At 39.5% G+C, this 72,089-nt stretch overlaps 2 protein-coding genes across 11 annotated transcripts; both read left to right on the top strand.

Annotated features, from left to right (window-relative positions):
• The first annotated feature begins 4,335 nt into the window (after window positions 1-4,335).
• Window positions 4,336-9,699, top strand: LOC309488273 (uncharacterized protein). The gene is made up of 12 exons (XM_082156432.1): window positions 4,336-5,090; window positions 5,351-5,516; window positions 5,681-5,894; window positions 6,057-6,183; window positions 6,337-6,635; window positions 6,714-6,804; window positions 6,885-7,001; window positions 7,175-7,250; window positions 7,337-7,594; window positions 7,803-7,974; window positions 8,068-8,216; window positions 8,319-9,699. The coding sequence occupies exons 1-12, from the start codon at window positions 4,716-4,718 to the stop codon at window positions 8,507-8,509; spliced, it is 2,235 nt and encodes a 744-aa protein (XP_082012558.1). The 5' UTR covers window positions 4,336-4,715; the 3' UTR covers window positions 8,510-9,699.
• Window positions 9,700-29,512: 19,813 nt separating this feature from the next.
• LOC309488260 (uncharacterized protein) lies at window positions 29,513-57,687 on the top strand. Of its 10 annotated transcripts, none has more exons than XM_082156398.1 (17): window positions 29,513-29,956; window positions 30,583-30,660; window positions 33,502-33,567; window positions 34,088-34,156; window positions 34,336-34,374; window positions 34,537-34,608; window positions 35,002-35,058; window positions 36,464-36,574; window positions 36,705-36,752; window positions 38,764-38,886; window positions 39,161-39,208; window positions 40,081-40,203; window positions 41,801-42,026; window positions 46,153-46,307; window positions 53,599-55,035; window positions 56,534-56,751; window positions 56,864-57,687. In XM_082156398.1, exons 2-17 carry the CDS (start codon window positions 30,610-30,612, stop codon window positions 56,931-56,933), a joined length of 2,913 nt encoding a protein of 970 aa, XP_082012524.1. In that variant the 5' UTR covers window positions 29,513-29,956; window positions 30,583-30,609; the 3' UTR covers window positions 56,934-57,687. The 10 variants fall into 10 exon arrangements, with proteins under 10 accessions (XP_082012524.1, XP_082012525.1, XP_082012527.1 ...); XM_082156399.1 differs by having other exon boundaries at window positions 34,333-34,374; window positions 39,164-39,208; XM_082156397.1 differs by having other exon boundaries at window positions 29,514-29,956; window positions 34,333-34,374; window positions 36,708-36,752.
• Window positions 57,688-72,089: the final 14,402 nt, after the last annotated feature.

Below are 72,089 nucleotides of genomic sequence, written 5' to 3'. Positions count from 1 at the left end.
CGCCATAACGCCTCCTCTTTGCGCTGAACCGCCCCCGGGAGCGCAAGTGTATTTCCTAACTTACCGACGTGCTTCTGTGGAGGGAAAAGTCCGCTTTGCGACTTTTGGGCCCTATCTTGCACCCAGCGCAATTGACTTTGTACACCGACGCATGTATCATTCCTATTTTGCACCCGCGCAAAGCGCGCTATTCCCTCCACAGAAGCACGTCGCTAAACTAGGGAATGAACTTGCGCTCCCTGGGCGGTTCAGCGCAAAAAAGGAGGCGTGTTCCGGCGCAAACGTTCCTTCATGCTATTTTGATGGTTTAGAAAACAATTGCGCCACTAACCAGGAAAATTTTTTTTTAAGTCAGTGGCGCGTTGCGCATGTTATTCATATGCTATTTTAAGGGTGCATGCTTGGCCATAATCAATGTAGCGTGTGCACAACGCGCATACACTTTGATTCTCTCATCTACACAGAAGCAGCAGTTTTCATTTTTGCAATTATTTTAATTATTCATTTATACATACATTATTACGATAGATAGATAGATAGATAGACAATTTATTATAAAAGCATACATCTAGCTTACACATTTACCCAAATTATCATACGCCTGTTTAACCGAAGTTAATTTTGGGTGGGTTTCTCCATTTCAATGTAACTTCTCTCTTTTACGGCCGTGACGAGAGCGTTGCTCTCCTTGGCTGTGAACCGCTCCTGGCGCGCGCCTGGCAAATCCGCCGTTACAATAGCAATCCGCTATGGAAAAAGCGCGTCTGCTCTTAAAGGGAATGTGAGATGTCGCTCTGATTGGTTTATTTCACGTTACGCCCAAACCACACCTATGAATAATGAAGCTACTTCAGACCAACCCATTTTAGATTTGCGCCTGGCGCAAGAGTCATTTATCCCGCCGGGAAAATAGCAACAGCGCCGAGACCCGCCCACAAAGTTACTTGCGCTTTGCGCTTGACACTTGCGTTTCAGATCGTTAAAATAGGGCCCTATGTGCCATAATACTAGAGAGAAGAGCAGCACCATCCCAGGAGGGATGAATACCATCTCTTTTCAACAGGTCAGGTCTGCCCCAAAAACTTGTCCAATTGTCTATGAATTCTATATTATTACGCGGACACCAATCAGACAGCCAGCCATTGAGTGAGGACAGTCTACTGACTATCTCATCACTTCTGCGAACAGGAAGGGGGCCAGAGCAAATTACAGTGCCTGACATCGTACTTGCAAGTTCACACACCTCTTTAATGTTAATTTTGGTGATCTCCGACTGGCGGAGCCTAACATCATTAGTGCCGACGTGAATAATAATTTTAGAGAATTTACAATTAGCATTAGCCAGCACTTTTAAATTTGCTTTGATGTCAGGCGCTCTGGCTCCCGGCAAACATGTGACTATGGTGGCTGGTGTCTCTATTTTCACGTTCCGTGTAATAGAATCGCCAGTAACTAGGGCACAATCAACAGGATTCTCAGTGGGTGTTTCACTGAGTGGGGAGAACCTGTTTGATGTTGTAATCGGAATGGAAGAGTGGTGTTTTGTCCCGCGACTACAGCGCCTCACAGTCACCCAGTTGCCCTGCTGCGAGGGCTCTACTTCAGCCGGAACCGAACAGTGTACAGAGTTCACTAAGCTAGTCGCATCCAAAACAGTATCTAAAGTCCTTGCACTCTTACAATTAACCTAGATTAAAGTTTGGTTGCGTGTCTCTAGTTCTGAAATCTTCCCCGTCAGCTTTACTATCTCCCTGCATTTATCACATGTAAATCCTGTGCTGACAGAGAAGGCTATGCTATACATGTTACATGAGGTGCAGGTGACAATAAGAGGAGAAGATGACATGACTCACCGTGTTTGTTGACTGATACTCACCACAGTTTTTTGATGAACTCGTAAAAGGCGCGAGAGGGAAAAAAAATGAAATAAATAAAGAGCACACGGAAGGCGCGGGCGCGCTAGAGAATAAATAATAAATAAAGAGCGCACGCACGGATGGTAGCCTACGCTAACAGGCTAGTGAATTTCAAGCGTGTTGTGCTAGCAATAAAGATTTAGATTGAAGCTAGCGATGTCAGGTTGATGTGTGATGTGCTGTGTTTGACAGAAACCTGGCTAAAACCAAACGATTACATTACATTACTTTAAATGAGTCCACCCCGCAAGATTACAGTTATAAACATGAACCTCGTCTGAAAGGCAAAGGGGGAGGTGTTGCTGTAATTTATAGCAATATTTTCAAAATCACTAAGAGATCTAGTTTTAAATATACTTCTTTTGAAGTGTTGGTGCTTAATGTAAAAATATATAGTGTAAATGACAAATCACGTTTGAGATTTGTGCTGGCTACTGTATACAGGCCACCAGGGCACCATAAAGATTTTATCAAAGAATTTGCTGACTTTCTATCAGAGTTAGTATTGGCTGCAGATAAAGTACTACTTGTTGGTGATTTTAATATACATATAGATAATGAAAAAGATGCATTGGGATTGGCATTTAAAGACATTCTGAACTCTATTGGAGTTAGACAACACGTGTCAGGACCTACTCATTGTCGTAATCACACTCTAGATCTAATATTATCACACGGAATAAATGTTGATGCCGTTGAAATTCTGCAGCGGAGCGATGACATCTTCGATCATTATCTAGTCTTGTGTAGATTACATTTAGCCAAGGCTGCAAAGCAGACTCCGTATTACAAATATGTGAGACCTATCACTTCTGCCACTAAAGATTGCTTTATTAATAATCTTCCAAATCAGTTTCATCATCTCAGCATCCCGGATAGCTTAGAAGAACTCGATATTGCAACAGAAACTTTTAACTCTCTCTTTTCAGGCACTTTAGACACAGTTGCTCCGTTGCACTTAAAGAAGATTAAAGAAAATAGTCCAACGCCGTGGTACAACGAGCACACTCAGGCCCTTAAGAGAGCAGCCAGAAAAATGGAGCGCAACTGGAAGAAAACAAAACTAGAGGTATTTCGCATTTCATGGAAAGAGAGCTCGATTGCATACAGAGAGGCTTTAAAAGCTGCTAGATCTGCTTATTTTTCAACCCTATTAGAAGAAAATAAACAAAACCATAGGTATTTATTTGAAACAGTGGCTAAACTAACGAAAAAGAAAGCTTCAAGCCCAGAAATTTCCAAGCAACACAGCAGTAATGACTTTATGAACTTCTTCACTTATAAGATTGATAATATCAGGGAGAAAATTATAACTATGCAACCGTCTACTACAGTATCGCATCAGGCAGTGCATTGTAGTGTCCCTGAGGAAAAATTTGATTCATTCATTGCTATAGGAGAGGAATAATTCGCTAAACTCATTAAATCATCTAAACCGACAACATGTATGTTAGACCCTATACCGACTAAGCTACTGAAAGAGATGCTTCCAGAGGTCATAGATCCTCTTCTTACTATCATCAATTCATCTTTCTCTCTAGGATACGTACCAAAAACCTTTAAGCTGGCTATGATTAAACCGCTTGTTAAAAAAACACAACTTGATCCTACAGAATTAGTCAATTACAGGCCGATCTCGAATCTACACTTTCTGTCAAAGATACTAGAAAAGGCAGTATCTTCACAACTATGTTCCTTTTTAGAAAGAAATGATATCTGCAAGGATTTTCAGTCAGGATTTAGACCGTACCATAGTATCGAGACAGCTCTCATTAGAGTCACAAATGATTTACTCTTATCATCCGATCGTGGATGTATCTCTCTATTAGTGTTACTCAGTCTTAGTGCTGCATTTGATACTATTGACCACAACATTCTTTTAAATAGACTCGAAAATTATGTTGGCATTAGTGGAATTGCATTAGCATGGTTTAAATCATACTTATCTGACCGTTATCAGTTTGTAGCAGTAAATGAAGAGATGTCTCATCAATCACAAGTTCAGTAAGGCGTACCACAAGGCAGAGTCCTGCAACGGGTCGGGTACCCGCGGGTATCCGCGGGTACCCGCATAAAAGTGGCTAAAACGGGTGGATTGTGACATTCCTAAAATTCACGGGCGGGGACGCGGGCGGATAATGAACTCCTTGCGGGCGGGTAGCGGATGAAAAATATGTGCAATATTTTGTATGTCTAAATAGGCCTATGTGTTGTAGCCCAGTCATTAAAAAACGATTTAGTTTCATATTCATGTTTAAATAAAATAATATAGGCTACTTTTTTATTTTTATTTCATGTTGATTATATGAAAAGTGAAAAGCATGAATAAGATAAGATGATCCCGAATATCGTGAGACAAATGGAGTGGGCAGACATGATTTTGACCACTTCATTAAGTTTGTTAAAGTGTATATGTCAGGTTAATTTTTTTTTTAGATAAACACAAAATAGTTAGGGGAAATACACGTTTGACAAGTTGATGTATTGTTTTTTATGTTTTTCGATACCTAAAGGCAGAATATAAGATGAAAAAGTTCGTTATTTTCAGTACTCGCTTAAAACTGCTCCTCCCCCCAAACGAATCGCTTGACGTCATAAGAGGGAGACGCCTCCCCAGTTCAGAGTTGAGGAGAAGTTTTTTGAGCTGTGTTGATAATTGTACGAGTGATAGAGCGAGAGAATTAGTGATTAGGACATTTATTTATTTAGTTAGTTATTTAAGTTAGTTAGTTAGTTAGTTATTTAAGTTAGTTAGTTATTTAAGTTAGTTAGTTAGGTATACGCAGGCGTATTTTCACGATGGTGAATTACTGCGTTTGTGCTGGGTGCAAAAACACCGTTAAAACCGGTCACAGAGTCCACTTTTTCCCAAAAAGCAGGTCTGTGTTCCGTGCCTGGGTCAAGTTTGTTCGGACCAAACGCGCTGATTTCAGTGCTGCTTCCGTATCCAAGACTTCGGTCATTTGTAGCGCCCATTTCACTGAGAAGGACTACGCTGTTGGAGATCTCATGGGTTATAAAATGGGATTTAAAACCCGAATGAGACTGGTAGCTGATGCGGTGCCTACGGTGTATGCTACTGTAACGTTAGTAGAAGAGGTCGACGAGGGACAGCGAGCTGGTCAACAACGAGCCGGACGGTCGAATGCCCTGATGAAGCGGAAAGTGCTCACTGTAAGTCTAATAAGATAATTGCGTGGTTTATGTGAAAACACGATTTGATGTCAAAAATACGTATGGCCTTACTCTTATAAATACTCATTTGATTGTAGCAATTGCCTAGCTAACGTTAGCGTTGTGATCATAGTCAGCAACCTTGTCATTATGTTGTAATTTTTGTGTTTCGCATTATTCTCTTCCTGTTTTAAAAATGCAGTAAAATATCATTAGTCCGTTTGTTCAAGGATGTATGTTGACTGCTTTATTTCCTTCAGCTTTTGGAAGATGCAGCGGGACCGTCACGGATGGATGCACCCACAGTCAGCCATACAGTGGATGTTGACCCAGAACCAGAGGTAGACCCAGATGCCTATTACCCACCAGCATCTGTCCATCACAGTGGCTCACAGTGCAACATTAGACCTTTGCGACGTTCAGCAGGTAGGATATAATTGGTCTTATATCTGAGGTTGACTTGTCACTGTGGCGCTATTTAACGCAGATTTAGTTTCTAGTTGGCGAACCCACTCTAGAGTGTGTAACCCAGGCTGTCATATTGGTTTGGTTGTGTCTTTTTATAATGCAAGGCCTTCATTTAATCACAGCTGTTCAGGTAAGGCCGAAGATGGTCAGTGTGGGGACACAGACAGTAACACCAAAAGTCAAGACCACTTCAACCCCTCTGCCCAGTCCTGTTCAAAGTGACGATGAGACCAGCTCTCTCATAGACAGCGACCATGATATGTCATGGATGCCAGAGGAGGAGGAGGAGATGATGAGTGACTCATCACTGCCACAGGAGTCTAACCCAGAACTCAAGTAAGGCAATTAGACTACTTTGGTTTTAGATTTTGACTGTCAAGAAATTCTGTTGTGGTTCGAAGGTTCTGTGAATGTGTGCTTTAAGTATAGTTGTTGAGCATTTTTGCCTTTATTGTGATAGGACAGTTAGAGAATAACAGGAATGAGTTTGTTTTTCAGCATGGCTGATAAGTTTATTGTCTGTGAAAGCCAGTTGATGTCCCTATTCACAATTTGCCCTGCATGTTGTGGGGAAAGCAAGGGTAGCATGAACCAGAAGGAGGGAACTTTTATCAAAATAAAACAAGTAAGATGATGTTTGTAAATTCCACTGTTTATACAATTTAAATAAACCGTATAGTTTTTAGTGAAATTGAGTTATATATTTCAAGGTGTAATTGTGACTCCTAACATAGTTGTATTTTTTTTTTTTTTTTTTTTTTGCATTCTATACATCTAGGTCTGTGCAACATGTGGCTATGAGCGTTATTGGCAGAATCAGCCCATGTTGCATAGAAATATGCCTGTTTGCAACCTTCTTCTCAGTGGGGCCATACATTTTTCGGGTTGTATGGCCACACAAACGCTGAGGATGCTGGCACTGTTTGGTCTTCAGTGCATCAGTGCGAGGACTTTCTTCCGCCACCAGCACCTCTACACAATCCCAGTCGTTATGCAGGCCTGGCAGAATGAACAGACAGGGGTCATTAGGGAACTAAAGGAGATGGGCGGCGGACTGGCAATCTCTGGTGACTGCAGGTAAATGCACTGTTGGCATCATCTAAGATGGAAAATGTTTACATTGCAACTCATTAATTCAATTTTTAACATTCTTAGGTCAGATTCCCCTGGGCATTGTGCAAAGTATGGCACTTACTCCTTGATAGAGGAGAGAACAAACAAGATCATAGATCTTCAGCTTGTCCAGGTGAGTATTATGCTATCTAAAAAATGTTTTCAGTTCCACTACCAGATTTCAAGTGTTACACTGTCTGTGACATGTTACAGAGCTCTGAGGTCCCAAACAGCACCTGGTGTGAGCTTGAGGGTCTGAAGCGCAGCATGGTTTTTTTAAAGAACCAGAACCTACATGTGTCGACCCTCACCACAGACAGACATCGGCAGGTAAAGTTGTATATTTATAGTAATACAATGTCTGTAGTATTTTCACATTTAGACAGACTCCTGACAGACTGACACAACCACAAATAGTTATTCGAGCCTTGGTAGAGGTGCACTTTTTGAGTGAGTCATTAGTTTTTATTTCTGTATTTGAGGGGTTGTGTCTTTCTACACAGATTGCCAAGTGGGTGCGAGAGGAGCTGTGTTCTGAAGGAACAAAACATTTCTTTGATGTCTGGCATGTTGGAAAAAGTATGTATCCTGTTGTTGGTAGCCTTTTATAAAGTTAAGTCTTGTAAATACATTTCCATCAATACTTTGTTTTGGTTCTGAAACAGGTCTAGGGAAGGCTTTGGATGCTGCCGCTAAAGAAAGGCACTGTGAGGACCTGAAGCTGTGGAAGCCAGCCATTGTCAACCACCTGTACTGTACTGCTGCTTCAACTCCTGATGGTGATCCAGATGTGATGCAGGCCAAATGGCAAAGCCTGGTGAACCATGTTCAGGATATTCATGAACATGACACCCCTGCATTTCCCTGCTGTTCATACCCACCTCTGGAGGGGGAACAGCGAAACAAGCAGTGGCTAGAACCAGGTACACCATCAGAATGTTAAAGAATGCAATAATGCTCTGATATTCAAGGTCGTGGTTTATGCTTGGTATATTTTGCTACAGGTGTACTCCAGCTATAACATATTTGTATGGTTTTGGTAAATGTGAAGAAAGAAATTATACTGATATTCCTCATCTGTGTGTACAGTCAAAGAACATGTAGTAATATCAGTAAAACATGTCCATGCAGGCTCAACAGTAGCAACGAAATTGGAGAGTGTGACTACTAGGGCAGCACTACTGAAGGATATACGGCAGCTATCCCCACAGTACCAGACATACTCGTTGGAGGCATTTCACTCCCTCATCCTCCACTTTGCACCCAAACACACTGGGTTTTCATATCTTGGAATGTACAGTAGGTCAGTGCTATGCAATGGAATAACCTGTGTCGTTATTTCATCATTCTAGACATGTCAGTCTCATACTCTGTTTTTTTTTTTGCTTTTCTTCAGGCTTTTTTTGGCAGCTCTACATTACAACTACAATAGTAGTCGAGAGGTTGCGCGGACGGCTGACGGTGAGGAGTGCTATGCTGTGAGCTACCCAAGGTTCCGTAAAGGTGGCTGGGTTGTGCGCCCCATCAAGCAGCAGCCTTCATATGGTTAGCAGTTTCAATCAGTTCTGTCATATTGTGAGATGTACTTGTTTTAGTGCATGAGTCATTGGTAATGTTACTGAATATACATGTTTTTCTATAACCCAGGTTATGCATCAGCACTCATGGAATCTCTCCAAGACAGGTACTCTAGATCACCAAAGGCTCTACAAGAGTGCAGTGCTGCCTTGGGTTCTGATGCACCTGCTCCCCTCTCCAAATCTGGCCACATAATTTCAAAGGAGGAGGCAGTTAGTCTTCACCTAGCTCAACAATCACGCTTTAGCAAAAGCCATTAGATTTTATAATTCATTTACTAATTATTATCTTGATTGTATAAATGTTTGTTTTTATTGTTACACAATCTTGCTTACTGCATTCTTCTGGGTAATCTCCCTATTTCCACCATCTCTAATACAGTACTGTGATTTTGCAGAGTTGACCAATTTTAAAAATCTTGCTGTTTGAATAACATGTGTTTATAGTTATGATCCATGACAACGTCAAGAGTGGGTATGTATTGTGGATTCTTTTTTATACTTTCTAACTTTTTTTGGTGTGCTGTTCTTAACCCTTGTTTCTGTGTAACTCAACTGAGTTTGTCTGTGTGTGCACTAATCCTGTCTGCATGCTGCATGTTTTGGTTTTGTCTACTTTTGTTTGCATGTAATTGTTGGTGCCTAATTGTGGGTAACTGTGGGTAGTGCCTTATCACCTTTCTGTGTTTCACATATTATTTTATCTGCTTTCTGTTTATGCACTGTGGTGTGTCTGTGGTGCACTGTGGTGTGTGTAAAGTTTGTCTCTGGGTACTAATCCTGTTTGCATGCTGCATGTTTTGGTTTTGTCTACTTTTGTTTATTTCATAACCTTCTGTCAATAAACACATTTTCTGTAAATAGAATTGTCTTCTGTGTAGTGTGTTTTTTTTTTTTTATCCTGACTGCCAGTATGGTTTATTTTATGCTTGTCAAAGGTAGGACGAGTAGTAGGCTAAGTAAGCCTTGCTATACAGTACGAGTCATACTATATTACAGCTTGTGATAAGAATTATTTTTTATTAATATTCACCCAAAGGAGGCCAATCAAAACCTTTGTATGTTCCACCTTCTTGAAACTGTCTTCTGATGTCTGAAACAACACAAGAAGGCAAGGGCCTCCGGATGTGCCTCCCCAGAATGCCATAGGCCCAACGTACCACCTGTCTATATGCTGTGTAGCGGTATTGCCTAAGGATAGGGGGATGTAACAGTTTAATTGGATATGGATAACTGAATTGTTTTATTATAATGCACTTGCAGAACCACTTATTATTGTGGTTCACTAGACAAATTTTCTGATGAAAATGAAACTGTTCATAAAAAAATGTAAATGTGTTAACGTACTCATGACTGCTAGCCTCTAGAGGTCCATGTTCCTGCCTGAAGTTCAAGTAGGCAATCTTGAGAACAAAGGGGTTCAGACAGCATGCCTCAAAACTAGGGTGTTGTGTGAGGCATGGGTGAGGGGTAAGCTGTTCAACCAGGGCCCAGAATGCACCCACCTCTCTGCAGCACATGCTCTCTACAGCTGAGGCCATGGGCTGGCATTGCCCACAGACACCTATGAATCAAAACGATAAAAAAATGTTGCTCAATTTTTTATTGATATTTAATAATAATGAGATTAAGTAATTGTGTAAGCAGAATGTTTTGTTTTATTGAGAGTGTACACAAATATAAGTAAACACTTTGCAGTTTGAATGATGTCCTGAACAAAATGACGGAGAATGTTTTTATGTTTCCACTGTTCGATCGCGTCCGCGCCTATCTCTTTCTCTCTCTCTCTCACACACTCACACTCGCACACACACACACGCACACAACCAACCAACATATTCCAGCATTGCAATCTTGACATCGCAGCCTGTTCATTATAGCCACGGCGCTTCAGAGCTGAGGCGGAGCTACAGATTTGGCGTCCCTAAATAACCCGCGTGACTAACAGTAGTTCCGCATTAATTCATTTGCACGCGAGTTTTATTTATTTTTATGCCGTGTATTCTCAGTGTATATTCATGCACCGTACTGTTTCGGTTCAATGCTTTTACATGTACCGTTCCACCTCTAAGTTATGCCTATACTTACCAAGACACCTGACCAACTCTCCACTGGTTCTCTTCACACCAGATGTTTATGGTTCTTCGATAGGAAGTAGTTAAATTTCTGTTTGTCTCTTCATTCGTCTCACGCCTGGGAGGCTCAAAATTGTATGGCTGTGGGCCATCGTAGGTTTGAGGGGGATTTTGGATCTCCTCAGACTCAAAACTCTCCATACTTGAATAGAACTTTTTTGGCACGTCTCCCTCTTATGACGTCACAGCTCAGCGGCGTTTTAAAAATTTGATCTTGACAGAAATGGCTATAAAGCTTACTGTAGTGCAATTACAGTAATAATTTTAATGATAATTACATTTTCACTCAGACATCTAAACATTATTTAAAGGGATACTCCACTTTTTTCGGAAATATGCTCATTTTACAACTCCACCAGAGTTAATAATCGTAATAATCAAGAAACTGTGCAGCCGTACCATGAGTGCAGCAGGCGTAATGATATGACGCAGCGCCTGAAAATAGTCCCCAGCTCAGTAACTTCCAACGTGACCGGGACTAAGTTTGTCTAACCTATTAGACCTATTTTCAGGCGCTGCGTCATATCATTACGCCTGCTGGACTCATGGTACGGCCGCACAGTTCCTTGATTATTACGCAGGAATGAGAGTATAGTTCCTAGCCATATAGGCTTAGAAAATCGCAACTTTTCATTTTCCGTCGATCTTAGTACACGGTTTAACTACAGAAGAGTCAAGTTTTAAATAGGAAAAATATTTAAACTCTTTGGTCATTTTGAAAGAAATGCTACTGGACTCATCAGAATCAATGATCTATGCTAAGCTATGCTAAAAGTGGTACCGTCAGACCCGGAGTTCGGCTGAATGGATTCTAAAACGGTAAAACTCAACTGTTTAACTCTGGTGGAGTTGTAAAATGAGCATATTTCCGAAAAAAGTGGAGTATCCCTTTAATATATCTAAAAAAAAAATTTAACCTGACATACACACTTTAAGGAGTTCTGACTGCTCTTTATGAATGTCATTCTTCCCCACATGAATTATGAGTCGATTTGCAGTCTTATCATGTTTCATCAGAATGTTTTGAAGTTCCCTGTTTATATCAGAAGTTGTTGCTTGTGGAAGGCAGCATGTAGTTGTATCCCTGCTGCTAATGTTTCTGATTATGGAGTCCCCCACTATCAGAGTCCTGGGCTCGGCTGTACTCTGAGCTGAGTGCCGCTGTCTGCTCGACCTTGAGCGCCAGTTAGCATCAGTGTTAGCTACTGGCTGATACAGTCTGTGTTCGATCACATTCATCACGTTTGGGGGTTCCTCATTTACATTCATTAGTACTTCAAATCTGTTCTCAAGATGTATAGGTGTTGGTAGGAGACAAATCTTTGCAATCTTTGTCAGAGCTGTATCTGGGGTAGAGGATGCTACTGCGGTAATATGTGAGGCTCGTGACAATCTGATGTCTCGAGTGCCTTTGGGTCTCGCTCCCTGTTTGTGCCATCGATTTGTAAGTCGATCGGCTTGTTTCTCTACCTGTCGAGGAGCACTAGTTTCATGGGACTCACCGGCTATATGCTGAGGGTGTCCCTGACGAAGCTCTGTTGTGTGTTCCGTCTGGTTTGGTGGTCCCGTAAATAACTTTGTTTCAAGAACTGCAATCCTTTGTAAAAGTCTGTGGCAGTTAGTGCAGCAAGTAGATTCCAGAAGAGGCATTTTCTCTCTTATCCTTGTAGGCAGTTGTGTTTTCCTTTCCCCGGAATGTAAGCTGGTCGGGTAGAGGAATTCTGCGTTTTTGTAGTAATCCAAACTTTGTCGTTTGAGCACTGTGCTGATTTGAAGTTAAAGTTAGGTGATAAAAGGAGCTAAAATTATAAAAGTATAGAAGATAAAATATAAAAGCGATAGAGCAAAGCGCGGAGCTGTAAGCAAGAGCGTCCGAACAGTAGCTGAGCAGGAAGTAACATTGTAGTATCGTAGTTTTTGTCCAACTCCATTGACTTGTAAGACGTGCTGTGAGACCGCAGCACCTTTACGGTATTACTCCGCCGCTTCTTCTTCTGCTTCTTCTGTGTATTCAATGAAATGCCCGTGGTTTGCTTGCAATTGGCAAAGGTGCATTATCGCCACCAACTGGGCTGGAGTGTCTATTATTCAAGCTCTCAACGGAAGAATCATGGGTGTGACGCGTTTGGCAAAATAGGTCCACAAAAGCGAAATAAACCTAAAATTCTCGGGACAGGAGCATGTGTCCAAATTTTAATCTTAACCGTTCTATTTCATCAGATACGATCTGTAAACAGGGCTTTAAGTGTAAAATACCGAACTTGTCCTTTAATGCCAACTGCAAATCTTGCATATCAAGTATGAAGTATATCAAGTATATTTATATGAGGCTATACTATGTGTATACGTAGTGTATAATACGTAATATAATATATATATATATATATATATATATATATATATATATAATATATATAAATAATATGAGAAGACAAAATTTTTATCTTAACTTAAGTGTTTTCGGCTACATCAGTAGCCTTTTAAACGGCACAATTTTTAATTTAATCAGAAATCAGAAAATCTTTTTCAGAAAACACACACAGGTATTATTTTTTTGATAAAGTGTGTGCGGTTTCATTTTCTTAAGTACCGGTTTAAGAACCGGAACCGTTTGAAAAATACAGAGTAGGTACTGGTATCGGATAAAACCCAACCAATACCCAACCCTACTTATGGCGCATTTCCACTGCATGGTACGGTACGGTACGGCTCGCTTCGGCTCGCTTTAAATGGTACCACCTCTGTTGAGGTTCCAAGCGTACCGTACCGATACTAAAATGTGACGTGAAAACACTGCAGATCACTGATTGGTCAGACAGAATCATCACTACCAGCGTCATTGTATTTGCGACACGAGACACTAAAGCCGCTAGTTTTATATCAGACGTTATACGCAGACGTTCCTCTCGTTGGTTGCCGAGGAGTGAATGGGGAAACACGGAATGAAAAATTCGCATTTAATATGATGATGTCATGGCAGTAGAGACAGCAACTATATAACGATCAGTCCCACCCACTTTGAAGCGGTATAACTGCAGTGGAAAAGCAACTGATCTAAAGCGAACCGAACCGTGCCGTACCGAGTCGAGTCGTACCACGCAGTGGAAAAGCGAAGCGAGCCGAACCGCTCCGCGCCGAGTCGAACCGTACCGAGCCGAACCGAGCCGTACCATGCAGTGGAAAAGCGCCATAAGCTAGCAGGCTCTTGTTCTGTGGAGAAAGCTGAGTAGTAGGAGAAAGCTGAGTAGTAGGGGTTACCATCTTCTTTTTTGTCCGGCCGTCGAGATCGGCCAAAATGTCCGGGATTCGGCTTTTGCTTTCTGCAGTCGCCATTCATTGTTTACATGCACACCTTTTGTTTCAATCTAACTGAATTCATTCCGATTGGTGAATCTGAATGTAGTGTTTACATGAACGCTAAACAAGTGATCGGTTGATGTGCGTTTTAACATTGCTAAAAAAAATCCCGCTCCTCCGTGAGAGATACGAGACCAGTGTGTCTCACAGATAAGGCTTGTTTGAGATGAGCGAAATCTGCGCAGAACCGATCACCGGTGATCAGCGCGAGATGCATGCCGGTTAGATATGTCTCCGAGTGCGGTCCGCCTTGCTCTGATGTCATGCTGACGTATGTCAAAAATCTCTCACGAGCGCCTTCTGCAGTCGAGCGCAGTTGCTCTCCACCGACTGCGCTGATCAAAAGCACGATGGGAAACGACTTGCTGACGACACAGCTTAATGCTCATTGGTTTAAACAACCGTGATGTATTGTTCTCTTTTAAAATGTTTGATTTTAAAACTCTAATATCATGTTTTATATGTTATGTGTGAATATTCCCAAACTATCTGACAGTGCGATCTCTTTGGGTAATGCAATGTAATTTTTATAAAAAAATAAAATAAATAAAAACACATGTCTGTATTAAAGAAAAAATTATCGATAAACATCTATTTGGAATGGAATTACATAAGTAGGCTACTTTGGGTGTCTTGTTCATTTTATTTATTTTCATATAAAGGCAACAGAACTTGAATTGCATCCAGTTTATTAGCAACACTGTGCACGAGCGTGAATCCCGCGATATCCATCTTTGATCTCACAGGTGTCAGATCCTAGCCTGGTAATACCAAACTCTGCTACTTCGCTTTGCTTCGTAGACAGAGTCTGGAATGGCATAATAGAGAAGTGTTTTCTCTCGCGCGGGGGGGCGCTTGTCTGAAGTTTAAAATCATTGGTTACCCGTAAGCCAATCACATAACGTTTGGTTATGGCGTGTGTTATGCGCATGCTCAGCCGCATCTAACTTCCACTGTAAACACATGTATGATGCGAAAACAAAAACCATCGAGCGAAATACCGGAGTGAACATGGCTGTGAACGACTTTTGCAGATTATGTGAAGTAAATCTACGCATCCACGGTAGAATCAGCGTCTACGTCACGGCTCTCAGCCCGCCCTCTGTTCGTTGATTGGCCCGGCTGTTTTCAGGCCGGAGGAAAACGGAAAGCTATGACGCTGTATCAGACTGAGTACAGAAGCGAAATGAAATTGAGCGGAAGTACGAAGTCTGACGTAGTCAGGCTAGTCAGATCCACTACGAGAAGAGAGAACTGTCCGGCTTGCCTGCGCTTTTTTCACTCCTCCTCTCACTGCAGCCGCCTACTCTCGCATACATTTCAGGCGAGGCAAGGCGCATCTCAAACAAGCCTATTGTCTTTGACTGCAGCGCGTCCTGCTCATCGGTAATCACTCCACCGGCCTCGCGCCGTTCTCCCACGGCCCTCAGTCTCGTCCTGCTCGCCACAGTAAACATAATGAATGGCGACTGTAGAACTAAACAACATGAAAACCCATCACCAAAATACCACCAGCTCTAAATATAAATTATAAACTAAAAACAACACAATTCAATCCCATACCGGGAACGTGCTTGTCAAACAAAATCATTAAATCAGCACAAAAACCTCAACAAAGAACATAACGAGCCATGCCAGCGAGACATCACGGAGCTGCGCTCCGTCTGCCGGCAGGAGCATAGACAGTATATAAACTGGACACAGCGACCCCATAGGTTTCAACGGAGAAAAGTGAAGCAAATTAGAAGCACTCATTTCCTGATTGCCGAGCGTACTGCGCAGACTCAAACTGAGCTTGACGACGTGAGCAGCCTGTCTGACAGTTGTAAGTCTTCTAGTAGCTGTGCCAATAGAAATCTGAATCATTCCCTTCCGAAACTTGCAGAGACGGAGAGCGTGAGTAGGAGCTGTCCATAAGCTAGGAGCAGGAGCAACTTTATGACTCTCTATGGGCTTCTCCCTTGACTTTATCGGACTTTATGCCTCCATGTCCCCCCGATTGACTGCGAGCTTCTCCTCCTGTCTATACGGTAATTTCCAGAGAGTCGCGTGGTTATGACGCAATCGTTAGCCTGTTTTTACAAAAACTGTTTCTACGGGGCCATAACGTAAGATACAAGGTAATGGAGCATTTTATACATTGTCGTGTTTCTTTAGAAATAAATAATGGACAAATGGAGTCTTTAAACGCCTCAGATGTAAAGTTATTCGCTGTCAAAGTGACGCCAAAATGAATGGGAGTCAATGGGATGCTAACAGCAGGTGAAGGCTTGTTAGCCAATGGCGGCCGCCGGGGGTGGTACGGAAATCGAGAGCTCGATTACCCCCCTGGGCAGGAGCGGATGGGAAATGAGAGCGAGAGAGAACCCGGACGTCAAAGAGGGCGTCTTTATAGAGGTTGCCCAACCCACAATCAGCAGCCAGCGGGACACCACGGAGCCTCTAGGGGAAACAGAAGGAACAGCAGGAGCATAAACGCAACAAAGCACAAACACTGTTCACTTCGCTCTTAATAGCGGTTATAACTGTAAATTAGCATCCAAAGATGTTATCATATATTTTGATTCAAAAACTGCATCTGTCATTTTTATGATGAATTATGATTTTATTTGGTAAATTTCATATTCATAAGAGTAAAATAAATAATTATAAACCTTGTTTGAAAGTATTTTTGGCTGATTTTCAGTTGTATATCGAGTCTCTCCAATGTATCGATAACACAAAATGTAGTGATACAGTTTTATATGCTAAAGAGTTTTATTACAGAAATTATTCGGCCTCGAGCCAAACACCCCCCAGAAGCCTTTTTTCCCTTGGTCAGACATTATTAAACTTAAAGCTTATTTAGAGATATCAGCCGGATGGCTTACTGCAGGCGCTAATGGATCCAAAGTTGTATCCCGTAAATTACCTCACTAATAATGCCCAGAATGGCACCAAACTTCTACAGTAGTACAAACAGGTTCTGTACTCATAAAACGAGGCATTGGAAAGTTTGTAAGTACATCAGGAGTTTATTTAAATAACACTTGCCAGACGGCTCATGCTACTGCTAACGCGGACACCGACGTCACTTCAGTGATTTGGGAAAAGCACATAAAAGTCCTGGCAGAAAAAGATGCATAAGGATGTAGTGTAACGACGAATTATAATTTTTTCCGAAGTGTTGACAACTTAAAGGGGGGGGGTGAAACACTCAGTTTCAGTCAATCTCATGTTAATCCTGAGTATCTATAGAGTAGTATTGCATCCTTCATATCTCCAAAAAGTCTTTAGTTTTATTATACTGTACCGAGTCTTTCCGGAAAAAACCGAGCGGCTGGAGGCGTGCCGTGTGGGCGGAGCTAAAGAATCACGAGCGCTGTTCACTGTTTACTTGCTGTGCTTACGCGCCGATAGCTAACAACACACAGACATTTGAAGCAGTTTTACTCACCGCCTGCGGTTCCAACGCACGACCGTGAACCCTTATCGTTGGGACTGCTCCATCCTTATGCATTAGACGATCTGCAAACCCGGCGTCGAACTGGGCCTTGTTTATAAAACAATCATCATCGAAATGCAGGGAACAAACAAGAACACTTGCACAACTCCGTTGATGCTCTGGAAAAACAAACTCCATCCACTGGTCCCTTAACGCTGTGTTCTTTGGGAATCTGTGCAGGGTTGTCTTGCCCTGGCAACCAAAAACACACTTCTTTCTTTGACATTGTGCTAAAGCCGAGCATAGCGCTTTGATGGGCGTACTGCTTTCGCTCTCTCGCTCTGGTCTATGGGTGCGCCCTTCCGGGAGAAGTTCCCTTAGGACCCATATAAGGAAATTCCGCCCCATCTGACGTCACACATGCCCATACTCGAAAAAAAACTTTCCGAAACTTGTGACAAACCGGAAGGAGTATTTTTGGCACAGAAATACTCCATCAAACGTACAACGTACATCAAACTTAATTTTTTTAACTTTGTCCATGTTTAGCATGGGAATCCAACTCTTTAACAGTGTAAAAAACTCAGTATGCATGAAATAGCATTTCACCCCCCCTTTAAAGCTACACTGCGTAACTTTTTAAGTTGATTCTTAGCAAAAAACACTTTATTTTATCAAAAGTATGTCTGCTCATTCATGTGTAATTACTTCCACCAACTAATAAAGTATTCTCTTAAGCGTAAAATCTGCCATTTAGAATACATTCGAGCGAGTCGCTCGAATGGCAGCAGCCATGTTGCACCTCCATCTTGAAAATACATTCGCCAAAGAGGGACATACCTGGAAATTCAAGCTTCGCCTTTCGCGTTTTACCCTCAGTGACACCGTGACGAATGCGAGGGGGAGATTACTCGCGACTGCCACCAGATTTGAAAGATTGCTGAAGATGGAGGATCACACCTATTTTCGAGGACATGAAGCAGAGTCGCCAAGGAAGCGAAAGAGAGAATTAAAATGTCAACGCGACAGGCAAATAAGCAAGACCAAAGTCAATATTGGAGTAACTTTTCCCAGATAGAAAGAGCTCATGAGGAGCAAAACGGACGCCGAAGTTGCCTGCTTTCTTTATTTGTGTAAATTCGAAGTTTTCCCTCGCACATCCGTCGCATCAACTGATCTCTGATTCTGCTCACGGAGAAAATTATGTAGCCTACGCTGTAAACATTGCCTTACACTATTAATCTCGTTCAATATACAGAATAACGCATAGCACTGATACTTTACTAACATTAGCTTGCATTTGTTTGGGATAGCTGATATTAGCAATGAAATGGTACCAAAATAACAAAAACATAAAACTATTATTCATTTTACATAGAGGTCATAACCTAAATGTTAACTGACTAAATAACTAAATGCACTTTGTAATAGTTTTCTAAAGTAACCTCATCACTTGAAGGAACACTCATGGACGAAGTCGAACTGGAAGCCATGTTAATTTTGGAATAATACGGCCACCGTAGGAGTTAAATCGCCCTCGGAATTGAAAGGAACAGAAACTAATATTCACTGGGTAGTCATATACAATTTCACCGCTAGATGGGGGAAAATATCACACAGTGTAGCTTTAATTAATAATTAATATTTGTTACTTAATAATTGTTGCAAACTTCGGGAAGAACTTAAATATCTGGGGCATGTAATTTCTGCTCAGGGGGTAGCGATGGACCCGGGCAAGATTGAGGCTGTAGCTCCACTGTGTCAGAGCTACAGACCTTTTTGGGCTTCGTGAGCTATTATAATAGAAGGGTTCGCGAAGCTGGCTGCTCCATTGCACAAATTAGTAGCCAAAGCGACTGGAGGGAAGTCGAGTAAGAAAAGTAAGCGAGGATTTATCGAGGTTTGGTCTGCGCAGTGCGAGGAGGCATTTGGGACTCTTAAGTACCAGCTTACAACGGCACCCCTTCTGGCGGTTGAAGATTTTGCAAAACCATTTATTGTGGAGGTGGATGCCAGCCATGTGGGATTGGGCGTGACCCTCTCGCAAGAAGTCGATGGCAAAGTTTGTTTATGCGAGCCGTACCCTTAGGCCCTACGTATAGGTCAATGCAATTAGAATTCTTGGCCCTTAAATGGGCTATGACTGAAAAGTTTTGCGAGTCCCTTCTAGGCAATAAATGTGTCGTACGAACCGATAACCACCCGGTCACTTGGCCACTGCTAAGCTTGGGGCTACTAAGGAATCACAGTGTAAAAACTACGAACCTCCGCCCTACAGCGATGGACAGCTGAATTAGCGGTGTTTGATTTTGAAGTCCAATATCGATCTAGCCAAACCAATCAGAACGCAGATGCATTGTCTCGTCAGAATGCCACTGCCCGTGAGGAAGGGGACAGCTGGTCTCCAGGTCTAGTAGTACCAGAGCTGTTGAGGCGAGCGGCACAGTTGGAACCTATAGGGATGATCCAGTCTGGGGCTGTTCAGGCTTTGCCTAGCCATTCCGGTACAGATATAAGTGCACTGCAGGAGGCTGACCCCGACATCGAGCAGGTGTGGAGTCTGTGGCGACAGCAACAACGTCCAGGGCCTATAGAGCGACAACGTTTCTCTAAGTCCACGTTGACTTTTCTCCAGCAACGGGACCGGTTGGTGGAGGAAAAGGGCCTGTTGTATTGAAGAAGGCGTATTGTTGTATTGGCGTATGTTGTATTGTTCCGTCAGGAAGGCGGAGAGGAAGCACTACAGCCACGTTTGCCAAGATCAGAGGTACTGACAAAGCTCCATCAACAGCATGGGCACCAGGGCATCGAACGCACTTTGGAATTGGTGTGCGACAGCGATGCTACTAGCCGGGCATGGCCACTGATGTTGCTCACGGGGTTCAGAGATGCGAGCGGTGTCAATTGGCCAAGGCGGCTCCCCCGATTGCTCGAAGTTTCATGGGGCACCTTTTGGCGTCTAGGCCTAATGAAATCGTGGCTATGGATTTCTCTGTCTTAGAGCCATCACTTTCAGGGCAGGAGAACGTATTGGTATTAACTGATGTGTTCAGTAAGTTCACTGTGGCTATTCCGACCACCGACCAATGGGCAGAGACTGTTGCCAGAGTCCTGGTGGAAGAGTGGTTCTTTAAGTTTGGGGGCCGCAACTTTGAAACCGTTTTGATCCAACAATTGTGCAGTCTTTACCAAGTGACCAAGTCTCGCAGCACTCCTTACCATCCGGCAGGTAACGGCCTGTTATAATACAACCCCACATCAAGCTACTGGCGAGAGCCCTTATTTTTAAAGTTTGGACAGGAGCCAAGGCTGTCGTTAGATGATTTACTGGGGCGTGTGCAGGAGTCAGCTGCGGGTGGGGTGCATCATTGGGTCGAGGGGCATCAGGCTCGGTTACAAGTAGGGATGTCCAGATCCGATCACGTGGTTTGAGACTCGATCGGAATCGGACGTTACCTCCCGATCAGGACTCGGATATACATGTATATATATTCTCATTATTTTATAACACATCTATAGTTATGCGGTGGCACAGAGTTAGACCCTTTTGACTCCACACAGAAACAGCAACGTGTGCGGCATGACATCACTTTGTTGCAGAGACGCTATTTGTTAAATGCCGGCAAAGTAGAACACGGAAGCAGCTTGAAGCGGAAAGCGTGAGTATGTCTGCGGTCTGGAGGTATTATAAAGTTGATGACAACAACATTGCCATAGCAAACTGTGAGATATGTAAACTTGGGATTGCAAGAGGTGGAAAGGAAAAGGCTACATTTAACACAACAAACCTGATACGGCACCTCAAAAACAAACACCCAACACAATACAGCAAGTTTACCCAGGCAACCCAGCCGAAGACGAGTCAGCTCACGCTGCAGGACAGTTTGAGGAGGAGAGAAAAAATGCCCTGTGACAGTGCAAAGTAAGTAAGTAAGTAAGTAAAATTTATTTATATAGCACCTTTCACAGACAAAAAGTCACAAAGTGCTTTACAAACTGTTAATTAAAAGAAAAGATCAGACATGCAAACAATGGATCTAACAAAACAACACACAAAACACAAAAACACAAGTAACCAATGCTGTCAAATAAAAGCAAGCCCAAAAAGATGCGTCTTCAGATGTTTTTTAAAAGAACAGACAGAATCCTTAGTTCTCAGTGCTAATGGAAGTGAGTTCCAAAGCCTCGGTGCCACAGTACAAAAGGCACAGTCCCCTTTAGTCTTTAGACGAGTTCTAGGGACAATTAGAAGGTCCATACCAGAAGACCGTAAGAGCCGACCCGGTGAATGTTTGTGTAAAAGATCTTGAATATAGAGAGGTGCCTGGCCGTGCAGGGCTCTATAAGTGATAACTAAAATTTTAAACTGCACTCTGAATTCAACTGGAAGCCAATGAAGGTCCTTGAGAACAGGTCTTATATGAGACCACTTACTGGTACCAGTCAAAAGCCTTGCTGCAGCATTTTGTACAACTTGTAGTCGCTGCATAGAAGACTTATTCAAACAAGTGTACAGAACATTACAGTAGTCCAATCTTGATGAGATGAAGGCATGAACAAGCATCTCCATCTCTTTTCTTGAGACTACCGATCTAATCTGAGCAATGTTCCTAAGATGGTAAAAACATGAGCGAACTACAGACTTTATATGACTGTTAAAACATATGGCTCTATCCAGGCAGACACCCAGATTTCTCATTTCACTACAATCTGAGGTGGCTGAAACCCCCAAAACCTGCTTAATCTTAGGTATAATATTGTCAGGAGCAAAGATCATCAATTCAGTTTTATCCTTATTAAGTTGCAAAAAATTGTTTGCCATCCATTTGTTAATGGAGACTAAACAGTCCTGTAGAACTGACAGTTTATCTAGACTATCAGGTTTGAACGAAAAAAGTAACTGAATGTCATCTGCATATAAATGATAAGATATTGTTTTAAAACTATTAATGATCTGTCCAAGAGGAAGCATATACAAATTAAACAACAAAGGGCCCAGCACAGAACCATGTGGCACCCCACAGGACAAAAATAGAGAATCAGACATAAAGGATCCAACAGATACCGAAAAAGTCCTGTCGGACAAATAAGATGAAAACCAGTCCAGAGCCGAACCCGAAATACCTACTAAACAGCGTAATCTATTAATCAGAGTGCAGTGATCCACAGTGTCGAACGCTGCGCTGAGATCTAACATAACCAACAGGGAACATTCCCCCGCATCTGTGGCCATCAAAATATCATTTGATACCCTAAGTAAGGCAGTTTCAGTAGAATGATTTTTACGAAAACCTGATTGAAATTTGTCATAAATATTATGAGTCTCCAGAATATCATTCAACTGTATTGCTACAACCTTCTCCAGAATTTTAGAAATGAAGGGCAATTTAGAGATTGGCCTATAGTTGTTTAGCGAAGTAACATCAAGATTACTCTTTTTCAAGAGAGGTTGAACAACAGCGTGTTTAAAACACCTCGGGACCTGGCCCAGCTTTAGAGAAAGGTTAATAATTGAGACTAAACATGGACCAATGGATGTAATAGTTTCTCTGACCACAGAAGCAGGCAAAACATCCACCGGACTCTGAGAAGGTTTCATCGTACAAACTATCTTAATAAGATCATTAAAATAAATTGACTGAAAAGAGCTTAAAATTGCGGGCCGCTCTGTAATAATTACAGGGGAAATAACTAATGGTAAAATACTGACCCTGACAGCCATAACCTTACCCACAAAATGAGATAAAAAAATATTACAATCATCATTAGAAAAAGCAGGTACAGATGATGTAACAGGCGACACAAGGCTCTTAACAGTGTCAAACAAAATCTTGGGCTTCCTTTTACAAGTTGAAATCAAATTTTTAAAATACAGCGCTCTGGCCACCTTAATCATCTCATGTAAATCAGACAGTAACTCTTTAAAATACAGACGATGAACCTGGAGCCGCGTAGATTTCCACAAGCGTTCAGTCTTCCGACACACGCGTCTGAGACTGCGAATGGCATCAGTTATCCATGGAGAAGTCTTAACCACGGAAATATTCCGTTTCCTAAATGGAGCCACTTTATCCAATAGAACAGTGCAGTGATCATTAAACGATTGTACAGAACTGTCAATGTCATTTGAAAAAATAACCGAGTTGGAGTCAAAAGCAGTCGAGAAATTCTCAACAGCAACTTGGGTAATCATGCGAGAACAAGACACTCGCTTAACTGGCGGTGGATTTTCGTTACACTCAAGATTAAATAAAACACATTTATGGTCACTAACAAAGACATCTTCTGTACACACATCGTCAATATTTAAACCATGAGAAAACACTAAATCAAGCAAGTGTCCTTTATCATGTGTAGGACCAGAGACATGTTGAACAAAATTAAAAGTATCCATTAAATTTAAAAAATTTAAAACAATATTACATGCAGCATTATCCACATGAATATTAAAATCACCGACAATAATAACTCTATTCAACTTAATAATAGAGGATAAAAAGTCAGTAAAATCGCTCAGAAAAGGACCCAAAATCCCGGGAGGCCGATAAACAAGAATACAATAAAAATAATTTAATCGACCAACCTTAGACATCTGTAATTCAAAGGACGAGTACGTATTGGAGTTCATCAACTGGCAAATAAACTGATTTTTATAAACAGCAGCAAGTCCACCCCCGCGGCCCACGAGCCTTGGTGTGCTGATGAATGAACATTCCGCAGGACAGAGCTCAATCAGATGTGAAAACTCCATACTCCGTTGCCATGTCTCCGTCAAAAACATAAAGTCCAAGTTTTTGTAAGTGAATAGTTCATTGAGTAGAAATGCCTTGTTTCTGACTGATCGAACGTTCAGCAAAGCCATCTTAAGCGGTGCGGATCTCCCACCAGGAGCAGAAACAGAAGCACGCAACAGCGGCCTCAAATGCTCGTCGCATACACCGCGACCGGTCGAAGAAACTCTCAGGGGCAAAGGAAACGGACCACTGAAGACATTCGGAACCAAGGGGCGAAGACACGGCAATCTGGAAACAGCATAGCATTGCTCCAACCTCCAAAGTTTCCTGAGGAGCACCTGTCTCCCAGCCCTTTTTCCTCTTCTCCTCCTCCGCTTCTTAGTACATCTCTTAGGTCCCTCTCCTTCCCGCATGCAGGCAGCCAATGCAGGTGGACAGCGATATAGGGTTGATTCGCCCAAGCCACTCCAAGTACAAAAGCCGCCACACTTGGTCACAGATGAGCGAATCATGATCAACGTTTGGCGATCATACACCCACACGGCAGACACATCATAGGAGGACAAACTTAATAACAGAAAAGCACATAAAATAAATAAAACAAGACGAAAAGATCCTCCAGCCACAGCGGCAATGCCAAACACAAAGGAGCAGGACACACCGCAGAGTGCATGCAGCAATCGATGGAAAAGATGCTAAACAACTGGGGAATTGACAAGCAACGCGTCCACGTAATTTTGCGTGACAACGCGGCAAATATGAAGAAAGCTATGAGGGATATGGGGGTGCCGAGTGTGGGCTGTGTCGCCCATTCCTGTCAACTCTGTGTGCATGAGGGCCTGTTGTCTCAGCGCAGCGTGACAGAGACCCTGGCCAACGCAAGGAAGATTGTAGGCCATTTTAAACATTCCCCATTGGCCTACTCTCGACTAGAAGACATACAGATGGACCTAAATATGGATATCAAGCGCCTACAGCAAGATGTACAAGTGAGATTCCTCTCGTAACATTCTTTAATGTATTTCTATTTTATTATTATTTCCCATACACTTGATTTAGTAAGCCACTAATACATTACGTGCTCTGGACCTAATTTGCACAAAAATAAAGTGAATCATGTTCTCTTATGTGCAGACACGATGGAACAGCAGCCTCTACATGCTGCAGAGCCTACTGCAACAAAAACGTGCTCTAGTGTCTTTGCAGCTGAGCGCACTCTACCAGCAACACTGACAGCTCACCAGTGGGAGCTGATGAATAAGACTGCTGATGTGCTTTGCACATCAAGACTGCTTCCTTTGAAGAGCTGACCAGGGATGTGAGCAGGGAGACTGCAACTGCAGCTGATGTGATCCCTGCCATAACAGATAATTTTTATTTTTATTCATTACTTTATACTGTAACATTTATTGATGTTGTTTGAAACAAACTATAATCCCATGCATTCATTAAGTCATTCATTCACTCATTAGTCCTCAGACGTGTTCTGTCTCGGGAGGATGATGATGACCAGGGAATAAAAACAATGAAGAGGACTCTGCTGGAGGCAGTGGAGAAGCGCTTTGCTGATGTTGAAACTGAGCCATTCTTCTACATCGCCACTCTTCTAGATCCCAGATACAAAGATGGGCAAGTATAGTAAAATTAAAATGCACCTTTTGTACTGTTACGTCAACGGGTTGATGAAGAAGACGAAGGTAGGCGGAGATAGTGATGTTACGTCTGAAACCGACGCTCCGAAGCTTGCTTCAAACTTGAACAGTCCTTGCAAAGAACCACTGCTTCGGAGCTTGTATCATTACGTCACTAGTCACGTGAAAATGACTTCTGAAGCAAACACACTGGTTCACTCCTGTAGTGAACCACCTGACTGCTTTGACAGCCCAATCCAGTGTTGACAGGTCTGAAACCTGGCGGCTGTATTTCTTATAAAAGTGAAATAATATTTCTGAATAAAAACCATACCATTTAATGAACACTTTGTCTAAGCCTTGTGCATGTACCCAAAGCACACCCTCTGCCACATTTTTTTAATATATTTTTTATTATTAATCAGAGAACATATGAACATTGTTACATAAAAACATGCATCAAAGACAGAAACTTCAAAAACCCTCTGCTACATTATACAAGTACAACCAGTTACACAAGCACATCCTTTTCAACATACAAAAATATCAGTCCCACCAGTTAACAAGTTATAGAGTTCTGCTTCCCACAGCTAAACAAGATAAAGCTTTCACACATGATACTGCCCTGCTAAAAAAAACTATAGAAACCATTACAGAAATTGTATTGGATTTAATGGTTTTCATGGGAATTTTATTGGTTGTAATGGGAATTATAGTGGTCTCTGTGGGTCTCTACTGATATGTGTTGGGTTCTATTGGTGGGGGCATTAAATCCTAATGGAATATGTCCCAAACACACTACAAAAAAGAATTCTGTAGTGGTTTAAATGGTAAAAGCCAATGGTTCCTATTGACAGTGGCGGTTCTACATTGAATTACACCCTGGGCGAGACCCCTTTCGAGTGTTTCGATGCGCATATCACACAAGCGACACAATTTCTAGTGAAGCCCCGTATCGGGGCGTGTATCGGTTTACTAGAGTCACGTGATCGATGACAAACGAAGCCTCACTTTCTGTCCAATCACGTGCGCGTTTCGCTTTGGGTGTCAGAAGGCTCGAACTCCAGATCGTATTTAACGAGTCATTGTTGCCTCAGTCTGGTTGATGTGTTTGTGAGGAGAGTGCTGTACTTTGAAAGTTAATCAATATATTACATTTAAATAACCAACATTTATTTTTCACTACTTAGGCTATTATTCTTTGTTGTTTTTGTGTCCTTTTGTTTTTGTAAAATCTTTGCATTTTTTGGTGATTTTAGGTAATTTGGTGTTGGTATTTGGGTTTAGGGTGGGATTAGGGGGGAAGGGATAGGGTGTTGGTGTTTGGTGAAGGGTTTGTATTTAGAGCAATGGCAACAGCCAAAATTAATAAATATAATTAAAAACTTTATCACCTTTCTGTCATTCCTACAGTTAAGCACTATCAGTAACAAGTGTCATAAGCACATTTAATAACAGATGATCCTATCAGACAATGTCCTTATTCATTGTGTGTGTGTGTGTGTGTGTGTGTGTGTGTGTGTGTGTGGAGAGAGAGAGAGAGAGAGAGAGAGAGAGAGAGAGAGAGAGAGAGAAGGCCTACATTAAATCTTGTTGAATCATATAAGCTTATATTATATTTTATTGTCACACTATAATGGGAAAATGAATTTATTTAATGAACAAATCAAACACAAACATGTAAGGCTTTTATTTGTACACATAACATTGAAACTATGGAGTGTGTTGTGGTTGCTTCATCTGCCAGAGCTTCTAAAACAGGCTTCTGGCTGCTTTATTTTAAATAACCACCAGATGGCGCTGTTCTCGACCAGTTCTCGAAACTCTCGAAGCTTTGAAGCTTTTCCCAGAACAGTCAGGGGAAAGCCTCAGTGATTCATGAGGCTTCATTTCCCCATCCCTATGGCAAGGAGTCAAACAACAAGAAACAGTCCAAGATCAAACACAGAATATAGTCCACAGTAGAAACGCTCAGAAATGATCACCACGGCAAATCAAGACTTCACAACGGTTGTGTGTGTGTGTGTGTGAAGTGTTTAAACAGTGTTTGTGTGATGAATTGCAGGTGTGTGTAATCAGTCCCAGGTTTGAGGGCCTATGGGATTTGTAGTCCGAATAGCAACAGCCAATATTCTGGTGAGAGCTCCCTCTGGTGATCTGGAGGAAGCGGAGAGGAAGCCTCTCCTGTAACAATATGAAACCCAGACAATTTAATTCTACCTTCTGGAAATGTTCTCAATCAGCTGAAGAGAATGAGGAAGAGAGTTATTGAAACTCAAAGAACTAAAAATAGCCAGTTACATAATCCTGCATTGGTCAAGTCTTAACAAATAGAAATAAATGCAACACTATTGTTACTTTACCTAAGACTGAGTGTTTTCGAAATATCAGCAAGGACACATCCTTCAAGAAATGATAAAAACATCAGTATAGGCCAATAGCATAAGCATAACTTGTGTTAAAGGTAGGGTAGGTAGGATTTTTCTAAAAAACTTTTTTTCAAATTTGTTTAAACTGTCTTAATATACCAATACATAATTAAAATGTAAGTGCTCTGAAAAAGAGAGTTTCAAAATCGAGTGACTGTTGACCTTTTAATCTGCAATAAACACAGCTCATTATTTCCATCCGGGACGAAACAATTGATTGGTTTGGGCGACTGTCACTCTCTCTCGCAACCATGGCTACCACCCCTGTTGCTACAAGATCTGCCCATATGCACGCGCACCCGTTTGATTTGAGGAGTGCAAGAGAGGCGCGGATCCCACGAAGAGTAAAATTATGGCAGAGAAAGAGCATTCAAAATTCAAAGCACCTGCATATGCAGTCAGCGAAGGCAAACAAGGCACTCTTGAACGACCTCCTCTGCTTCGCCCTCGACCCCGGACCTGTCCTCGAACCGACGATGCGGTACTTGTCTCCGGAGTGTAGTCCACATGGAAACTCTTACATGCAAAACACCGTATATGTTATGAATCTTACACGAAATTCACCTTCATCACAGTGTAACTGATGGTAATGGAAAAACGTGTATCAATGCAAACTTTTTTTAGCTTTGCCTTATAAATATAGCTCGTTACCTATAAATATAGCTCGTTACCGAATCAAACAAAATATATTTTAAACTTTACCAGTATCGATGTGCTAGCTTGATAGTGAGTACTAAAAGCCATCTTATTTGTTTATATGATAAAGTTAGGTATTTTATTACATGTGATTCTGACATGATGTCACTGCATGCACTGCACGCTCCTTCCTCTCCACTCATCTCAGGTAAATAAATGCGTCTTCCAGCTGAGCCTGAAGCCGCCTTTCCACTGCAAACGACAAACGACAGCCGTCGGACCGGAAGTCATTCATTTCCTATGGAGAGACGTACGGGAGCTGCGGGGAGTTCCGATCATAAGCGTATGCGGAAATTTCGGATCCGATTTGAGCTTCGGATGCGTTGAAATATCTGAACTTCTGCGGCTAGACCGTATGCGACCGGTCGACCGGATGTGATGTATTCTAATCAAAACTATGAGCGCGAAGCTAGAATTACCAATATTTTAATACTTTAATGTAAACGCTATTCCTGCAAAATGACGGTAATTAATAATTATGGCTGAAAAAAATATTTGTATCATATTAAATCAATATTTATATTGATTAGCTCTATAAAATCAACTGTTTTTTATATATAAGATGTATTGAGGGTCATTTGTTTTGTGTGGATATATTCATGCATGCATTACATTCATTAAAATCATCAATTTTACCATTGTGAATAGCCGAGGGTAACGGTTGCATCACGACCAATTTCAAAGTTCCGTGCGACTGACACCAGGGGGCGAAATGCGACAATCGAATGCGAATGTCGTGCGCAGTGGAAAGGCGGCTTGAGCGTTTGGCGTCGCGCGTTCAGTGTTTTGGGGGCGTGGCTTTGGAAGGAGCTCAGAAGGGAAGGGGTGGAGTGAATGGAAATAATTAGCTGTGTTTACAACAGTCGTGAGAGGTCTACAGACACTCGATTTTTATACTCTCTTTTTCAGAGTACTTACATTTTAATTATGTATTGGTATATAAAGACAGTTTAAACAAATTTGGAATGTTTTTTTTTTTTTTTTTGAAAAATCCTACCTACCCTGCCTTTAATGTTCTTATGTTTTTATATGTTCTTCTGTATAGACAGCATGTGGATGTTTAATATGAGATACAATATGCTACTGGTGTATTAAATAGACGTACATTTCCCAGGGTCGTCTTTTAAACAAACAATTTATTTTGTCATATGATATATGATATGCTGCTTCACGTCCTCCATAACTTTCGCTTTCGTTCTCTGAAGTCCAGAACCAGTGGATCAGGTTGACTCGCGCAGTTCAGAGGTTCAAAGCTCACACACACTTCACAGCGCACACACACTTCACAGCTCACGGTCTTCGGTAAGTACAAGATTGAAGGTCAGATCTGTCCTTATATTTTCTCGATGTGTCGATATTACTGTCGAGTGACCGAGTAAAATCCTGGAACTGCGCTGTAAATTTAATATCCATATTTACCGTCATATCGAACATCGACAGCCTCTCACTTCTGCAGTCTAAATAATAAAAACCTTAATGCGAGCAAATATGTGTGAAGATGTACATTCATCTTCAAGACCTTTCAAATTGTAACGAAATGTCTAAAAATGTGTGTAGCGACGCGACGCGAAATGAAAATGAAACTAAACTCGATTCTCTTTAAACGCTTCAGTGTTTAAGACAACATATAGGCTACTATCAACGATACTTGCAAATTGTGCATTTGAAAACAATGCTGGATACATTTTAACATCGAATTTAAAGGTCTGATGTTTGTTTGCCATAATTCTCTCTCTCTCTCTCTCTCTCTCTCTCTCTCTCTCTCTCTCTCTCTCTCTCTCTCTCTCTCTCTCGTTCACCAAGATTTTAAACCACTGGTCTATCTTATACGTTTGAACAATAATAACAATTGTAAAAATATGGAGCATTTACAATTTGTAATTAACACTAATTTGTCACTAATTTGGGAATTAATGAATTGGTTTCAGTTGCTGTTTGGAGATTCTCTCGCAGTCATGTCACAGGATCAGACAGATGATGTTATGTATGTTGATGACCCTTCACCAGTGAGTAACAGAGTAACTTTATTATTCATTTATGAATCACACAGGTCTGATATAACCTATATATCAATATGTCAATGTCACATAAAGCAAATGGGATTTATAATATAGGTAATTTTCAGTTTTGTTTTGCTTTTTAATTAAACAGCACTTTTAAAAATAAAGGTTCTGTATCGACATTGATGGTTCCATCAATGGAACCTTTCGATTGCACAAAATGATATTTATAGTGGAAAAGGTTATTTTATCATTAGATTATTAAAATGTTTTTAGCATTAAGAAAAACATGGTTCTTTTAACAACTGTTCACAGGGAGGTTCTTTTGGGAAACAAAACATTGTTACTTTGTGGCATCACTGAGAAAAACCTTTTGGATCCTTTATTTTTAAGAGTTAAGGAGAGTAAAAACAATAAAGGTTAAAAGCGAAAAAGAAAAACATAAGGGTTTATAGACTATACATTTCTCTTTCTCTATCCACACTCTGTTTAACACTGGATGCTATGGACTGCATACATATGCATCTTATATATTAAAAGATAAGATTACAGTAGAACATGAAGACTGTCAGCAGAGTTCTCTGACTTTATCTCTATAGGTTTTACTGATATTTAATCATTAATCATAATTCAATCGCTGACTTATGCCAGACCCAGAATGCCAGACCCAGACCTATGTCAGCTCCCCAGATTGTGAATCAATATTGTGAACATAAACTCTGGCACTGGTAAGGTCCCTGGCTCACTACTGGGACACCGATAACTCAACTTCCGTGACATGATATCGTCCGCTCATTGTAAAACATACTGTTGTTTATCAACAGTTATTGAGCATTTTCAATGTCTTTAATGCTGCTTAATGCACATTATGAAAAATACATAGATTTTTATATATGCATGCAATATTTCAGCCATAATTTAATGATAAATGTTAGTTAATTTACGATTCTTACTATTTATGTGTGTTGATGCTGAAATAGATTTTTTTAACATATGTCATACAAATTTTTTTTTATAAGCTCAAGCGAGACTGATTATGATATTTTTCTGATTACACCATCTGCACTGTGATTGGCTGGATTAGTTGTCATTGCATTGCACACATAACAAGATCACGTGGCAATAATATCAAACAACGAGTTTTGGCGCAGATGTTTAAAAAAAAGCAATAGCAATATCCAGCCAGAAGTCATATAGTGTGAGCTTGCCTTTAGTTGGCTTGTGAGATTTATACTCCACACTTCAGAAAATGTGATGTATTTTCCAGTAAGGGAACATAGTGAGCATTAATGGACCCTTTTCACATTTCCAAGGTTCTCAGAAACGGAAGTTGTCATAGTTGGGTAAATAATTTTTCCATTTCCATTTTCTCCAATTGCAAAGTAAAATTTGTTTCCACAACTTTCCCTTTCAGGGAAAAAATACAGAGATTGATAATGTTGGTCAGAAGAGAGAAAGAAATTTGCAATCACTCCCAAACACCCTTGCAGCAGCATTCATTTGTTTTAATGTGAGGTAATATAACACAAAGTATTGCGTTTAATAAATACATATAAAAAATTAAAATAATTAAATATGAAAAAATGTACTGCATTTGCAATACTGGTAAATGTGGAAACGTGTCATCACAGTCTGTGTCCTTGGTTTTTCACTGTATTGTGGGACTTTTAGGGAGTGAATGCACTGGATGGATTTTGCATTTGAGACAGCTCTTAAAATGACTCCTGAACTAGGGAACTGATTGAGACGCACCATAAGTTTTTTATTTTTTTTTTATGTGATGATGTACATGTAAAATGTATGGGCATTTATATGAATTTAGAATATATGGTTAAATGTAAATATATCTGTGCAGCACAGGACTGCTTAAAGTTTTTGACACACTAGAGTAATAAAGAAACATGCATAAATGAGAAAATAAGCACAGGATGTGCTTGATGTTAAAAAAGGGGAACTATGCAGTTTTTTAGCTTAATTTAGCTTAACTGAACATCTTCGGAGTCATTGGAATGGTTATATGACTTTTTTGGGGTTGAATGGTGGTCTTCTGCGAGTGGCGAGTGGCAATAGTGTTGTCAAATATCTCTTCTGAAGCTCTAGGGGGAGCTCTACAGAGAAACCTGCGAGCAAAAAGCGAGAAAACAGCGAAGAAATTGGCAAAACTTCTTAGCGCCGCTTTAAAAAAGAGATGTAAATAAACAGTAAAAATGACTAAGGGAAGTTCACCCAAAAATGTAAATTCTGTCATCATTTACTGACCCTCATGTTTTTCCAAACCTGTAAGAATTTCTTTCTTCTGCTGAACACAAAATAAGATATTTTGAAGAATGTGGAAAACCATAGAGTTGATGGACCCCATTGACTTCCATAGTATTTTGTCCCATAAACTCATACAGGTTTAGAACCACTTCAGGGCGAGTAAATGATGACAGAATTTTCATTTTTGAGTGAACTATCCCTTTGTTACTTGTCCAGCAAGTGTTAATGTAAATAGTCGGTTATATGGGAGAAAATCAATGTCAATATATTGGATCCGTGCATTAGGCCTAGATCTTAAAATAAAGGCAGTCGAATAGCCTTGCAGATGTGACAGGTTTCCCCGTCCTTGTCATCAGAGAAGAGAAGAGATGTCGCTGCAAGACAGAGGGAAAGATTACGAGACACATACATTTTAAAACAATAAATATGTGCACAGAGAAATCATTTACAATAAATACTGCAATATTCCATTAAAAAACAAGAATTGTCCATTTTGATTTTATGGTGAATTTAAGATATACTGAGAATGGATGTTGTTGGATTGTGGCAAGTAAGAATAAACATTGATTTTATTGATATTAATATTAGGGGATTCAGCAGACCGTTACTCCTGTAAGCGGTGATGATTATCCAATGACGGATTTGACTAATCAGGTGAGTACCAGTCACTGCAAAGCACAGTAGCAATGTATATAGAGAAAAAAAAGTTGAAATCAGTTAGAAAATAGAAGTTATTTTAAATAAAAAAAACTAAAGTTCATTGCAATTTCACAAAAAGAGGTACTCAGGTTATCAGCGGCCCTGTAGTCACTGAACAGTCATCAACAGGCATCAGTGGACAAGTCCTTTCCGAAATGGGACATGATCCCAGTTCAAACAGTAGCAGTCATGGGTTTGATCCCTAGGGAATGCAAGAACTGATCAAACGTGTTCCTTTAAAGCAGAGTGTCTATAATGTATAAATCTAAAGGTCATTACTGTAATAAAACTTTGAAACAAACTAAATAATCGCAAAAACTTGTTGATTCCAAAGTAGGCCAGGCCTATCACTTGAGCAATGTGAAGTTTACTAAAAATAGGATTTAAAATAAATAAATGGCATTTTGATTTTAAAATGTATTTTTTAAATAATTTTTAAATGGTGTTTAAGATGTTTTTTTCCCCTGAATGTTAGGACTTATATACAGATCAAGGCTCTAGACCAACGGATCCAACACACAGTTCAGACTCACAGCGAAATGAGGTACTGACTAAAGAACAGAAATGGACCCGGAGATAATGAGTCCCATTAAATAGCAAAATACATTCATGACATGGTTGTTAGTGGTTGTAAGTTTGTAGCTGTCAATAAGAACAAAATACAGTGGCTATTATTGATTACACTGATATGGAAACAGGGAACATTTGTTCTTGATTCAGCAGGTTCATCTGATGCAAAACAGTCCGTTTCTTAATGGTCAGGTGAGTACCAACTGAAATAAACAGTTTATCACCTCTAACACATATTTTAGTCAAATGTATGAGAAAGAAATTGTATTAAATGAAATATGTATGAAGTCGTTCTTAAAAAAAAAAATCACTTAGTTATTTCCCACAAACTGAGTAATATTCTCACTCTCTCAGGGTATCAGTGGCCCTGTCGTCACTCAACAACCCGGATCCAGTGGTGAACCCAAGATGAGCCATGATCATCAGGTAAATACTGGTGTGCATTTGCTCATTTAGGACATTTAGCTACTATTGAAATGCATCACAATGACAGCTAGAAATGGGTTGGACTTGATGTTTCCATTCCTTTTGTTTTCTATTATTTATGACTTGAATAATTTTCAGTACCTGTCTGTCCTACAACAGATTATACTAAATCATATATGAAATGCACTGTATTTTATTTAATATTAGGGGTAATTATTTGACCCCTCATCTTTAGATGTTTGGGCTTAATTTGAGGTCTTGAATGGTATAGGACTTCTGTTCGGACAGAGTGTCTTTCCTTGTTTGTTTGCCACTGGAAGCTGCTGTGACTGAAACTATACCATCAGACTTCATTTACTGACATATTTATTTTACCTGTAATTTCACAAAAAGTTCATTCATCAGACCCCACCTTTATCAAGCAGTGATGGTCAGTTTCCTAATGTTCAGGTGAGTAACAGAAACATTCTCAACTGAAATATACAGTTTATCACCTCTAACGCATATTTCAGTAAAAAGTAGAGTTTATAGTTTATTGTAATTCCACATGCTTTTTTTTTGTAATATTGGTTGGTGGAAAAAATATGCATTATTTGCGTTGAAGTGCAAAACACACAGCAACTTTTAGACATGCTTCTAGAATACCAAAATCTACTGAAATTAGTTGGTTATATTTATTTTGTTTATATTGTTTTTAATTAGTATTGTATACCTTGAATACAGGTCTAAATGTAATCATGTGGGGGAAAAAATCATATCTGTACTTTATAAAGAACCAATATTGTTGCATAAGCATTTCACAAGTTCATGACATGTTTGAGTCATTATCTCATCCCTGTCTCTCTCCACACACACTAAATATATCAATATTGATAAGTATTGATACGGAAAAAATGGTTCCAATACTAATTTTCCACAGTATTTGATGCCGTCTGCGTGTTCTCGTTCTCTCTTCTATCCGACGTGTCTGTAGCGAGTGTGTTTAATCAACACACGGGCAATACATCGAACATAGGAGCGACTATAGTTGGAAAGAGACAAGCTTTGTTTCCGAATGCCCTGAAAAGATATGTTTATAAACTTTTGTAAACCCAGCCAGTATAATCACAATGAAAGCATCCAAAAAAGCAATATTAAACAAATATAACAACTGCAAAGCATCCAATGTGTAACCAATATGTACTAAATCCATCATAAAGCTCAATACAACATAAACACTCAATACAGACGTCACTACCTGAACCTCACAGCGATTGGCTGCCGTCTGCATTTTTTGCTTGATATTTGCATAAAGTTGAGAACTGCCCAACCCCACCCTCAGCGCTTTCTCCGGTCCACTGTCAATCCCACAATTCACAGCGCGAGCGTGAAGCTCAACTTCCATAGGAAGGAATTGAAAACACTCACTCTGGCACCGTCGCAGGGCCTGAATTTCAGGATTGTGGGTATGCACATAATTTGGCTCATTTCCTCAGGTTTCGCGCTCACACCCAAAGCGTGTGCACATAAAGCTCTCGAGTGTGTAAGCTACTGCACAACACAATTAAATGGATGGAACAAAAAAATCATGAGATAATATAAAAAATATCTATATGGCAGTTTTTCCACATAATAGAAATTGAATATTGATATTTTTCAAGGTAAAGTAAGTTAGACTTTCCAGTATCGTGACAACACTAACAGTTCAAACAGTAACTGGATTCCCAGAGAATACAAAACCTGATAGAATGTGTTCTTTCAAAGCAGAAGTTGCTTTGTAGTAAAAATAAGATTTAAATCGCATTTTAATTTTAAAATGTATTATTTAAATAATTTTTAAATGGTGTTTAAGATGTTTTTTCCCCCTGAATGTTAGGACATATATACAGCCACTGGAGATCAGTTCTCTAGACCAACTCAAAATGACATGAAGCATCAAAACATCCCAACGGATCCAACACACGGTTCAGACTCACAGGGAAATGAGGTACTGACTAAAGAACAGAAATTGACCCATAGATGATGAGTCTTGTGGCAGAGAACAAAATAAGAACAAATTACTGTTGCTATTATTGATTGTATTGATAATAAAACATGGAACAATCCTCTTTTTTCAGCAGACCCTACTTTCATCAAACAGAGATGGTCAGTTTCCTAATGATAAGGTGAGTAACAGAAACATTCTCAACTGAAATATACAGTTTATCACGTCTAAGGGCCGGATTAAAATAAGGAGAAATGCTAATAATTTAACACTATTTTACCTTATTCTAATGAAATAGACTCAAGTGCTGAATTACTGCTCATACGGGTCACTTTATTAGACGAGTGAAAATTGTGGGGTAAAGCAGTGCTGTTTTACTTGGTCAAACAATCAAACTAAAGTACATTTGAGTGTGTTGAAAGTTATGTTATAACGTTACTCTGTGCTGCTGAGACACTTGTTGCACACCTCAGTAAGTTAGATCGATATTAAAAAATATTTTAATAAAAGCTAAATGACTATATAAGTGTCTGTATAATATGTTCTTTTATCAATTTTCAGGGCTTGTTTTGTTTGTTCTATGGATGGCTCCGCTAAACAGACCAATAAGAGACAATTAACTACTATTATTCCTCTTATTATTATTCTATTGTTCACAGACAGGGCTTAGATTAAACCAGGATTAGGCCTTAGTTCAATTAGGACATTTAAGTAGCTTTTTAAACGTGCCTTGGAAAAAACTTTACAGATTTACTTTTAAGATACGTCAGTGCAAGTTGCTTTCAGTTAAAACAGCTCAAACATGCATTTTAGTCTAGGACGAGGTTTAAGCCTTAATGGCCATATATTATACAAATGTTTCAAATGTTTCATGTAGTTTTTTTCAACTGCTTACACACATTTGCCTCTTTTTTCCTCCAAAACTTTACACACAAATCCAAGAATTGCACAAACAAAATGCAAAATGCCTCACATCTCTTCCAAAATGAAGCACTGCATTCAAAATATCACAAACAGAGAGAATTGTGTGTTGTGGTTTGCAAGAAGTGTTTTATGAAATTGAAAACTGAGTCGAAGGCCTATAGTGTATGGTTTTGCAGATTTGATGTGTGGTTTTGGTGTTTGAGTGTCAGGTTTCAGAAATTGTGTGACAAGTAAGGATTTTGTGCGTAAGCAGTTGAACTAAAACGTCAACATGTATAAAACTGATCGGGTAATGACCATAGACACTTGTTCAGTGGTTGGCCGCTAGGGGGCGATCTCAGTGAATCCGCATCATTCTTGTTCTGCATCTGAAACTGATAGCGTGCCTTCAGAGGATGATGCGTTTCAAGGTAGGAAAGCGTTAAGGAAGTAGGAACGTTCAAATACAATGCTAGTTTGACTTGATGTTTAGCAGCATATGCTTTATATTCTGCGACAATTGAGGTGAGCTAAAAAATAAAGATGGTGTCTTAAAGTTGCGGTTGCTGGTGAGTTTGTGCGTAAATGTTCGTTTTTGACCAACGGTTTCCACTTCTGATGTAATTTCTAGCGAGAAATTACTATTGTAGTAATTAAATATTCGCTTAGTTATCACCAAAGCTCTTTCTATATTTTGCTGTAGATCATTAAACCGTTCCGCATGCCTCATGGTTTCGTGAGGTGTCTTCGTGCTCAAACACTGTCTATAAAGTCACAGCGAGGCAAGTCTAAGTCTTCAGACACATAGATCGATCGACCCCAGCAGTGAAACATTGATTTTTCGAAACAGTAATGACGAAGCATCGTTTTGTTATCTGAAATCACGTGACTTTGGCAGTGTGTGTGTGATAGAACCTCCGAACCACTGATTCGAAACAAAAGATTCGTAAAGGTTTCGAAACTTTATGAAACAGTGTTTCGAAAGCGCCCATCACTAGTCCTAGTGGTTTTTGGATCTTTTAATAATTAAAAATCTGTAATATTGTGTCTTTAATGCAGAAGTTGGTCTGGATGAGAGTGTCTGTCAAATGCATAAATCTAAAGCTCAATAAAAAAACTTGTAAACAAACAAAACTTGGTATTTGATTCCAAAGTAGCAATTGAGCAATGTGAATTTTACTAAAAAATATCTTATCAAGACCTACTGATTTAAAATGTATAAATTGCATTTTAATTTTAAAATGTATTATTTAAAGAAAAATGGAATGGTGTTTTTTTTCCTGAATTAGGACTCGTATACAGCCAGCGCTGGAGATCAAGACTCTTCTAGACCACCTCCGTATGACACGAAGCCTCCAAACTTGAGGAACGCAATGGATCGAAAACACAGTTCAGACTCACATCAAAATGAGGTACTGACTAAAGAACAGAAATTGGCCTGAGATAATGAGTCCCATTAAATAGCAAAATACACTCATGACATATTGAGAATGGTAGTTAGTTTGTTGCAGTCAATAAGAACAAAATAATGACTGTTATTGATTGAATTGATATTAAAACATGGAGCATATTTTTAATACTGTTTTAATACATTTTAATTTAATACTGTGAAGCTGCTTTGATACAATCTGTATTGTGAAAAGCGCTATACAAATAAACTTGACTTGACTTGACTTTTTAATTCAGCAGACCCTACTTTCATCAAACAGAGATGGTCAGTTTTCTAATGATAAGGTGAGTAACAGAAACTTTCTCAACTGAAATATACAGTTTATCACATCTGACCCATATTTTAGTTAAATGCAGAGTTTATAGTTTAGTGTAATTTCAAATGCTTCTTTTTGCTTGGTTGGAGAAATATAAATATTTTTATTTATAAGATTTTTAGACTTCTGTTTCTTCTAAAACACACCCAATTATTTTGCCCCTATAGGAATAAATGGGTAATTGAACAGCTCGGTCACAGATATGACAATCACATGTTATATGGCACATGGTTTGGTCATTGGTTTGATTCCCAGAAAATGCAAGAACTGGTAAAATGTTTGTAAAATGTAAAATCTATCTGGAATACAATATAAGACACTTTGGAAACATCTGACAAATGTAATAAACTAATAAATAAAAACTCTGAAAAAAGAAGAATCAATTACAACTAAAACTTTTTGTTGATGCCAAAACAAAAACCTCCTTTCCACACATATTGATTTGATATATTTTACTTACTATTTTAAGTATGGTATTAAATGGTAACCCTTTACAATAAGGTTTCATTTATTAATATTGGTAAATGTATTAACTAACTATGAGCAATACATTTGCTACAGTATTTATTAATCGTTGTTAATATTCATTCATAAAAATACAGCTGTTCATGTTATTTCACAGTGCATTAACTAATGTTAACAAATACAACATTTGATTTTAATATTGTATTAGTAAATGTTGGAGTTAACATAAACTAAGATTAATAAATGCTGTAGAAGTATTGTTCATTCTTAGTTCATCTTAACTAAAGTAGTTAACTATTGAAACCTTATTGTGAAGTGTTACCATTTCAATTATTTTTAACACGGTGCTTAATGGAGATTTTCTCTGAATTTTAGGGTTCACATAAAGCAGGAGCTGAAGGTCTACTAGACTCCAGAACAACTCTGAGTGACACGAAGAAACAGAGCAGGATCGGCTCAATGGATCGAACACACAGTTCAGACTCGCAGTCAGAAGAGGTACTGACTGAAGAGGAGAGTTTATACTCTCCTTTATACTTCATACTTTATACTCATTCATTATTCAGTTATCATGGACTACTCTGTCTGATTTAATGTACTTTATTTCTTTATTATTGCAGCCAGCTGTACAATTTAAAACTACAAAATTAAATGCTCTTATGATAAAAACAATATAAAATATGGAAACATTAAGTACTAATGCTATGGTGTATATCAGGGCTATTCAATTGGCGGCCCGCGGGCCAAATGCGGCCCGCCAATCATCTCCATGCGGCCCGACGGCACCAACCTCCCTCCTCCTCTTTTCCTGGCGATGCGGCTAATTCAGTTTGATACTCGCTCCAATTGACCTGAGAAACGCTTTACGTGCGAATATTTATGTGTCCCGAATTTATGTGGACTGAACCAGCGATACCAATTCGTGAATGAATCATTCTTTTGGTTTGATTCTAAACGCGCTAAAATTCTAAAATTCAGATTCATTCAGACCGCTCCGTCACTGAATCATCTGAAGCGGGTTCTCGTTCAGTACAGTAACAACAAAAAGCGATGTTTTCAGTTGTTTCTAGTTGTTTCAACACGGCCCAGCACGGAGTTGCGTTTACTCCCGGTCCCGGACACTATATTAAACAGCGTTGCGACATCCAGTGGGAAGCGTTTCAGTTCGACAGAAACCTCTCTGTTACAAACCACAAATCACTCATTGATTTAATTAGTATTAAATCGGATGAAACAGTCTCAACATTCCCAACAAGACTGATGAGGAAAGCAGGAGAAACATTGTGGCATGAACGAAATTAGAAGTCTTTAAATCCCCTAATCACCCTTACAGACATTTACCATGAATGTACTGTAGTAATTTACCATGGGTTGGGCAGAAATGTGCAATATTTATATTGAATACTATGTAGTAATAAATAAATATTGTAAATATATATATATACTATAATATTATATAATAGTAAATATAGTGATTTATATTGCATTAGATTTATTAGGTGGGTAGAGGAATTTATAATTAATGTTTGTTATGAAATGATGTCAGTTTCTTTGTAAAGGTGCGTATAGTTTTTAACTTGTGTTTAGGCATTTTTTATACGTGGGAGCGAGTAGCCTGTGGTTATCAAGTCTCACTGTCAGAATATTTTCATTTAAGCATAACTATTATAAATAAAATTATTATTATTTCTCACCAACAGCTATAAGTTTGTATAAATAATTGATTTGTTCCAAGGAAAATAGTTGTACACAGCTGTAAATTATCAAGTTTTTATTTATTATTGTTTTATATATTTGCATACTGTTGGGTATCACATTTCCAAGTAAATACCATACTTTTTTAGGGTTACTTTAACTTATTTATTGAACCTGTTATGTTTCAATAAATAAGCTAAACCCCCAAACCAACCCACCGGCCCACCTCATCTTTTCGCTTTGATAATGCGGCCCTCGAATGAAACTAATTGAATAGCCCTGGTGTATATTATGGTCGGCATTTACTATTATTTAACATAAAATAGTTTATAAACACTACTTGAGTTTCTTTTCACATAGAAATATGACTCTGCATTCATAACTATTTTCCCTATAACAGGACAATTGTAAAGTTGGTAATGAATCACAGCCTTCAGCACCACAGGATGTTGCTAAATGTATGATCAAAGTGGACTGGAGAGAACCATTTCCAGAGAGATGGAGAACAACATTAGAGAAAGCTCTTCAGAGCTGGTTGTCCAGTCTGGAAGGAAAATCATCTGTTTACAGTCTTGAACTCATGAAAGATCCGTCCTATGCAGAGGTGCAGATAACACCATCAGCAGGTGATATTATGATTTATGATAACTCACTTTAATACCTTTTCAGTTTAAATCTCATGGATGCTAGCATCTGAAATACTAGCAATTACAGATTACATCCTTAGAAATAATGAGTAATGTATTAGGTAAAATGCTATTTTTCAAAGTTATGAATAACAACAGTTTAAGGCCGTTTCATACCAAAAGCGATGACTGTAACAATAACTATGATAATAAGTATATTAGCATCCACACCAAAGGATGAGAATGTTGTGTTTATTCCAAGGCCGTGTGTCCACCAAAGCGTTTTTAGCCAGCTGAAAACGCTAGACGCTCTGCTAAACACCTAGCTATGGGCGCTTGAGAGCGTTTTGGCAGCGCAGCATTTTTTCAGTTGAGACGCTTTGCTTGTTATGATACGAAATATCCGCGAAAGTGTTACTAGTATCTCATTTCACACATATTTTGTTTCTGTGTTGATTCTATATTAAAATGTCGATACAATGTAACGTATTTTCTCTGGCTCTTGTTTTAAATTATTTTGTTCCGTTATTATGCTTGTTGTCATCATCTGTTGACGTTTAACAAGCAGAATGTGGCGGTTGGTTGGTGTGGTATTAGCCCCGCCCCTCCTCCACAATGATTGGACGGTTGAGTAAAAAGTGACAGTGATGAGCGCTGCGTTTTACCCAAAGTTGAACATTCTTCAACTCGGTGACCTGTAAAAAAACGTGAAAAAAATGCTCAGCGCCTCGTTACGCTCATGGCGTTTTAACTACGCGGCGTTCCCATTGAAAACAATTGAAAAAACGCTTTGGTGGACACACGGCCTAAGCAAGCGCTTCAGTTCCATCCTGTGAACACAACTGCTTTTAGGACCCTCTTGAAAATGAGATGTTGCATCTCAAGAGGCTATCCTTTAATAAATAAATAGTCAGATAGACTTTGATTCCTTGTCAATGTTTTTATCATTTATTAGCTGGAAAAAATAGCTCTGAAATTGATTCCAACAATATCTTTCTTCTGTGCAGTTATCGTTATAGTTGTGGTGTGGACTCTTCTGTTCTCTAGAGTTAAAATGATTTTTAAAACTTTATTGCTATAGTTATCATTACTGTTATTTTTCTTGGTGTGAGCGTGATCCCGTCTAACATGATCTCATGAGTATTCGTGTATATTTTTACGCAAGGCCTAGTTCTATCACACGTACATCACATTTACTTACTTTTCATAGTTAGAAACATACAATATTGACAGGACTAAAACCTAAATTGTGTACTAAATGTAAATTGTTAATTTAATTTGAGCGCTATAATCCAATTTTTTTTTAATCCATACGATTGTGAGGAACAAACCCAAATGCAAGACTTTATAAGGCAATTTTCACCTCTATTCTCAGCAGCAACCGTTAACATCAAATCCCGCACGTTATAAATAAAAAAATTTGCGAAAGCCACTTGAAGGAAATCCTGCAACCTAATGCCTAGTTCACACTACAGGATTTTAAAGGGGTGGTTGATTATGATTTCACTTTTCTAACTGTAGCTAGTGTGTAATGTTGCTGTTTGAGCATAAACAACATCTACAAAGTTACGACGCTCAAAGTTCAAAGCAAAGGGAGATATTTGCTTTTACAGAAATTGCTTTTTAAGGACTACAACAAACGGCTGGTAGAGACTACAGGACATTCTTCCCGGGTTAGTGACATCACCAACCCTAAAAGTTACATAAACCCCGCCCCCAGGAACACGATTTATAAATTATCAAGACAGAATATGCTAATCAATGACTAGAAGATAACTACACATCAGCAACATAAATTCATCAACTAACCATTTAGAAATGTCCTGTTGCTTCTACATGTTGTCACTTCTTCTCGAGTCTCTCCATCATTGTCTGACTCCGGTTCGAACATAAAAGGCTAAAAGTTTTTGAAATTTTCAATGCATGTCTGTGTGAGGTAAAAGGACACAAGCTATTGAAGCTCCGCCCCCTGTGCCGGGAGCAGCAGCTCATTTGCATTTAAAGGAACAGACACAAAACGGTGCGTTTTTGCTCTCCCTCAAAAAGTGACGATTTTAACATGCTATATAAAAATATCTGTGGGGTATTTTGAGCTTAAACTTCACATACACACTCTGGGGACATCAGAGACTTATTTTACATCTTATGAAAATGGCATTATACCACCCCTTTAAGCCCAATTTAAGCCCGATTTGCAAGTTAACAAGCTCGCCGACAGGTCAGGCTGTAATCGCGTGCAAATCTGCGGGTGATCCGCACTCGCCAATCTTTATGTGTGAAATACTAAACGACGCCTCGCCGACGCCAGACAAATATCTAGCATGCTAAATATCTGGAGCTGTCGGCCGACTCGATAGCCTTTGGTGTCACGTGACGCGACGAGCAGCAGCCAATGATCAGCTTGTTATCACATTACACAAGCCTTTTGTATTTGTAACCATCGTTGCCAAACCACAACACAAGCAGGCAGCTGCTTTTTCATCATAAACATGTTTTACTCCCCTCCAACAATCCCTGCTGCCTGCGTGTGCTTATCCATCCTTACACCCATAATCTTGTTTTTTTTAGGGTTCTAAACAGATCATTGCACAAACAATTTTTATTTATTTTTTGCACCGTTAATTTTGTCCCGGCGTCCATTTTCAAATAGACAACTCCTGTTTCGCGTCATTTCCCATTCCACTCCTTGCGTGTGTTTTCGTGACGCGCCGTGGTTTGGGGACCGGATAGAGTCGTTGGGGGACAGAGTTGTTGTGAGCTCGTGTAGTGTGTGACCCCCTGTTGCACATCATCTACGCAGTGTCACGTCGTGTGAACACCACAACGACTTCAAGACTCCAGAGCAAGTGCCGGCGTTTAGAGTTGTGTAGTGTGAACTAGGCATTAGCCGAAGAAAGTGTAACGTCTGCCAACACTGCAGGACACAGGGAAGCAGACCAGAGGTCGTTTTTATAATGGATGTCAATGAAGGACAGGCTTAACTACACTGAATAAACCGCTTTTGTGAGGAAATAGCTTATCATTTAATGAATAAACAGTCCATCGACTGATCTTAAAAATCTATATTTGAAGAGTTCAGATGCAAAAGCCTCTAAATGCCATCTGAAATTTTCTTATAGAATGATCATTTTTATAAAGCTTGTGTATTTAAGTTCAGTAATTTCACTTAAATTACAATTAATAGGTAATCTTCATTGCCATTTAAGTGAAATTATTGAATTTAAATATACGAGCTTGATAAAAATGATCATTCTATAAGAAAATTTCAGATGGCATTTAGAGGCTTTTGCATCTGAACTCTTCATTTAGAGTTTACACCGAAAAAAAAAAAATTTAAGAGAAGTCACGGACTATTGCACAACAGGTATGATGCAGTTTATGGCATTTCTCATTAATTTCTGGTATCCGCAAACAAGTGATTGAATGTCACGCAACAATTCAATGACGTCAAGGCTGTGATGTGATTGGTTATCAAGTCATACATAAGCAGTTATTCTCCAATGGAAATGGAAAAGGATTCGATTATAACTACAAATACGAATAAAAAGTGTTTAAAAAAACTACAAATATGGCCGATGTGCAAGACCGACGGTTAAGTAGAGAGGTAAATAGGTAATAATGTTTACGTTTTAAATGTTGTCAATATGTCCATATTGTGCTTTTAAGCAACCTTCCAAACGTACAAAAATGTATGTTTTGTACCTGTAAATGTTACGTATTAATACGTGGGTATTAACAATGAGACCAGGCTGTCCAGTCAGTTTTTTTGTTGTTGTTGCATTTAATAGAGTTCACAGTATCAAATGTTCTCAAAAATATACACTGCAATTCATAATCGCACACATCAAAATTCACACATTTACAGTTTGTAAAATAGTGTAAGCCAAAAACAAGTATTACATCTCTAAAATAATCACAAATCATTTATATTGTTGTGCAAATTTAAGTTGAGTGATCTTTGTTATCGTGTCCTGCTTCACTAGTTTTGTTAAGAGGTGTTCTTTTTTAGTTCATATAAGTCATAGTATATACGTAGTCCATGATTTTTTTTCAATTTTTTTATTTTTATTATCACTTATTGTTTTTAAGACTGTGCATTAAATGTACTCTTTATTTTTTTCTGTAGCTCTGGAAGCGATAAAAAAGTTCACGTCTATACCTTTGATCTTTAAACATGAAAAAAAGGAAGTAACTGCATGGATTTCTCAGGATAAAACACATTCTGTGACTGGACAACAAAACCCCTCCATGCTGGACAAGAGCCGATTTTCATCACCACAGGTATCATGCTTACTTAATCTAGAATTATGGCAAAGGGCACAATCATCTGATTGTCATGTTCTGTCTATGCTATTTTCAGCATCTCAGGGCGGCTCGGTTCATTATAAGCGGTTCGGTGCGCATTATTAATGAGACAAACTTGTTTACTCCAATCACTGCTCAGAACATGAGATCGCATTACACCGGAGAATTCCAGTGTCACGAAAGGCTGATTCAGGTCTGGGCTGCGTTTCCCAAAAGCATCGTGAGCTAAGTTGATCGTAGAGACCATTGGTGGCAAAACGCATTCATCTCTGTCATCTGTTCAATCCAGCGCTGTTGTCTTTCAGAGATATGGTCAATCTAAGAGTGCTTTGTTTGCGTTCCCTCGCGTGCATTTGGCTACCTACCAACACATAAGGAAAAAGTATTTCACATGTACACACACAAGCTCGAAAGCATTTTCTGCGCTGAACAACGTTATCATTTTAACAACACTCACATCATAAATATTAGTATTGAAATTTTACTGTTCTGGGCGTACTATCAAATAAAATGATTAGTCTATTATTTTTTTATATTCAGATTTTTTGTCATATCAAACTTTTGGTTAAGATTATGCTTACAGTAGGCTACTTTTTCATTCCTTTAATTTGTTCTGCCATGTCTGTGTAAATCAGTTGAGGCAGCAGACTAAAACTACTCAGTATTCTTCACATTATTTCAACAGGCTGCTATTTTAATCGTTATCAACCTAGGGTCCTTTGCACCATGACCTCGAGCCAAACACCCGGCCAGAAGCCTTTTTTCCCTTGGTCGGACATTATTAAAGTTAGAGCTTATTTAGAGATATCAGCCGAATGGCTTAGTGCAGGCGCTAATGGATCCTATGATGTATCTTGTAAATTACCTCACTAATAATGCCCAGAATGGCACCAAACTTCTACAGTGGTACAAATAGGTTCTGTACTCATAAAACGAGGCATTGGAAAGTTTGTAAGTACATCAGGAGTTTATTTAAATAACACTCACCTGACGGCTCATGCTACAACTAACCCAGACATCGAGGTCACTTCTGTGATTTGGGAAAAGCACGTAAAAGTCCTGGCAGAAAGCGATGCATAAGGATGAAGTGTAACAACGCCCAGTTCCAGGAATGCACTAATATTTTGTTGGTAGTACCTGTTTGCAACAATTATTAGTTAACACTAAGTTGTCAACACTTCGGAAAAAAATGATAATTCCTTGTTACACTTCATCCTTATGCATCGCTTTCTGCAGGACTTTTACGTGCTTTTCCCAAATCACTGAAGTGACGTCGACGTCCGGGTTGATTTTACTCCGAACTATCCCTTTAAAATTATTTTGGTGGGTCTTGAGATGGATTATACTTGTGTAGGTGGTTCCTGGAATGGAAAAATGTGGAAATCCCTGCTCTAGAGGACTTGTATGCTATTTTCATTTTTGTTTGTAAGACTGGAAAAACTGGAAGAACTGGAAGAGAGAGCTACTCTCTGAGAGAACAAAGGAAATTAACATTTGAACTCAGCCTTGTGCACTATTGAAGTCACCCAGTCCATATATGTAACCCCCACATGTTACCTCTCTACGGCAGGATGTGGCTTCCGCAGCGTATTCCTTCCAACGAAAGGGGAATGCTTTCCCAGTGGTCTTGTGGAACAGCAGTGACTTCCCTGGCCTAAGCCCTGTCCTATCTCCGCCTCAATAATGCGGGGGGATTAGAAGGCTTTTGTCTAGGCACTGGAAGGTGGCAGCTCTAGTGGCGTTTTAATAGAGGATCCTAATCAGTCGACTACGTCGAATGTAACTGAACTGATAGGGAACGTCTCGGTTACGTATGTAACCCTCGTTCCCTGAAGGAGGGAATGGAGACGTTGTCCCGTCCCCACTATTGCTGGACCACCGCTGACTCCGCTCAGCTCCTCACCGAAAAAACAACTGGTGAGTGCATCCGCTTCCGTGTTTATTCCCACACTGCGGGGCGGAGCGTGTGATGCATTTCTCTGCATGTGCAATGTGCATTGGCTCGTTTGAACAATACTCGAAGATAACAGGCTCACTAAGCCTGATCCCAATCAGTCGAGACGTCAACTATGTCTCCGTTCCCTCTTTCAGGGAATGAGGGTTACATACGTAACCGGGACGTCAAGTTGCTCATTTTCTTTGTGTATTTAGAGCCCTCATTTTCAGTTGATCTTGGTCAGTATTGCCAACTTAGTAGGCCTAGTATTGCCAAACCCTTTAATGACTTTTTTCAAAAAAGCAACTAGTGACAAATCTAGCGAATTATTATTATTATTTTTTTTTTTTTTTTTTTTTGTACTACTGATTAACATGTTGTCAGTCATGCTCTTGCCCATAAAATATGTTATGAATATCCGGCTATATTGTTTTAAAATACAGAATGTGAGCATGGATTAGGAGAGAAAACAGATGTAAAGTGCCAACAGTTGGCACATTATGTCATATAGCAACATTTAACTACTTTTTCAGCAGGCTTTAGCTACTTTACACTGAAAATGCTGTTGCATTTCGCTTTTGTTTACTTTATTAGTGTTTCTATGCATTTTTAGTTTTATTGTCCACAAACATCTTTCCTCTGGGTTGTTATAATTGTATAGTTGATGGATTCAGCTATTCTCTTAAGAGTTAAAACGATTTTTAAAACAATATGGCTATAGTTCACTGATCTATATAAATGACTGGATTGCTTATTGCGTTCTAAACTGTTATCAGGCGGTGAAGCCACCAGAAGTGTTCGAGCGGCCATCTTACGATTCCCTACTAGAGCCCGACCGATAAAGGATTTTTAAGGCCGATACCGATACAAATATTTGGTGATTTAAAAATCCGATATTCCGATATATATATTTTTTAAAAATCCAGAAACGCGTAACAAAACATGAACAGATTTCCCTAACATTAGTTATTTGTCGTTATTTAAGAGTCCTCAGCCTTACTAAAATAATATGATAATGCAGTTTAAAAATAAACTTGTTTGTTTTATTGTCACAACAGAACAGAAAATATTAAAGTTCTGATAAATATAATGTATAAAAATACAAACTTAAGATATGAAACTTAAAGTCCTTTGAACAAAAAAGTCAACTATTATTATTAATATTGACAGTAATAAATCAATTATGTAATCGTGTGTGTGTGTGTGTGTGTGTGTGTGTGTGTGTGTGTGTGTGTGTGTGTGTGTGTGTGTGTGTGTGTGTGTGTGTGTGTGTGATAAAAGCGTCTGCCAAATGTCAATGTTATAAGCTACCTTATAATTACAATGTCAACTTGCTTATCCCTTTACCTGCACTCTTTTAATTCTATCCATATATTCCATCAAGCTACAACAAACCATTTTCAATCATCATTTGCTGCCTGCCTTCTACAATCGACTAGCCTACTTAGTGATGCACTAAATACATCAGGGGTCGGCAAGTAACTTTGGCCGCGGGCCAATATTTTTTTTAGCCAGTAGATGGCGGGCCAGCTACACGGAGTAGGCCTATGGATACAAATTAAATACTCTTATATAGGCCTATAATCGCAGAATATGATGGGTCCGTCACCGTCCGTGGATCATTTGTTCAATCGTTTTTTTCAAATTAAAACCAAAAATAAAAAGATGAAAAACGACTTGTTTTTCCATTATTTATTTCCTGAACTAAAATGAAAAAACGAATAACGACGGGTTTTCTGATTTTCTGATTGTACTGGATTAGACAAATTTTTATTTAAAATTTTTAATTTAACACCTTAGGCATATATCAAGGAAATCATTTTAAACAGATCAAGTACTATTGTGGTAACAGATTACAGCCATTTTAATAAAGGTGTGAATAGCAATCATGCCTCATTCGCTTACAGTCCAACTTTATTCCTTTTTTATTATTATTATTTATTCGGGACACACATACACACCTACGGTTTAAGGAGGTCTGCACGGGACTGTTTTTTTTTTTCGTCCCGCTCCCACAAGGTTCTATTCAGCAACCGCTTAAAATACGGTGTTCATCCGCTTTATTTCCCGACCTGACGGGTCCGCAAAATTTAGATCTCGTTTCCAGAATCTCACATTCAAATGTCTCTAACGGAAAGAAGGAGATTAAGTAGCCCATAATAATTATAAATACTATACAAAAATTGTGTTCGTGTCAATATAAATATTAGGCTATTTTAACATTGTACTGTCAGCAGAGAAAAAAAATGCCACAGAAAAATTTTTGGAAATATAAATAACATAAATTAAATAGGACAAAGCCTATCACTCATATTTCTAAGCAACATAAACGAAAATCATATTGCCCTACTGACAAATGAAGTAGGCTAGGCTATTTTCTGCCGAACTATTTCAAACATCCTTGCAAAAAAAGAATGTTGTTGACTGACAATGGTTTCAGTACCAAACAGCTCCTCAGAGATAGGTGTACAGGCGGTCAGAATTACAGTAAGTGCGGATACGCTGTCAAAAGATGTCAGGAGTGGGCTATTGTCAGTCAGACCGCCCGCTCCGTCCAAAGTACACCAGAGTTCTGGCCGCTACTGTCTTTTGACGCGCGAATGGACACAAAGTGGTCAAGCGCATAACTAGACGCGGCAGGCGCAAATTTGACACGCTATCCGCGTCCGGTGTGAACGCACAGTTATACTTCAAAATGTAATCCCGCGGTGAAATCGCCGCACGACTACGGCTTTTCTCAAATAGTGGAAGAGTTTTGTGCAGCATTTAGAACTTCCAAAATAATCCGGCGGGCCAGAAATATATTGCTGGCGGGCCAGTTTTGGCCCGCGGGCCACCAGTTGTCGTTCCCTGAAATACATTATGTGACTTGTTAATGCTGCAGCTAAACGAAGTCAGCAACGTACACTTGGATTTCACACACGTGTAAAAGAAAAGCTAACTTTTATGCACTTTTATACTTTTTCTCTATGTCTAAATGTTCACTCCTCGCGTGCCTAACTTACATTTTACAATGCAGAGACTGGAACTATAGATATGCTAGTTATAAATACAGTAATCATTACTTTATTTAGGCAGAATAAGTTCGTTGTGATTTCCGAGCTCATTAGCCGCGTTTCCACTGTCGGGCCAGTGCGAGCCAGGGCTTTAAACGCTAATAGCCTCGGGCTAATAGCACCGGGCCTGCGTTTCCACTGTTGGGCCAGAAGCTCCACAGCGCTTCACTAAAACACGCCCGTAACACGCCTCTCTGGAACAACGTCACACTAACCCATCATTTCACCAACAAATGGAAGTTTTATCAGAAAACTAATCAGAAATCACTGGAAACAGCGTTGAAAACAAACATGATAAAAGCGGCCGTTTGCTGGCATTTTTGTTGTTTACTTGAATATTTAAAACCCAAGCATCGATGTTTTACCACAGGTTTACAATAAAAAGTGATACATTGATCATAATGAATTAATTTATGTCAAAATTGCACATTAGTCACTCAGAAATAAATTACCGTTAGGTCTATTTCACAAAAGAAAGAGGACACACTTACTTCTTCAGTCGCGTCTGTTACTGTTTATCTGGTAGTTACAGGACATATTTACATCACATTTAGAAAGAATGATAATTTCTACAAATATATGCCACCAAAAATACGACCTGAGGAGCTTTAGCACTCTCTCGACTCCCATACAGATATTTTCAGTCAGAGAAACAGAGGAAGCTCACGAAAAAAAAGTTGCTTTATTTTATCATGATAGTCCGGTATAGACGAGACGTAGGCTACTGACAAATAAAATAAAAACATGACTGTGATAGCCTTTATGATTGGTCTGATTTCTTCAAGCGTTCACTATGTTTTTACATTATGCGTATCTTCAAGCGTTTACTATGTTTACTATGGTAATGTTAATGGTTAGCGCGCATAGTCTTTTGCATCACAAACACAAGGCATTCAAACATGAACGCGAGTTAAATTATTTTAAAAGTCTTTAATGCTGACAGAATCATCCGGCCCTGCCGTCTCCCGACTCAGGTGAACTCTGGACTCTGTTCGTAACCACTCCTCTAGCCCGAGCGATCTTCCTTGTATAGTGCCCTCTGGTGGACAATCTATGCAGCGCCAACACTCATAACATGGTTGAAGGGTGTTTCGTCCGCTTTTATTTTATTTTTTAAATATTCATTTATCGGCCATTATAAATGCCGATACCGATAGTTTGAAAAATGCATAATATCGGCCCGCCGATATATCGGTCGGGCTCTATTCCCTACGGACAGAGGGCACCATTGATTTACAGCCAAAACATTGACTTAAAATCCCCCGATTTGCAGCATCTCAGTGACACATTCAAATTGAGCCTATACAATAAATATTAATACAAGCCACTGTAACTTAATTTTACTATATTGTTTTAAAGTTCAAAGTTTACCATGCATCATCCTGAAAAATAAAGCGCAGACTCTTAAAGACAGTGCAAGTTCTATGGCGTTTTACTAGAATTACAGTATCCATATGAGTAATGTATATGTTGTTGAATTAATTAACTTATACTGCTGAGGCTGGCCAGACACTTGAAGATTTTGAGCCCAGTTTGCACCCCGAAGCGATCAGGGGGCATGGCCCGATTCAATGCTTGTCGCAAAAGACTTTTTGTCCAAAAAATCCTCAATTGTGTGGTGTCATTATGATTATTGTACTGCTCCTCCTGATCGCGTCGGAGCCCTCACGATCCCAAATCGTAAGTATTACAAAAACAACAAGATCCGACTCTTGATCGGGCTTGCCTCTGACATAATAACTTGGAAGCCATTAAACATGCCACGAAGTGGAGTATTGAGAAAGAAGATCACCCATATTCTTTTTCTCTCCTTTGTTTTTCTTTCCCATAAAACAAAACTCACAGGAGGACCAGCTGACGATGGCGAACGTCCTCTATTTGTTTTTCTTCTCAAGTCATGTTTGATCTTGCGAGTATCCGTGAGATCTCGTCTCACTGTGAAAATGTTACTACAATCCACAGGTGTGGTCTCGCGGTCCGGACGAATCTTCTAGTGTGTGCATTCAGAGGATTATAATACTAAAAATCGTTTGAAACTGCCCTTATGTCTATTAAATCTATTAAGATTTGAAAATTGTCTAGTGTGTCCCAGGTCTTACCTTAAATATATTATACATTGGGATACCAAATGCAGGGCTGGCAATGCTCTTTCTGTCTCCACGGGAGATCCTCTCCTGGAGAGAACTCATTTATGACATGTAGTTTGGCATTTTAATTAAGTTATTTTAAATGTTACTGTGGGTAGATTAAATAACATCCCATTACATGTTTTTAGGTGAACAGCGCTGTACCATCAGGAGACAAAAACAGCATCAATGAAGTTGCTGCAACTAACAGTGGACTCGCTGTCCCCCTCTATCAGTTCTGGTACATGCATCACGCTTACAGAAAGGAGTTGGAGCAAATTGAAAAACTGCATGGAGTCGCTATTTGTGCAGAAGTGTCAGTCTCAATCAAACCCAACAGGAGCCCAAGTCCTGATTCTGTGTCTAAAGCCACTGATGACTTTGAGAAACTTGTTCAGGGATGTGTGGATAGTTTTAGTCTTGCTGCCATTAATCATAATCACATGGATTCAGATATTGTGAAGCAGGCCCTTCATGCCATTCAGTCAGACAAGGCAAAGATGATGTTCACCAAGTCTGCCAGTAACTGCCTGTTCTTTGGACCGAAGCAATTTACAAACATGATTAAAAGTGAGGTTGAAGGAACAAGAATGGAAAGCCAATTCAATGACAAATCAAGTCAAATTAATAAAGACAACAACTTTTCTCCACAAAGCAGGTCTTCATTGGACATGGACACAAAGGACCTTCCAACTCATCTTGAGATGGACAAGGTTCATTGGGATCTGATGAAACTTTCCTATAAGGAGCAATTATCTCAGCTTGAAACAAAGTACGGAGTGTCATTTAATGAAGAAAAACAGCAGAAAAATGTAACCATTAAGATTCAAGCTCGATCCAAAGGAGTTCAACATATTAATCTTGAAAGTCACGCCATCAGAGCTTTAACTCAACTCTACCAGAAACTTGCATCAGCCGCTGTCACCTGTGAACTCAAAACCCCTACAGACGCAACTCTTGTGGCATCAGCAGTAGAGAAACTTCAGCAGGAGCATCATTGTGTTGTTGCAGAAGATGTGTTCAGTCGCTGGAGGCTCGTTGGACTGCCAGAACATCTCGGTCCTGCCATTGCTGAAATTGAGAAGATGCTTCAGAAGAGAGTGTTTGATGACAAGAAGAAGAAATTGATTGGTTACTTGGAGGACGTTCCTCATGCAAGAGGAATCCAATGGAATCAGACGCCTGATTATGGACAAGGAGCAGTGGGAGGATCAATACGGGATGAGGGATTGAATCTTAGAGGACAAAGTGAAACCGACACTAGATTCAATGAAGAATTAAAAGACAGTTCTAGAAATGACAGTAAAGGCGCTGATGCTGAAGAGGAGACGTGTGCTATTTGTATGGACAGCTTCACCAACAAGAGAAAACTGAAATGTGGGCATGAATTCTGTCAGGACTGTATAAGTGCTTCAGAGAAGAGCATGGGATCCATCTGTCCTGTGTGTAAGGAAGTGTATGGGAAATTGGAGGGAACCCAACCGGATGGAAAAATGAGAGTAACAAAGAGCAGAATGAATCTTCCTGGATATCTAGATTGTGGCACTATTGAAATCTACTATAACATACCCGATGGTTTTCAAACGGTAAGAACATGTAAAACTGAATTGTGATTGACTTGTCAAATATCAAAGCACTCTGCAGAAGGTCTATAGACTGTGCTCCCAATAAACCATTCCTCTAGGCTGAAAGACCTGGCAATTTTACACTGTCATATCAGGATTTATAAGGGACTGTTTGTTTTTTATTTAAAGCTACACTGTGTCATTTTGTTAAGAAAAGTTGATTCTTAGCAAAAAACACTTTGTTCTTTCAAAATGATATGTGCTCATTAATGTGTAATCACTTCTACCAACTAATCAAGTATTCTCCTAAGCGTAGAATCTGCCATTTAGAATACATACAAGCGAGTCGCTCGAGTGGCGGCAGCCATGTTGCGCCTCCATCTTGAAAATACATTAGCCAAAGAGGGACATACCTGGAAATTCAAGCTTCGCCTTTCGCGTTTTTACACTCAGTGACACTGCACTTATTCACAATCACAAAAGTTTATTGTTTGCTCGTGCTTTAAAGCTTTGCCGGGTAAACATTTTTCATTGTCATTATGTTCTGACATAATGCACTTTTTCTGAGCGTGCGCACTGTCATTTTTGTTGGGTCAGACCCATCTGCTAGCGATGGGGGGCCGAGACTGAGAGAGCTACATGGAAAAATATGCACCAAACAAGCCACTTTGAAATTTAGCTGTTTTCATGAATACAAAAGTTGGGTGACCCTCCCCTCAACAAAGAATAAAAAGACATGACCCTCCCCTATTTTCCTCCAGTGGTCCATTCCATAAATACCCAACGGTCCCTAAAATAAATAAATAAACAGCATATTTTAAATATAGTATTTATTTTAAAACAAGACAAGGATACTGACTGATTTTAGCGATGTAAGATGATGGCACTAATTGCATTTATAGTCTGTATCTCATATTTTCCTAATGTCTTGTAGCCTACCGTTAAACGTGGTATCACATGGATGGAAATATGCTAATGGAAATGATATGCAGATGAAATTATGCATAGTAAAACTAGGTGTTGTAAGCTCCATACATATGGAGCATATTCGGGAAGGAGATGGGGTGGAGATACGTGTACGCACAATCTTTTAGGATGAAATCTATGGAAAGTTTTATACATGACACCCCTTGGCTTTATAACACCAGTTGTTCTGTTCCTGAAGGGCCACTGTCCTGCAGAGTTTAACTCCAGTGCTAATTAAACACCTGAACCAGATAATCAAGGTCTTCAGGATTACTAAAAACATCCAGGCAGGTTTGAGCTAAACTCTGGAGGACAGTGGCCCTCTAGCAGAAGGATTGCTGTTGAGGAATCTCATGAACTGCAGAAAAATAATGAGGAAACAAACACTCAATAGAAAGTATAAATAGCTTCTACACTTCTCATAGTTGTATATAATTTTTTTCAAAAAGCTTATTTTATAAACCAGAATCCTCTCTGATATCAGTGACCTTGTAGATCCTTTTCTATTTTTAGATAGTTTTGTTTAATGTTATCTTTTTGAAATAATTTTTAGGAGAAGCATCCAAACCCGGGACAACGTTATTATGGGACAACTCGTCAAGCGTACTTGCCAGACAATCGTGAAGGAAATGAAGTGCTCGAACTCCTGGATCGGGCTTTTAAACAGAGACTGATCTTTACTGTCGGGAGATCTACAACTACGGGTGCAGAGAATGCTGTCACCTGGAATGATATTCATCATAAGACCAACACATTCGGTGGGCCTGAAAGGTATTAGTTCATTTAAAGTGTGCTTTCACCATCAAGATAGTCATCATGTCTAGCAAAACCACTATTTCATATATAATTTGGGTTTCATGTCAAATATTTTTTCTGTCCACAGTTATGGCTATCCGGATCCTGGCTACCTAAAGAGAGTGAAAGATGAGTTAAAGGCCAAAGGCATTGAATGAGAATTTTATATAGTCTGCAAAAATGTAATCCCTCTGCTCTGGAGCTCCATGTTTACACAGCTGAAATACAGTCTAAGAGCAAATTACAAAGTAATTAGTCATTAGTGGCTCTTTTAAATTCAAGCCCTGGTGACATACATTTGATTTTGAAAAGTGATAGAGCAAAATACAGGAGAACCTTACTCTGCTAAAAAATCTGAAGTTTGGGAGAAAATTCTCCTTTCAACAGTACAATGATCCGAAGCAAAAGTCAAAACCAACTATGGAATGGCTCAATCAAAAGGTGGATATCCCAACCGGTTGTATACTACCCAGTAGCCCTGTCAATGTCCTGATCAGAGTCCTATTGACAATCTGTGGTGCTATTTTAAATTTGTAGTCTACAACCAACCTGAACTTCCATTAGCAAATCTGCTGTGAAGAATGGGAAAATATTACAGTCATTGAGCAATACTGATAGATACTTAACCAAAACAACTTGAAGTTGTAGTTACAACAGAGCGGGCTAGATCGAATATTAATATGGGTGTATACTTATGCAAGTTGAATATTTCATTTTCAGTTTTTCATTTTCTTTTAAATATCTACTTAACACCTCAGGTTGGCTTCACTTACAGCAGATGAATATGCTATAAAAAAAAAAAATGTTGATTCAATTTCAGTCTAAATACTTTTGCCAGGCACTTTATATGCTTTTAATTTAGGTGATGGGATTACATGATGTTTAATTGTAATAAAGTCCTTAAGCCTGTAGTGGTCTTTTGATTTTCATGCTTAAGTTATAACGCTGCAAAATATGAACAATTAAGTGAGCATATGAAGTACAAGTGAAGGCTCCTGTGTTTTTATCATGATTCTCAAATAATAGTAAAACGTGTTTAGTTCTTATTTTAATATGGGACAATGGAAAACCTTACATTAATGTGATTTTAATTAGTTAAATAAGAAATTCATATATCAATGTAATAGTCCAATTCATAAATTATAAAAAGTACAAATTAGTGGTGGACGATTTGATTAATGGTGGTAAGTTGGTTCAGTCTGGTGTTTCATCTCGTTTTTTGTAAGTTGTCTTTGAAGTTTTATAGTTTCCTTTTCCTTTTAAAAATTTTTTTTTTCACCCCCTGTAAAAAGTTTTTAGCTCTTGATTTCAAAAATAAAAAGACAATTGTATCTCAGATCAAATTCATCTGATACATCTTGATTTTTGTTCAGTCATGATGAAAATGAGACAACTTCTATAGTACAAACTGATTTAGAGTTCTAACTGTTGAAAAATAAAATTTGTAAGACATTGTAAACATATTGTCACAAATAAAACAGCACAATCTTTTAATCATTTACAAGTTGTTACAATTTCTATCTCTTCTAGAAAATAAAATTAAGAAAGATGTTGGTATTCCATATAACCATCTCTTCCCAGTTACCAAACGGGCCATTGGGAATTCCTGATCAAGACCTAGACAACTGTAAAACACTGTAAAAAAAAGAAAAAAAAAGTTTTAGCCATCACTCAGGAATATAACAAGCTAAGGATTAAGAAATAAACAGAGCATAGACAAAGTGATATAGTGAAGTAGATAGTGAAAGCGATTTTGTGCCTCTGTGATGGTCCCACAAGACGTCGCTCACGACCGCAGGGTCTTGGAGGGCATGTTAAGTCATAAAAGAGAGTGGCGGTACGAGGATGCTGAAGTTGGGTTGCATGTTCAGTTAGGAAGGGCTGGATCTTCCTGATGTTGTACAGTGCAAATCTGCTTGATAGCAATGTGGTCTTTGAAGGTCAACTGGGCATCAAAAGTTTTCCCCAAAAAGTTTTCCCAATAAACTGGATGGGATTATTGTTGCTGAGTCTGGCTCATTATGTAGATTATGCGCTGTGGCTGTATGGGTCTCCCTACACCATCAGTGAGGTGGATGAAGACGATGGTGCATTCGGTCACAGCCCCCCCCCAGCCCACTCCTGTCCTTCTCGTATCGTCGGCCCTTATCCCAAAGTACAACATCAGCTCAATTCTTCTCCCTAGTCTGTCCCCTCTCCTTATCATCCCAGGTGAAAATAAAGTGTACTTGAGTGCACTAAAAAAACACTTAAATACAAGAAAGTACATTTGTAGTACATTCCTATTTTTTGTGCTAAAGAAAAGTTAAAAAATTATACACTATAAATACACTAATTAAAAGTATATTTTTACTTAAGTAGTACTTAAGTGTAATTGCAAAAGTATACTAAATAACATTGATATTTTAAATGTATTTTTAGTGCATAAGAAAAAAGATATACTATTGAAAAAATACACAGAAGTGTTTTATTAGTGTATTTCTTACAAGTACATTTTTAACACATTAAAAATAGTTCATTGTTAGTGCACTTTTAGATAGCTATTATAAGTTTAAATTAAATTGATTTTACTTAAAATATATTCAAAATGTAATAGTCAAAAATTTAATTTTCCCAAAAGTAGTATTTAAGTACACTTTATAAAAATAAACTAAATATTACTAATTCTTTAAATTAATTTTAAGTGTATAAGGTACTCCCAGGTGAAAAAGACCTAGTATTAAATGTATTAAAAATATACTTGAAATACAAATAGTATAATACATTTGTATTACCAACATGCTTATTTGAAGTGCATAAAAAATACATTGAATTGTATTTTAATATATTTCTAAAAAGTATACTAGAAATACATTGGTAATAAATATATGCTTAATTATACTTTAAATAAATATGCTAAACACAAGCATAATTTTAATATATTTCTAACAAATGCACTACAAGTACATTGGTAATAAATATATGATTAATTATACTTTCAATAAATATGCTAAACACAGGCATACTTTTAATATATTTCTAACAAATGCACTAAAGGTACATTGGTAATAAATATATGCTTAATTATACTTTTAAGAAATATGCTAAAAACAAGCATACTTTTAATATATTTCTAAAAAAAAAGCACTACAAGTACATTGTTAATAAATATGCTTAGTTACATTTTTAAGAAATATGCTAACACAATCTACCATTTGTGTGAAGTTTTAGTGTATTTAAAGAAAACATACTTATGTTGCTCTTAATTAAAATACATTTGTGTAACTTGTGTAAGAACATAGCTAAATCTAAAATATTAAAATGGTTAATCTAAAATATAAAAAGCTTTTAATGTGTTTAAAGTACTTTAAACACTTAGGCCTACTGCAATATATTTGTAATATTTATCATTTTACCATTTTAATATTTTAGATTTTTTTGTATAATGTACCAACTTCTAATGTATTATAAACATTTGTCTACTATCATTAAGCATTGCAATAAGCACTTAAAATGAATGTTGTTCACTTTTACTTGTTTGTAGGCTACTTGTAAAGGGCTGTTGTCCATTACATGATGTTTTTACTACTGAAATTCCCACATGGATATCAACATCATATTATTTTAAATGCATAATAGATACATTTTCCAAATATGTTTAAATGTTGTCCAAAAATATGTTGTACTTGTTTGAATTTGAAAAACGCTAATAACACACGTGACTAATCCTGATTGGTTCCAGCTGTTGAACGTCTGTGATTGGTTCTGGTGTAATTATGAGCTCACACCTCACTCAGAGTTTGCTGATATGGGGGCTGAGAGTAGACGGAGGAGCTGAACACGCAGCGCCGGATGAAACTCTATGAAGCCTCTGTGCGGGTAAATAGAGGTTATAGTTGTGTCAATGGTCCATTTCCTAGATAGGTGGCGGTAATGCACATATCTGTCTGCGATCCGCCGTAAAAAAGCAAGAAGAAGAAGAAGAAGAAGAGTTTGCTGATGGCTGTGCGTTCATTGAATGTGATTATATTTCGGCGTCGCGTCGCGTGTAGTTAGGACACGGTGTAATAATTCAGAGATAGAAGTCTAAATTCAAACTAGAGCGATCGTGTTTCTTTAGAGGACTTGGAGGAAACCACGCGATATGGACAGGGACGTGGGAACTATATTGTGAGAGGGGGGGCGGGATTCTTGGGGGGGGGGGGGGGGGTTAGTGTAGGCCTAGTAGCCTGTGTTATGTATCCTGATTGACTTTATGATTAGTTAAACCTGTTTTGCACATGCATCCCCACAGAGTTAACCATTTCAGACAGTATGCTACCGGACAGCCTCTGTCTCGTTCACTTCAAGTCTGTGGGCGTTACGCACAGCTCAGTATGGCCGCTCCAATTTACCTTCAATGAAATCTATGTCAAAACGCGTCAAAAGAGGCAATGCAGAGCAGAGCAGGGTCATAAACGCGCAGAAAACGTGGCCATGTGTGTCTGGAGTTCAGCGAGCTCCACGGACCACTCCTTCAGTCTATCCACGGAGCGCTCTAAAGTCAACAGCGCTGAATGAATGATGATCTGCTTTTATGTCATTTTTCCTTTTTTATTCAGAATATTCACAAATGTGTTAGCTATGGCATGAAATATTATATTCCGATTGTCAAATATATGCAAGTGGAAGTGTATTGTTGTTTAAACACCTTTATAACGATCGCGTTAGTTGAGCTGTGTGCGCGATGGGCGCCGCCGTGTTAGTTTGTGCCGCAGACGCAGTTCAGAGAATCGGATCTGTTGGATTTACAACACGTGTAAATTTCACATTCATCCACTTCTCCCGAAATACATAAAAGTAAGTGGCTGGTGAACTGGGAGAAGAATAGAGTAAACATTAAAGTTACTTACACAATGTGTATCTGATATGAATAAAACGTGTCGAATTATAATGGAAAGGATTATTATTACCTCCGAAAACAATACATTTAGAATTTGTAAAATACACACTGATGTCTATAGACATCAGTGTGTATTTTACAAATTCTAAATGTATTGTTTTTTTAGTAGCCTACTTAGGCTATGTGAATTTATATGTCTGAAACCTAAAATAAACAGTATGTGGTTGAAAACACTGAAAAGTTGTGATATATGACAGCTCTGAGCGCGCCTGTCTCTGGCTAAATTCAACATTTGAATTTAGCAGTTGATCATGTGATGCACTGACCGTTCTGATCACACCGGTGTGAAACGCTCCAGGGACCAGCCTAGACTGATCACAACGATGTGAAACACTCCAGGGACCAGCCTCTGATCACACCGGTGTGAAACGCTCCAGGGACCAGCCTAGACTGATCACAACGGTGTGACCGTACGTGCGAAAGGCTTAAAAACAAGAAATTTTATGACACAAAATGTTGAAATGTAGGCTTAAATCAAACACATTTAATTCAGATTCTGTATATATAAAATGGAAACCAAAAACAACGAAAAAAACAGCTTGGTGACCCCTTTAGGGGGGAGGGGGAGGTGTGGTGGGGGGGGGGGGGGGGGGGCGTATACTTTTTCAGTTAAACGGTTAGCCTAAATTGCCCTTTTTTGCTGTGATACAGTGACATATGTAGACTTCACAGTTGTTCAAGAGCTATTTTATTAACTCCTTTTCTTAATTAACATGTTATATTAAATGTCTACTGTTAAAATATATGAACTAAGCATTACATGCTATGTTAAAGAATTCCATTTTTACTAGGTGAAAAAGACTTAAATTAAATTAAATGTAATAAATATGTACTTAAGTATGTTTTTAGTACAAAACAAATATACTTTAATGCATTTTTAATACATTTAACAGTATGTCTTTTTCACCTTTTATGTACAACAGAGGGAAATGTCAAAACATTATACACTGTAAAAATTACATCCCCAAGTCAAAAATTTCTAGTGACTGATCACATCTAAATTTTTCAATTAGTCTGACGTATTATTTCTCATTGAGCCAATGTTAACAGACTATTGCAACAAGAATTGCACTTGGGCCAATTGAAAAATTTAGATGTGACCGGTCACTAGAAAATTTTGACTTGGAGAGGTTAGAATTTTTTTACAGTGTACTGTGTTGTAATAAAAAACGTCTAGGTTACGACCTCTGTTCCCTGAGAACAGGGAATGAGACACTGCATTGATGACGATATGGGGAACACCCTCCATGTAAACCGGTGTTTGAAAAGCTGTACAATCTCGGCAATAGAATTTGACTGGCGACAGCCTATGACACGACTAGTGCGACTCAGAAGAATTAAAGAGGCGCCTAGAGAACATTGTTCCCCAATAGCATCATCGAAGCAGTGCAAGTTCCCTTTTGATAGGGAACAGTTACTTTTTTAACAGAGGTTAATTTTGCTTTAATATAAAAATAAACTCATCTTTTTCCCCTTTCATAGACACTGTGATCAAACAATTTCCAACACGTCTGAGGTGCGAGCACTGATTCGAAGGAAATGCAACAATAAGGCAAACTCAAAGACCAATCAGTAACAGTACTGTAACTGTTTGCAGCTATTAATGATTGCACTTTATTGACTAGTTAGGTTTATTGAAGTTAGTTTTTTTGTTGTTGTTTATAATACCTCTGCAGATCACTGTATTTTATGTTAATGTATTTTTTTTTACAGTTTACATATGCTGCTGTACTGATGTACACTGGGTAATACATTAAAGTTTACTAGCTTTCAAAGTGTGTGTTTTATACAATTCTTTTTTTAATGTGTGTTTTAATACACCATTAACATATTTAATTGTTTTATAAAGGTACTGTTCACAGTATTAAAACATATTTGAAATGATTTACTATATAAAAAAATGTGAGCAAATTGCAATACATAAATATGATTTGTATATATTCTTAAATTTTAAATAATTTAAGTGTATTTAAAATGCAATAAAGATGGGTTCAATTGTACTAAAAGGGGTAACAAAATAAATTAAAGCCTAAATAGTATGTTAAAAGCGTATTTTAGTTCATCTTCAGTGTGTCTCAAAATAGCACAGTTGAGTACACTAAGATGATCTTAAGTTTATATTAAGCAGTACTAAAGGTAAGCTTTTAGTATATTAAGTGCAAAATAAGTATGTCGAAAATAGAGCACTTTAAGTACATTATGGAAGTGTATTATGGAAGTGTAATAAAATGTATTTTAGTGCACTTTTTTTAATCTAGGAATACATTCTAAGTATAATTTGTAAATAATTTAATATTATTATTATTATAATTTAAATAGTTTATTATTGTATTTAAAGATGGTTTCAATTATACTAAAACTGGTAACGAAATACATTTGTTAAAAATATGAAATAGTATATTAAATACACTTCAGTTTATCTTCAGTGTGTCTCAAAAAAGCACAATTGAGTACACTAAGATGATTTTAAGTTTATATTAAGCAGTACTAAAGGTAAGCTTTTAGTATATTAAGTGCAAAATAAGTGTGTCGAAAATAGAGCACTTTAAGTACATTATGGAAGTGTATTATGGAAGTGTAATAAAATGTATTTTAGTGCACTTTTTTTAATCTAGGAATACATTCTAAGTATAATTTGTATATAATTTAATATTATTATTATTATAATTTAAATAGTTTATTATTGTATTTAAAGATGATTTCAATTATACTTAAAGTGGAAACAAAATAAATTTTTTAAAAATATGAAATAGTATATTAAAAATACACTTAAATTCATCTTCAGTGTGTCTCAAAAAAGCACAATTGAGTACACTAAGATGATTTTAAGTTTATATTAAGCAGTACTAAAGATGAGCTTTTAGTATATTAAGTGCAAAATAAGTGTGTCGAAAATAGAGCACTTTAAGTACATTATGAAAGTGTATTATGGAAGTGTACTAAGTGCACTTAAATAAAATGTATTTTAGTGCACTTTTTTTTCACCTGGGATGCCTGCCATTGGACCATGAACCGGAGCCCATGCCAGCCATGGACCCAGAACCCACATTTAACATGGAGCTTGAGCCTACTGCCATGCCGACCTTGAAACGGGCAAGTGAGGAGCTGTTAATAAACTTTAATGCTGAGCCAGTTCCATCCATAGTTTCCACCCTCAAACTTCTTCATCCTCTGCTGGCCCCATCCGGCTGGATTGATGTCCCAGTCCTGTCCGAAATCCTTCCTCTCCCAGTGTTTCTGTCCAGCCTTCAAGCTCCTTAATCCCAGCCACATAGGCTGGCCCAAGTTTCCTAATCATGACCCTAGATTTCACCAAAAGTCCTCAATGGTTACGTCTAGCTCCTTGGCTCTTCCCCTTCTGCTGGTTCCATCCCGCTCTCCGGCTCCACCTTGGGCTTCCCAGTCCTCAGCTCGTCCTAGAATTCTCAGCATGGTTAACTAACTTAATGGTAGAATGTATCGTGGAGAAAAGTCTTCTCTTTCTTGCAAATGAAGCTCAAGAAACAGACTTTATTGGACAAAATGCCGGCAGGACATCTGAATTTGTCTCACCATTCTTATACTTTTTTATTATCTGTTGTTTCGGAATGACCAAGCAACTTAGTCTTCTTATAAGATTCACCCCTCCGGTTTCCCACAGTTTTTTACATTTTACTTCTCTCGACTTTCTCTCTAATTGTGGAATCCTGCCAATTGATGGTCAACCCTTTCTCAGAGGCAAGATGTAACATTTTCCAAGGAAAATCAACTCTTTCAAATGGTTGCCTTGTGTAACTGCATTCTGGAAGAGGTCACAGCCAAACTTCACTGCTCACAATATTTACTAGGGCAGTGTAAAAGACTCCTGCTCTCCTGCACATCCCTAACTAAACATTCTAGGGGGTCAAAAAAATAATAAACGAATCAACAATTTGTGTTAAGGTTGTCATGGTTATTTAGAATACAATGAATAGAATTCAGTGATTTAGACTTTTTACAGGTAATATAAGATGCTTAATACATTTTTGATACACTGGTTCTCCCACGGTGCCAGAGGAACTCCAGACATTTCCAGTAGCCTTGAGTGCTATCTGGGGTGCTCCTGCGTTGCCAGAGGTACCTCATCTACTTTTGTTTATTTATTCGGGAACGTGCAAATTAATGAACAATCTTGCACTTCTGTACAGACTGTAAATGAGCCAGATTATAGCATAAATGCAAATTTTCACCTGTAGTCCCGAGGCAGGAAGACAACAACACAACAAGATAATATGACAATATACAACACAAAAGGATATGACAATATACAGTATCAGGCAAGAAACACATTAACACGCATTCAGACAGATTACATTACATCAATAAAATTAGTCAAAATGAGGACATAACTGGGAACTTTTAAGAAACTGTTTAAGGTGCTTTTTAAATGTGCAGTAAGTGGGGCATTCTCTAATGTTTGTTGGGAGACTGTTCCTAAAGTGAGTTCCTCTGATAGACAGAACAGTTTGTCCAAAGGTTGTTTTTCTGTGCGTGATCTCTAGGTCTCCTCTAAATGAGGCTCTGGTGCAAAAACCTCTGTCAGACCTTGGTTTAATGTACTGTATGTAGAAAGTGAAGGTGGGGCTAGTCCGTGAAAAAACTTTATAAAATAAACAGCTATTTTTAAAATGAATAACATTTTAAAAAAATTGCATATTGTATTTTCCCAAAATATTACACTGATGACAGAGGCTTTTGATCAAATATTTTTTATAGATTTTTTGAATAACATTTCTATGGGTTTTAAAATTGTATCTCCAGTGAGTGACCAGGTTGTGATGCAGTAATCTATATGTGAAAATATCATTGAATGTAGGAACATTTAAAGTTCCTGAAGTAATTCTCATTGATAGTCTGATTTTTTTAAAGTTATGTAAATTAAATTTGATGGTGTTCGCTGTGAGTTTGATGTGTTTTTTAAATGAGAGTGTTGGGTCCAGTGTGACCCCGAGGTACTTGAACTCTTCTACAATGTCAAGTTCCACTCCCCCCAGGAACACATTGGACCGCTCCAGTTTTATGGATTTTTTTGTGAAAGTCATAGCAACAGTTTTCTTTTTGTTCAATAATAGGCAGAATTTATGGAGCCAATACTGTATATTCTCCAGTGCTGATGTGTGGATGGATGATGCTTCCTGTGTGCTTTTAGCAGGTGTAAAAATAACCGCATCATCTGCATACATTTGGAAATGGACTTTTTGACAAACATTTGGCAGATCATTGATATATATAGAGAACAACACTGGTCCCAAAATAGAGCCTTGTGGGACCTCTGCTGGACATTCAAGGTAAGGCGACATAGTGCCACCAACAGTCACAGACTGTCTTCTGTTGGACATGTAAGATTGAAACCAAGAGTACTTCAGAGTAGTCTGAGGCGCTGTCTGGTGAAGGTCCCTCGTTGGAGCAGACAGCGGGATTTTGATCCACCAGTAGAGTCTGCTCTTGCTGCTAAGCACAGTTTGTTGATTCTTTCCTTCTCAGTCTCTGGCCATCATACTACACTTAAAATTGATCTAGCTTCTAATCAAAATAGACTCAGGCAATAAATGATATTTATTATGCAAAATAAATTCAAACATTGTTCTTTTCGTCCCCTTAAATCCGGTTCCATTCCCTGGTAAAAGAGGCAATGACCTGCTTCTTACCCTCATCGTTCCCTTACTTTCACATATCTTGATTTGAACAAATTCTTAATTAATATGAGTGGAAGGGGTATACAAATTAACAAACATGACACCCTCTAACTTCCTGCTTATGCTACCCAAAGACTAAAATACTACCTTAAGATTATAGAAAAGAAAACACAATGGATATACTGACTCCCTTACTTGAAAAAAATACAATAAAAGTTCTGAACATTAAAACGTAAAAATAAAAGGCACCCCTTTCCTACCACTTTTTGCTTAAGGGGTTTTATGCAACCTCATCCAGTTCATCCAGTCCAGGCCCCATTGGTTACATATTGGTGCATCGATTGGATATAAAGTCACACAACAATGCAAAAGAAATAAGATTTCTGAAGGATTTTAATCATTATATTTCATGGTAAAGTTTAGAGATAGAGAGTTGGGACATGCAACAAATGCTATTTTTTTAGTGTTCTAGGTAGTTTTTATTCATGTTTTTAATTAAACATTTAAAATGTGCATTTAGCTTAATGTGCGGGACACTTTGCTTAATAATAAAATAGATTTTAGAGTTAATTTTCATGCATTTTTATACATATAATGTCCTGGGGACAGAAATGTCACCCATTCGGTGGCAGGGACGTGCGGTCAGGGTAGGCAGGGTAGGCAGTGCCTCACCAAAGGAAATGTTGACATTACATTTATTAATTCCAAGAGCTTTATTAATTCACCACATTATTAATTGCATTTATTTTATTCCAAATATTAATTTTTGTAACAAAAATTCTCAGGAATACACATATAATATACTCATTTTGCCATTGTTTGCTCCTAAAACATACTTGGTTACTAACGTAACCTCGGTTCTCTCTAGAAGAGGGAACGAGTACTTGCGTAAGATATCTTACGCTAGGGGAAAACCTCTTTTCCTCGAGATATTGAAGCCAAAAATTATCCTTAATTTTGCAATAATGTAAAACGCATTGCAGCAGCATGCAGACATGGGCGAGACAGCTCGCGCGCCCATTGGCTGCTCTGCGGCAACTGCACCAGCCTATCGATAGAGGCTCCTCATGACGTCAGAACCAATGAGGGCACTTCGCGCCCATTACGTCATGTCCCGCCGAAATCGGGTGGGGCCAGGGCTATAAATACGGCCCAGAGAGGCTGGTTTGGTCCGTTTTTCATCGCTGAAGCGAATCAGAACATGACGCATGCACGGCAAGATACGCAAGTACTCGTTCCCTCTTCTAGAGAGAACCGAGGTTACGTTAGTAACCGAGTACGTTCTCTTACGAGAGGTCTCTCGTACTTGCGTAAGATATCTTACGCTAGGGGAACACAATGTAAAACGCCGTGCGTGCTTGAGACATAACACTAAAGTCCCAAGGGCAGGTGCCCGGGGCTCATACAGTGCCTAATCACAAGGGACTCACAGAGAATCCGGGAAGAGGGGCTAGAATAGCATCATTCCTGTAATATTGAGCTCTGATAAGAGCATGTTATATCAAGTGTTCCACACAGCCAGGGCGAACTCAGCCTGGACTGGTAAATATGGGGGACTTACGTACTGCCCACAGAAGTATATAGGCGATCAGTGATCGACGCTCTAGCAGTTTCAGCATCCCGAGCCGATAGCATCGGGCGGGCAATACTGAAAAATTAAACCGAGAGCAACCTAGCTTGCAAAGCGGGAACCTCGAGGTTATAAAAACCTTATAAATGTAGACGGGGAGGCCCAGCCTGCCGCCATACAGATATCTTGCAAGGCAATCCCACTGGATCAAGCCCACGACGAGGCCATGCCTCTTGTGGAGTGCGCTTTGACACCTATCGGGCATTGCAGGCCCTTGGATGTGTAAGCTAGCGCTATAGCATCAACTATCCATCTGGATAGACTCTGTTTTGACGCAGCTAGTCCCTTAGAACGTCAGCTGAACAAAACAGAGAGCTGCTCCGTCTGTCTGAAAACAGATGAGCGAGACACATAGGCTCTTAACGCCCTGACCGGGCAAAGGAAGCCTGCGTCCCCTTCCTCCTCAGATACCGGCAGGGCCGACAGGGAGATAACCTGTGCCCTAAACGGTGTGTTGAGGGATTTAGGAACATATCCGTGCTTTGGTTTGAGTATGACTCTCGAGTCATTCGGCCCAAACTCCATACACGTCGTGCTCACTGAGAGCGCTTGCAAATCCCCTATGCGCTTCACTGAAGCGAGAGCCAGAAGAAACACTGTTTTGAAAGACAAGGGTTTCAGGTCTATTGACTGTATTGGCTCGAATGGGGCATCTTTCATGGCTTCCAGAACCGTGGAAAGGTCCCAAACGGGAACTGAGGGTGGTCTGGGAGGGTTCAGCCTCTTAGCTCCTCTAAGGAAGCGAATGACCAGATCGTTCCTTCCTAATGACTGGCCAAGCGGTGGTTCAGCGAACGCTGCTATGGCCGCCACATAAACTTTGAGCGTGGATGGGGTTCTGCCCTTATCCAGAAGCTCTTGTAAAAAGGAGAGAACCTCCGGCACCCCACAGCGTGAGGGTGAAGTGCCACTCGCTGTACACCAGCTAGTGAACACAGACCATTTTGAGGAATAGAGCCGCCTCGTAGATGGAGCTCTAGCCTGCGTGATCGTGTTTAACACTCCCGCTGGGAGGTTAACGGGTACCCGTTGATGGCCCACACATGTAGGGACCAAGGCTCCGGGCGAGGATGCCAGATCGAGCCGTTCGCCTGCGAGAGGAGATCCCTCCTCACCGGTATCGGCCACGGGGCGGTACTCGTCAGCTGCATCAGGACTGGAAACCAGACTTGGTTTGTCCAAAATGGGGCGACGAGTAGCACTGGGCATCCGCTCTCCCTGATTCGCTCTAACACCTGGGGTAGGAGCGTGACAGGGGGAAACGCATAGAGCGGGCAGCGGGGCCAGCGTGAGCCAGCGCATCCCTGCTCTTGGAGAAGAATTCCTGACAATGAGCGTTCTCTTGAGACGCAAATAGGTCTATTTCCGCTCTGCCAAATGTCCTCCATAGCATTTTGACTGTCTGTGGATGTAAAGACCATTCTCCTGTCGGCAGATTGTTTCTGGACAGTCTGTCTGGTCCCACATTCAGATGGCCGGGCACATGCGCTGCCCTGAGCCCAGACCAGGAGGCATTCCGTCAGCCTGTGAAGGATTCTGGATCTGATACCTCCTTGGTGATTTATATAAGCCACCACTGACATGTTGTCCGAACGGACCAAGACGTGGTGTCTTTTTATCTGGGGACAAAAGCGCCTCAGCGCGTTGTCGACTGCCATCATTTCCAGGCAGTTTATATGCAGAAGCTTTTCCCGTTCCGACCACTGGCCGAATAACGGTCTGCCCTCGAGCAGCGCTCCCCATCCCGAGGTTGAGGCGTCCGTAGACACCACCTTCACACTCGAGGAAGTCCCCAGGCTTACACCTGACCGGTACCAGTCGGTCACTGTCCAAGGTTTCAGAGCTGCGACGCATTTCTGATCGACCTTGAGGCGCGCGAGACCGGAGGTCCAAGCTCTGCGCGGCGCGCGCTTTCAACCAATACTGCAGCGGGCGCATGCGAAGCAGACCCAGCTGAAGCACTGAGGATGCTGAAGCCATGAGACCCAGCATCCTTTGAAACTTTTTGAGCGGGACTAAAAGCGCCGTGGCGAAAAATCTCTGTCATGCGCTGAATACTTAGTCTGCGCTGCGGCGACAGCTGTGCTGTCATAGACAGCGAGTCCAGATCTGTGCCCAGAAAAGATATTTTCTGACTGGGAGACAGTGAACTCTTTGCCCAATTGACTGTGAGACCTAAATTCTCGAGGTGATCGAGTAATATGGTCCTGTGTTCTATGAGCTCCGACTGTGATCGAGCTAGAACCAGCCAATCGTCCAAATAATTCAGCACTCGTATGCCTCGGAGCCTGAGGGGTGCGAGCGCTGCATCCATGCACATCGTGAATACGCGAGGTGCCAGGGATAGGCCAAATGGCAGGACTGTGTACTGATATGCCTGGCCCTCGAAGGCGAATCTCAAAAATCGCCTGTGACGTGACGCTATTTGTATTTGAAAATAAGCGTCTTTCAGATCTATCGACATGAACCAGTCCCCTTGGCAAATTTGCGAGAGGATTTTCTTGGTCATGAGCATTCTGAACCATCGTTTCAGAAGTGCTTTGTTTAGTCGTCTTAGATCTAAAATGGGTCTGAGACCTCCGTCTTTTTGGGTACCAGAAAATATCTGCTGTACATGCCCCCTTCGCTCTGAGCTTGTGATAGGGGTTCTATAGCCCCTTTGCTCAGTAACTTCGCTATTTCGGCCCGAAGTAGGTGTGCTACTTCCTTTTTCACCGTAGTATCGATTCGCGCCGCTTTGCGTTGCGGGCGTCGACCGAACTGTAGCGAATAGCCTCTTTCTATAATGTCTAGCACCCACTTCGAAACCCCGGGTAGCCTTGCCCATGCGTTTGCACGAATGGCTAGGGGTTGAGTGCGAAGCGCGCTCTGGTCGCTCAGCGACAGAGGGGCTTCAGTGTGCTGCAACATAAGCGTCGCGCTTATGACATTTGAGGCAGGGGGCGCGCTGATAACAGCGGGCAGATTGCCCGCGCTCGACTCCTCTGCGGTGGTCAACCGAGAGGGGGAGGGCTGGGCGAGTCCCGTAAGACCTGTCATGTCTATGTGTGAATGTGGGCGTGGGATAGCGGGCACATTTACAACACTGAGAGCATTGTCTGCCTGAGCA

The sequence above is a fragment of the Leuciscus leuciscus genome (genome assembly GCF_965113295.1).
Source record: "Leuciscus leuciscus genome assembly, chromosome: 23".
Lineage (NCBI taxonomy): Eukaryota > Metazoa > Chordata > Actinopteri > Cypriniformes > Leuciscidae > Leuciscus > Leuciscus leuciscus.
The sequence above is the reverse complement of the archived record's forward strand: the minus strand, read 5'-3'. Positions and strand labels throughout refer to the sequence as shown.

What these genes read in the sequence shown, in the direction of transcription:
- LOC309488260 (XM_082156395.1), top strand. Translation starts at nt 30,610, where the DNA reads ATGTCACAGGATCAGACAGATGATGTTATGTATGTTGATGACCCTTCA. An exon ending in CAGACTCACAGCGAAATGAG is followed by an intron (nt 34,157 to 34,332) that starts GTACTGACTAAA and finishes TTCTTGATTCAG; the next exon opens with CAGGTTCATCTGATGCAAAA. An exon ending in GTCCGTTTCTTAATGGTCAG is followed by an intron (nt 34,375 to 34,536) that starts GTGAGTACCAAC and finishes TCACTCTCTCAG; the next exon opens with GGTATCAGTGGCCCTGTCGT.
- LOC309488273 (XM_082156432.1), top strand. Translation starts at nt 4,716, where the DNA reads ATGGTGAATTACTGCGTTTGTGCTGGGTGCAAAAACACCGTTAAAACC. An exon ending in ACCTTTGCGACGTTCAGCAG is followed by an intron (nt 5,517 to 5,680) that starts GTAGGATATAAT and finishes ATTTAATCACAG; the next exon opens with CTGTTCAGGTAAGGCCGAAG. An exon ending in TAGATCTTCAGCTTGTCCAG is followed by an intron (nt 6,805 to 6,884) that starts GTGAGTATTATG and finishes GACATGTTACAG; the next exon opens with AGCTCTGAGGTCCCAAACAG.